At 32.0% G+C, this 66,863-nt stretch overlaps 3 protein-coding genes across 4 annotated transcripts in view; 2 read left to right on the forward strand and 1 right to left on the reverse strand.

The window, feature by feature from the left end:
* Nucleotides 1–5,665: 5,665 nt before the first annotated feature.
* LOC133205817 (signal peptide peptidase-like 3) lies at nt 5,666–36,918 on the forward strand. 2 transcript variants are annotated; one of them, XM_061341701.1, is made up of 14 exons: nt 5,666–5,755; nt 11,183–11,456; nt 14,151–14,228; nt 15,398–15,480; nt 21,117–21,236; nt 22,006–22,084; nt 22,746–22,858; nt 23,097–23,203; nt 27,973–28,044; nt 28,419–28,507; nt 34,469–34,514; nt 34,980–35,130; nt 35,559–35,668; nt 35,918–36,918. In XM_061341701.1, the coding sequence occupies exons 2-14, from the start codon at nt 11,389–11,391 to the stop codon at nt 35,984–35,986; spliced, it is 1,185 nt and encodes a 394-aa protein (XP_061197685.1). In that variant the 5' UTR covers nt 5,666–5,755; nt 11,183–11,388; the 3' UTR covers nt 35,987–36,918. The 2 variants fall into 2 exon arrangements, with proteins under 2 accessions (XP_061197685.1, XP_061197686.1); XM_061341702.1 differs by having other exon boundaries at nt 5,738–5,755; nt 11,268–11,456.
* A 2,781-nt stretch (nt 36,919–39,699) lies between these two features.
* Nucleotides 39,700–48,314, reverse strand: LOC133171998 (GTPase Era, mitochondrial-like). The gene is made up of 11 exons (XM_061306792.1): nt 48,268–48,314; nt 47,701–47,865; nt 47,140–47,267; nt 46,864–46,941; nt 46,441–46,487; nt 45,554–45,615; nt 43,293–43,405; nt 42,104–42,511; nt 40,940–41,086; nt 40,229–40,312; nt 39,700–39,821 (listed from the first exon to the last, which is right to left on the reverse strand). Exons 1-11 carry the CDS (start codon nt 48,311–48,313, stop codon nt 39,711–39,713), a joined length of 1,389 nt encoding a protein of 462 aa, XP_061162776.1. The 5' UTR covers nt 48,314; the 3' UTR covers nt 39,700–39,710.
* Nucleotides 48,315–60,799: 12,485 nt separating this feature from the next.
* LOC133206045 (T-box protein 2-like) overlaps nt 60,800–66,863 on the forward strand; it is a 9,091-nt gene continuing 3,027 nt past the window's right edge. The window contains exons 1-3 of the mRNA XM_061341952.1: nt 60,800–61,031; nt 62,463–62,643; nt 65,296–65,563. Of these exons, the coding sequence (XP_061197936.1) occupies nt 60,845–61,031; nt 62,463–62,643; nt 65,296–65,563 (636 nt within the window). The 5' untranslated portion in view covers nt 60,800–60,844. The remainder of the gene's footprint in view (nt 61,032–62,462; nt 62,644–65,295; nt 65,564–66,863) is intronic.

Raw genomic sequence — 66,863 nt, forward strand, 5'->3', positions numbered from 1 at the left:
GTGTTCCAAGGAGTGCATGTATCGCTTGCTTTATAGCTTCATTAAAGATGTAAATAAATCTAAGAGTGGTCAGCTATTTATTTAATACTAGCATTTGAGTTCATGCATTTGCCTGGAAAGAAAAAAAATATTGTCCTTGGATAGTATGACTGCAATAGAATCTGACACAGAAAATATGGTTTGCTGACCCTCAAATGAATGGTGTGTTCCTGTTTTGCACACATTTGACATTTTTTCAGGAACAAACCAAATGAAAAATTGAAATTATCAGAAATAATTATCACTTTATTATTACATGTATCTGTTTCCAACAACACTTCAAAAAGATTTCCGTCTGTCTTTAATATACATGATCCATTGTTGAATACCAATCCTGATGTATTTTGATAGCTTTTAAATATAAGTTTGTGTGATAACTAAATATAATACGGTATCAAAATACAGTATCATGAGCTCATAAACATGTAGAAATGCTAATTATCAAAACCCTGCCTCTCAAAATTCAAAAGACATATTAAGTAAATTGAAACTGTCCAGGGTATTTTTTGCAGAGTAGGTCAAAGGTCAAGTGGATTGTAACACTGGTATTTTTCATGACGTTTTTTTGACAAACAGTGCATTTTACAGTAAGTGAAAAGCAAAGAGGAATAAAGTCTTCCAGTAGCGAACAAATTGCCTACGATATCAACAAAGCCCTGCCCAGCACCAGAATACTTGACCAAGTGGTCCAGAATTTAATCTGGTATAAACACCCTTGCATATTACAACTTTGTTAAAACACCCTTGCATATTACAACCTTAACGCCAAAACCCTTAACCCAAGGGCTATGAATTTCACAATTTTGGAAGAGGCTTCCTTGCTCATCATCACCATGCACTTAGTTTGTTTCCTTAATACCCAGGAGCAGAGAAAATTTGTACAGAATTTATGCATATTTACTGTCTGATCAACAGAACCCCTCCCTAACACCAGAACTCCTGACCCGGGGGGGGGGGGGGGGGGGCATAAATTTCCGAATTTTGGAAGAGGTACCCTTGCTTATCATAAACATGCTTTTAATTTGAGTGCTTATTACCCAGGGGCAGAGAAGAAGATTTTCAAAGAATTAATGCATTTCAATCTACATGTATAATCAATAGAGCACCGCCCTAACACCAGAATGCCTGACCAAGGGACCATGAAGTTCACAAATTTGGAAAATAATTGTTGAATATCGTAAACAAAAAATGTTCAGATAATAATAATCATATTGAGCAAAATCTTAATCATGATCTTAGAATACTAGATGAATGGTCAAAGAAATGGTTATTGAATTTTAACCCACAGAAAACCAAAGCTGTATTTTTTCATTTAAAAAATGTGCAGCAGTTACCTAAGTTATTTTTTGACAATTGCTAATTAGAATATTTTACAGAACACAAACATCTTGGGATACTGCTGTCCTCAAACTTAAGACGGTCTGATCATATTGATATCATTGTAAAGAAAGCTTACAAAAACGGGGGTTAATTAAAAAGCTAAAATTTACTGTGTCAAGAGATATTCTATCCCAGATGTATATATCTTTTATTAGGCCACAACTAGAATATGCTTTTGAAGTTTGGTCTGGATGCACAAAGACAGACATTGAAAATCTTCAAAAAGTTCCAGATTTTATTCACTTTCTATCTCTCGAACCCCTTGATCTCTCTAACTTTTCTTGCAGTCCCTTGAACTTCGAGAGATCGAGAGTCACCTGTATTTGTTGCAAGAATACTTACTGGGCTTACAATTATTGCTTCAAAAAAAATCGTTATATTTGGAAATTGGTTTGGAACCTTTGGAATACAGAAGAAACAGCAAAACTAAAACAATGTATAAAATGCACTATAGTTTAGTACCTTCTTATATACAAATTTTATTACCTGGTACAAGAGGCAATATTTCAGGATACACAACTAGGAATTCCTTAAACTATTCTTTGCCAAAATACAGATTAGAATTATTTAACAAATCATTTACTCCTGATACTGTCAGAAAGTGGAATTCACTTAGTCTTAGATCAAGGGAGGCAACTTCTATTAAAATTTTTAAGAACTGTCTGCACAACAACATTGTAAAACCTAAGAAATATTTTTCATATGGAAGGTTTTTGAACATAATTCATACAAGATTAAGACACCATTGTATTTTAAACTCTGACTTATTTTGCTGTAACTTGATAACCAGTCCAAATTGTTCATGAGGACGACTAGAAGATGCATACCATCTATTTCTCGCTTGTAAATTTATGCAAAAGCAAGCTATTGTCATTAAATAATTTATATGTACATTTAATGCTATAGGGTGATGATTCTCTTACTAATGAACAAAATGCTGAACTTTTCAAGATTATTCAAACTTTTCTAAATGAATGTGGTTGCTTTTCAAAAAAGCTTATTTTTTTTAACAATGTAAATCTAGATTTGTACATTTAAAGAAGATCTTATTTTCCTTCTATTACAGAAACTACTATGTATATATGTAGTAGACCATGTATATACATTCATTTTATTTTGGCAATTTTACAAAATGTTGTATTAGGAGAAGAATATTTAAGTTCTTGAATTGTGTCTAATCCTACTGACTCTTTGTCAATAAAATATGTTCAATTCAATTCATTTCAATTCAAATTCAATTCAAATATCATACTTGGAGATGAAAAAAGAAACATCCCAGAGAGCACAAATTTAGTTAGTTCTACTTTAGGTTTCTAACTTTTCTCACCATCAAAAATGAAGTTATCAAGTAATTAAATCATTTTATTTTTTGATTTGAAGATTTTTTTTTTTTTTGAATATAAGAAAATACCTAAAAATACTTAAAACAGCACCTCATTAAATTGCAATTATTTTCATAGCCAGTATTGGGGGTGGGGTGGGGTGATTAAATTTAACATCAATAGGGGATGACTTTGTATAAATGGTATAATAAAAGAAATATCAAAGAAGTTAGTAATTTTTTTTTTTAGTGCTTGCAGCTACTATGACTTTTTCTCAGTTGTGCAGAGAGGCTCTAATTTCTTTGACAAATGACATCAATTATATATATATATATATATATATATATATATATATATATATATATATATATATATATATATATATATATATATATATATATATATAATATATATAATTGATGTCATTTGTAAAACCAAATAGGGTAAGAAATTAGAGCCTCTCTGCACAACTGAGAAAAAGTCATAGTAGCTGCAAGCACTAAAAAAATTACTAACTATATATATATATATATATATATATATATATATATATATATATATATATATATATATATATATATATATATATATATATATATATATATATATATATATATATATATAGTACTTTTATATGTAAAACAACTGTGAATATTATGGTGGCATATTTCTGTCCCAACGTGCAAGATAAATTATGTCAATATGCAAGAAATGTATGTCAACATGCAAGATATTTATATCTACATGCAAGATAATTAGTTACAAATCTTTAAAGATAATCTGATTTAATACATGTATTGGTAATTTTACTTACAAACACCATGCAGTATCTGACTCATAATTGACATGTGAGTTATTTATGTCAACATGAGAGATATTTGTTTTGACATGCAACTTATTTATTTCAGCATATGACTTGTTTATATCAACATGCGAGATAATTGTGATTACATGCAAGTTTGTGAACATGAGAGGTAATTCTATTGACATACGAGCTATATTTTATGTCAACATGTGATGTTATTTATGTTTATGTCAACATGCAATATTGTGTTAATTTAACATGCAAGATATTTATGTCAACTTTCAAGATAATAATCTTAACATGCAACATATTTATGTCAACATGAGATATATTTATGTTGACATGCAACTTATTTATGACATTTACATGCAACATATATAGTTACCGCACAATTATTATGTTGACATGCAAATTATTATACCAAGCTTCCCTTTTTAAATGACCCATTTCATATCAACTTTTAAATGTTGCAAGTTGACATAAATAAGTCACATGTCAACATTATTATCTTGCATGTTGACATAAATATGTTGCATATAAACATAATTAACTTGCATGTTGACTTAAGGTATGTCACTCGTCAGCTTTTTAGAAAATTTCAGTCAGAACCTTTAACTTCAAAACTATTTATTACAATTCAATTTTTATAACATATTTAAATTAAACAATGCAAATTATTCAAAATTCAATTAAAAAACTGCTCACAAATTCATAAAGAAACAAGATTTATGAGGGACTATTTCTTGAGGTGGAAGGATATTTAGAAGAAAATTCTTCAAATCTACACATTTGTCAAATTTAATATCTTGGAACTTTAGCCCCGCATATTTTTACTTGGAGAATATTTTCCGTTATGAAATGCTAGGAATATTAAATATAGGTCCCAATTTATATTTTAAGAACAAATCTTACACATTCACGGAACAGACTTTGCCAAGCAATGAAGATATATTAAAGAGGTCAAGATAAAATTTACACCGTTTTTTGCTTGAAAATCGTACATTTTGACTAATATCTCAAAATTTACATCACTGACCCCAACTTTTTCTTTTATTATTTTAAACAACACGATACTTCCAACCAATCTGCACTTAAGTCATAAAAAGTTTGATACAAGAAAATATTTTGTTGCATACTTAGATTTTTTATACTCCAAATATGATATTTTTTTAGTGCAAAAAGGTCACACAATAATTTATGCGCATTAATTTGCATGATTTGTTCAATGATAAATATTATTCAAACTATTTTACTTAAAATAAGATCATATTTATTGCCATAATTACATCTGATAAAATATGATAAAGATTAAAGTGATTAACCAAAGAGTTACAATTTAAGTGCAAAAAGGTCAACTTAATTGTACCGTAGCTCAGTAATATGCACACTGACCCCCCATTTTCTTTCCGATTTTGAGTCATGCTATATGAGTACTTATCTAAAATATACTTCTGAAAAAATCCTTGATATAACAAGTTTCACGAGTGACATACCTTAATAAGTAAGTTGCATGTCAAGTTGTCAACATAATTTAATGTTGCATCTTGCATGATACTGGCGTTAGTAAATAGGTTTACCCATGTTAAAAATCAGATTCCCTACAAAGATCGGTAACTTGCATGATACCATAATTTTCTTGCATGTAGACATAATCTTGCATGTTAACATTCTTTTTTTACATGTTGACATAATTTATCTTGCATGTAGCTGTGTAGGGAGCATGCAGAAATATGCCACCATAAAATAGATATTGCACCTGAGTCGTATTATTTATATTTGATTTTCAAACAGAAACATGTCGATGAAGTTGTAAGAGATAAACATGATATATATGCTTTATGGCAGTTCAAACATGTACATTGGGTTTGGAACTCTAGATCCGCGCCACATTGTCATTTTAAAATCACTCCGCAAAATATAACCAATATAGAAATATAATATCGAAACAATAGCAAAAAAGCATGTACACTCTAACATGTTATTTTTAATTTATTTGTGTTTGCTTATTTAGACTAAAAGTGAAAAGAAAAAAAAAATACATATCCAAACAGTGTTCGGCATACAATGGGACTACTTTTATTAGACGGAAGGATAAATTGATTAATCACAAAAACAAAAACAAAGTGAAAGATCAGGAGGACTATTATTCAGAAGTTAAGTTTATTTCTTGAAGAGAGCACATGTGCAAAGAAAAACTAAAATCAGTGAGGTTTGTTATGTTTTAATGTAGAATCTTTTCATAATGTAATTCAAATATTTGCTTTATTTGATCATGAATATGTTGATCTTTTGTTCGTATAGGCCCACATAGTGGTCATTTGTTCTTTGATATTGAGCTCAAGCTCAGACCGTGAAGAATTTTAGATTGACTACCAAATTACATGAATTTCGGTGCAGCTTTGTCTATTGGATTGATTATGTAAACAGCACGAGTTGTTCATACCTGCTGTCCCATATTCGGTTTCGTTGGTTTCACAGTAGCAGGTGCCCGGTTTTTCGTACACCAGTAAACTGTTGTATCTGTTCTATTTTTTATTTTTAAACCCATTTCATTTATTTTTTCTTTATGGATGATAAAACTGACAACTGTGTAGTGTCATTATCTATGTCTTCATTTCCTTGAAAAAGCATCCTTAATCTATTAATTATGTTGTCCTACTGTTTACACAGATTATAGGTTTGGAATTATCAGGATATGATAGTTGTGTTGTTTCTGTCTTTAATTAACCTTACTGACAATTGTAACCTTTCTACAAAGTACATAAGCATTTTCTGCCACAATTACCTCCATGAGCCAAAAATGTGAAGGATAGTAACGTCAACATTCCCCTCTTTTTATGCTAGTACAGTACATCCATCTGAGATAGCACATGCACATTGAAATGAAACTGATTAGAATATTATGTATTTTCAAGAGATACTCCTAGAAATATAATTAAAAGAGTGTAGCTAATTGCTTATAATGTCTATTTCATTTTTTGATATGCAATATTGTGTCAAAAGTGACTTCTATATATAACAGGGAAAAAGGAAGGATCAAATTAAAGAATAAAATCCTCTTCCTAGATGTGCTGGAAAATTGTCATACACAGGAAAACTTGTCATTTAAATATGTATATATATATAATATATATGATTATTGTAACAGTTAATCTACTGCTCTTGATTATTAAGGCAATAGTCCATCTATCCTCATCTCTCCTTCTTTTAACTAAGCATGCAGTCCACTTTGCTGTATATAGATTTAAACTAAGATCATACATTGTAACAAAGGTTCCAAGTGAGTGTTTTGTATACAAGTAGGATAGTTTAGAATTTAAATAAGGCCAGAGAAAAATTTTGACTTCTAAATGTAACTCTTCCAATTGCAATATTACAATAAATATGGTATAGTAGGGTTGGTATACTGGAATAGCCATGTCTGTATGGCTGTCCAACTATCAGGTATGCATAACAGTAGGCACAAGTTTTAATAGCTAATCACCCTTAGCTCACTTATCAGCTAGTAAGACATAGTATAGACAGTGCAAACTTAGTGATATGCCATACTTATTGTTAGATGCTTTTGTCTATGCATCCTAACAGTGTTTATTTAGACACTGTAATTTGAGCCAGAAGATGTATTTGAAAGCCTTAAATTGACATCTCAAAGATTTTGTGCCTGCAATATGTGAACTGTGGCATATGTTCTGACCGAGCCCCCATTTGGGATATACCCCATTATAAGACAACTCTGATTCTGTAATCTCTTGAAACATGAAACAAATCTACCAGACAAAAGAGCAGAATTTTATTATGATTGACAATGAAACTGTGTATATGATATTTTATCATCTTATGTTCACAAGTTAGCAAGCATTTTATGACATATATTTGCTGTAATTGATACATCTATTTGTTAGCCATTTATCTCCCTGTTAGAATATAAAACCAATATCTCACCTATTTTTCATAGCTTATTTCTCTAATTCCCACTAATAACCCCCCACTTACTGGATTTCCAGGCACCTAGGGCACTAATGTTATGGCAAAAACTGTTTTCAGTGTAATTACCCTGAGCAAAAGTAAATTACATCAATTCCATAACTTATTTTTTTTTTTACGAAGTTCATTTCATTAGATGTTATGTTAGAATGCACTGTACTGACTTTTCATTTACAATGTACAGGATGGATGCTGTGCTGAAATTTTTCGGCTTACTTTTGCACATAAGATATCCATAGGTTTGCTCAATTTTTGCGGTTACTTTAAATTTGGATATGACTTCATTAAATGCTGGTATAAGCATATTTAGAGTAAATCACAATTTAAATGGTATACATCATAGTTAGGCCGTATTTTGTACTAGTTGGTACACATGTGTATGTCAGATGGATATATTCATCATTTCATCCATAGCTAAATGTACAGTACATATTTTACTTATTCATTCTTATGTTAGATCCCAACAATTTGTGCCTCAGAGAAATTTTTATTTGACCAATAAACAGGAAATGCATAGTATAGAATTAGTAAACTCAGAAATAAAGATACTGATCATGATGAACTTCATCTGTTTGACAAACATATGATTCATCTGTTTGATAAATCCTTATTAACAGTCTATTGAGTACCAAGCATTCACCTTTTATTTGCTGATGATGAGTATCCTGTAATGGAATATCCTTTATAGCAATGGAGGTGGAATACTAGCATGTTGAATAATATCAGACTGAGTAGAAAATTAAAAGGGGATATGTTTTCCTGACACCCCCCCCCCCTCCCCCATTTACAGGATTTTTTCATGTGCCAGCATGAAGTGGAACTGCATGGAGTCCGTGGAACTGTAGAATCAAATTATCAATACATATAGATACTTAAGGTAAAAAGTGTTGATTTTTGAACCACTTTTTACATATGTACATGTATGTCATCACGTTACATTAGCCATCATTTTATAACAAACTATTATCTATATCCCCCTCTTTTTTTGGCATCTAAGGAAATTTGTTGACAATGCCTCCTTCCACTTGTCCCAAGAGATGAAATTATGGATCAGACCCTGATTACTAATATAGATAAAAATAGAAATAATATGTTCTTAAGTTCAATTTTTTTTTTTAAAGTATTGCTTTGTCAGATTCCATTTGAATCACCTTGTCTTGCCTTCACACCTGTTGTAAACAATGTTAAATGGCTATGATACAGGTACTGTATTTATCCTGTTTGCTTGAGAGATTCGGAGATTAGACAGATTATGCCTGGTAAATCTTCCTTACTTGTAGTCTGTGTACTTAAAAATTTTGGTTATATCTGGTGATCACAAACAAGTGGTTTCCTTTGTTAAAGTAGTTTAGGTATTATGCCCTGATCTGGATTTTTCTTGGTTGTTGAACCTTTCTTTTATGGCTACTTTTGATATGTCCTGCCTCTTGGTAGGTGAACACTGCAGCAATGCTAATGCAGGAATAGATTTATTAAAAAATTATTCAATGTTTATATATATATTTTTTTCTTTCTGAATTTTTTGATATTTGCTTCTTAAAGAAATGATTATTTATTTGAGATGGTGTCAATGTTTCATATTTTTTAATTGTGATTGATATAATGCTATTTCACTAGAAATGCACACGTATTGCACAAATTGGAAAGCCATCTTTATATGACAAGACTACTCATGCAAGCACATTAACACAAGCTGCATTGATAATGCCAAAAATTAAGAGATGGGACATACGGTACATGTATTAGCAGTCAAGTTAATTTGAGGTTTAACCAATAGTCTATCCAATATCAATATCAAATTTGTTGAACTTTTCCCCTCAAAATTCCAATTTATTGAACTTTTTATCTGTAGTATTTGCACAGCAAAATATTTATAAGGGTATTTATATAATAATAAAATTTATTTAAAGACCTATAAATTTAAAATCAATTCAAGCATCAAACATACTGTTGAAACATTTTCAAGCTAGAAAAGTTAAATGCTAGACCAACTTATTAGGGGTTTGAAGATTGATAAGATTGTTGTAAAACACATCTTCCCGATATCTTAAGCTATAATTTTTTCTCATGATGGACAGACCTTTCCATCAAACGTAAAAAAAAGATATGCTCTTAACACTGTTTTTTTTTTTGTTGTTGTTGAAACTCTTACCAAATTTAGCTGCAGTGGGTTTGTAATAAATAAAGTGATTTGAATACTTTTCATGACTGATAAGTTCTAAAATGGTAATTTTTCACCACAGAAATGCGTGTTTGAAAAGTCAATATTCCTCTTAATATATGGATTAAGAGTTAGCGATGATCAAACAGAGAACCTTTATGCAGTGCAGCCTCCAGGGGTCAAAATAAAGTTAGCACAACTGAAACGTTTTGATCTGGTGAGAACAAAGCAGGCAGGGATCATGTGTGTTACTGATGATTCCATGGCAATGTCCATGTTCAAGATGAGTCTCATATGTTACAGAAGGGTTTGAATAGCCTGCCCAGTAATTTTGTGTCACACAGAGATTGATTAAGTAATTGATCGAATATTACAGTAATGTTTAACTTTTTTTTTTATATTACTCAACCAGGTATGACTTTAATGACTAGCAATGCAACTAGATCTTGCATTTAGTTGATGCATTGCTGCATTAGGTTACTATATGTCTCATCCAAATTCTGTTTTGCTGTTTTGGATATACCCTAAGAATAAGATAAGAGCAAGGTAATATGTCATTTTCACAATGTGAGGGCATTTGTGATTATGTCTCATTACATATGATTACATATTCTCTTTTGAGTGGTTTACCTTCATCAGTCAGTTCATTTTCTCCTTAAACATAAAGTGGTCTTGTACAGAATAGAAAAAAAACAAAAAGTAACATTGCCTTTATAAAGATGATAATATTATTAAAATAATAATGTCTATCAGCATGCATGGATCGAGCCTTAATGAAACATTTGTAATTGACCTTTTATGAATATGTGTTCTAAAAATTCATTTTTTTTTTTCTTTTTAACACTTGTGAAACAAATTATATTTCTCATTAAAGATTTATCAAGGGCAGAATTTTTCATGCATGCACAGTTACCCCTAGAGGCATTAACATGTGTAATCAGTAAGGATTTTTCTGGTGGTATTTGCTCTTTGCTCTAGAAAATGAAAAAAATATGTTTTGGCGTGTACAAAATGCAATGGATAGTATTAAATATTTTCATTCTTATCATTTGCTGATGATTGGCAATTACAGGTTTTTGACCAGCTGAGTGGAGGTTAATGAATTCAACTTGTAAATGTAATTATTGATAATTATGTAAGTGTAGGATGTAATAGCCAATTGCTGTGAAGATGTGCTTGATCAGGTTAAAGATGAGCAAGTGATACAGCAATTCTAAAGTGACATATATCTAAATATTTCATGTAATCAAGATGTTTATAAAAAGCAAACCTAAAAAAAAGAATATCGAGATTGATGATGGCTGTCAGAACATGCATGCGATGGACTTCTAGATTTTCATATTTGACTGTGTGAAATTGGAACTTGAAAATGCTAAAAAAGATATATTGGATTGGACTAATTGTGCAATGTAAAAAGTTCAAATATAGATTCATATGATTTTTGATTAAAAACAAATTTTTTTTGATTTTGAACTTTTTTCTATTTTTCAGAAGAACCATGGAATCAACATTTAGGAAATCTTGATCAACTGATTGATGCTGAATAGTACAACTGAGCAAATTTTATTTTTATCAGGCAGGAATTATGTGCAGGAAAAACAGACTTGAGAGCAGTTCAATCAGTCATTGAAATGAAGAGGATATTATTCTAAGTCATGTGAATTGCAGACACTGTGAACTATAATTCTTTATGCATTATGAGCCACCCGCAGCAGAGTGTACCAATGGGCATTGAGGACCAATTATCAGAAAATGCAGCCATTTCGTAAGTAGGACAAAAAACACAAGTGGTATATTTGTTTTAGAGAAAAGAAGATTAGAATGTTGATGACTTAGAATAAGTTCTTTGATTATCTGTCAACGTCAGTGTCTAATGTGTAATGATCCATTTTAGAACAATTTGCTCTAAATGTTTAAAAATGGATTGAGAACAGTATAATAAAAAAGAAATTTTTAGGTCATCTGAGCCAATACATGTATTTTTGTCTATTCCTGTCCATCTTAATGTCCAGTATCCATCAGTTCTAATTTTGAAAATATTTCCAGCTTCTTTCTCTGGAAAAGCTAAACTAATTTTAGCTTAGAGCATCTTTAGGTAAAGAGGAAGTTAACTTGTGAATTTCATGTTCCCAACCCCTATGGGGCCTCAAGAATAAGACCAAAACCTTCTAAAATAAATGCAATCCTAAAAATTCTTTTCTTTACTCCAGAAAATCTAGCAGACATTAATTAAATGTCAGTCTGAGCAATATGCACTGACTACTAGTACCAAAAGTATGAAATTCATGACTCCTGAGTGCAAGGTTTAAAATCTTGATTAAAGGGCAAATGGAGTTGAGATGATCATAGTTTAGAAATGCATTGTATATAAATCTTTTCTCCTGAATATCTAGTGTAACAGGTTAGGAGAAAATGTAAGGCTGGAGACAGGAAATCAAACCCAGGACCCCTAATGCATCACTAGTCAGGTGCTATTAAAAGAGGATGTTAGTGAGCCAAGGGTATATATCACAGGAATAATTCAAGGTCATAGGAAAAGGTCAGGGCCATTCAGAAAACAAAAAATAAATTCTTCTTGTGGTTATCAATAAGCAGCAGAGAAATATTGAAAATTCATTGATGAAAATTATGACTGTTAATTTTTTTGGAACTTGAATATGACCGACAGGGTGAGCAAGTCTTGGGAAGTTATGAAAAATACTTTTGATACTCTGGTGTCTGTCAAGGCATATGGTCATATTTTTTGTACAATATATATATCATTATGGTCTTCGGATAGAGGGTCAAACAGCTGATTTTCCCTCAGTGCTGTGAAAGTGAATGCACATAGCTGTTTATCTTAAAAAAAATGTGACACAACCTGGCATTTTTAGTTTATCCAAGTATTTATTTTCATTTCTTTACAATTTTTCAATTGAATGTGTTTTTCTTTAGTTTTTTTTTAATTTTCTTTATCCACAGTTTTTGTATTTGATTAAAGAGACACCTTGACGGAAAAACAGGAAAATTGACATAAGTAGAATTTTTGCAAGAGCATGCAAATTTTATTCAATTCTGGAAAATATAAGGTTTCAGAAAATTACAGGTTTCAGAGCCTGAAAAATCTGCTTTTATGGAGAAATATATAAGTAAAAGTAATTTTAGTTTGCCCCAACATGAAAATATTGCTTCACTTCTTCCTCTTTAAGGTACGCATGCGCAGAAAAGTTGAAGAAGTTACCATGGTGTCAATTCCATAGATATAAATGTCGGATGACCGACTGCGAGGAGTTTGATATAATCTTCAGAACAGATAATCAGAACTTATTCCTCACTTTTGATCGCTCCAATTCAATGTCGTTTACAAGTTTCACACTAAAAATAAAAGACACATGACCTTGACATTGCTGACATTGACGATAACAACCACACCATAGATACAACTTTTTTATTTCCGACACTTACCGTGTACATTTTGCAGTCTTTACTTGCTTTTACCATGCAGTTAATTTCTTAAAAGAAACACATGATATTGACTCACTATGTAACTTTAAGCATATTAAGATTTATTACCAGTTCTCAAATGCAGATACCACAATTAGATATTCTATTGTTTATATTTACACAATTTTATAGATGGCATATTGATTGCTTGGTAAATATTTTGGTCTTATGTGATTGTGTCTGTGTATAATTGTTACAAGTAAGGGAGTCGATGAAATGGAAAAGAGACCAAATTTATCTCCCTCCCTTTTTTAATATTCATCTGACTCTCTCTCTCTTTTTTTGATCTAATATCCTGATAATTATTAAAATTTTGACATCCATTCAAAACTATTTACTAAATTATTGTTGTGTCCACTTTGTTAGACAGCATTTCCTTTTGGTAAGAAGATACTTGTTTTTAAACCACAAATAAAGCGATGAAGGGTACTTGAATAAATTTCTAAAAGGCAGTGCAAGGAAGAAAGAATTTTTAAATAATTTTGAAAAGTTAAGGCTTCTTTGAAGGCTTTTAACACAGAAAAAACTTTGAACTTTGAATAAAAAATATATAAAACTGATTTTTACCATTATTTACATCCTGTTTAATAAAATTTAGCTATTTAAGCATGTAGGATAAAAACACTATATATCATATCATGAAAAAAAATCATTTTAATCAAATCCAGATTAATTCTATGTGAGAAATGTGAAGGAAACATAACTGATTTTTGAAATATCAAAGATTGTTGTAAAAGAATCTGAACACACTTACAGTAAAACTCGGTTATAACAAAGTCATTGGGACCTGTGAAATTACTTCGATGTATCTGTAATTCTTTATATCCATATAAGGTATTCATAAAATTTATACAGCTGGGGATCCAAGAAAACTTCGCTATAACTATGAATTTGCAATATCCATGTTTGTACTAAACAAGTTTTACTATATTTGTTTAACCATGTAGAGATGTTCTGAATTTTGTTGTGTTTTTAGGGCATTTTCTGTGATGGATTCTTCCCGTCTGTCCACCTTTGTCATATCAATATTGCTGATAGTGTACGGAAGCTTCAGGTATGTTAATTAGTTTTTGTTAACTTTTACAGTGCTATTCTCTATTTAAATATTAATTAAAATGTTCTGCTTTTAAAACTGCAAAGTGTTGGGTTTGTGAAGATATAAAAATTCACAATTCTTTACAGTATTGTACCATGCAGAATGTCCAGAATGCTAAATGACTGTCTCATTGATGATATTTTTTTCAAATTAGAGGAGCATAATATTTTTCAAATTTGTAAAAATACATCTCTTTTGACCATGAATGCTTGCTTGTAGGCATCAGCTGTGATACATGACTGCTGTCTTTTTGTTGTTTCCATCTCTAGCTGTAGGGTGCCTGCATAGTTCTTGGTTATGAATATGTTTTCTCATCTTATTTAATTTAGCAGAAACATTTTATTTATCATGTATATTTTTATCACTGTGAAATCTAACAAATGATGAATAATGATATCATTACCCAGGCATTAAACTGTTAAATATGTTAAATGATTGTTCACTCATGGGAAGATAACAGATGTTACCACATCTATTAGTTCCCTTTACAGAGCCTCCTTCAACCTCCCCCCTCCCATATGAAAAAGGAGTAAGACTACTGGTTTTAACTGAAATAAATATTTAAATGATTCCATTTCTTTATAATTATTTATACATCAAGTTAGAAAAATATAAATTTATTGTTATTCTTGTTTTTCTTTCAAACACTTAAAAGAACGGATGATTATAGAATCAGATTATAAATAAATACTCTACTGATTAGAAAGAACAGGATGTCACTAATGTGTTTTCAAACTATCAACATATTTGTACCAGTTGGCTCTTAGAATAAATGTCCGATTCGATGGAAATTGATGTAAATCTGGACACAGATTGCAAGTTCACTTCACCAAGCAGTGTATGGATTTACCAAATAAGAAACAATCAATATCAATTAAGGTTGAAACCACCCCCCTTTTTTTTTAAGGACATTACTGGAGTTCCAGTATTGTGCCTATCAGGATGCAATAAGAGCATCCTACATTAACTTTTTATGTTGAGTTTGGTTTGATCATAATCTCACAAAAGCAATTTAGAGGCTTTATGCAAGGTACAGATCAATGCATGATGTAGATTCTAAAAAACGACTTGTCCACTAGGGTAATGACTCTATTAAGGATTCATTGTAAGTATGCCTTGTTTTGTAGATCCCTAAATTTAGAACAAGAGAATCGAGAGAAGGACAAAGAAAAAGACAAACAATTTGTTTCTAACAGTGATGGAGACAACAGTAAGTGCACTGTAAAATCACTAATTTTCATTGGCCAGGGGCCAAATTTTCCTGATTAGAGGAAAAGTTACTGGTTCGAGGAGACATTAAATTTCGTGGTTTGAAGGAATAAATGCTGCAATTTGTAATTTCAACATTTCCTGGAGGATATGAATTTGTGGGTCTCTTCATACCACAAAAACAACAAAAAATACCCCCACCCACCCCCCACCCCCCCGAAAATTATTGAATTCACAGTAATTAAACTGGTTCTTGACAACTAGGAATAAACTTGGGCTTTTTTTTCTCAGATCATCACAGAGCTAATCACATTGGTGTACTGATTTTCTTGGTGAAGTTTTAATTCGGTCAGAGTTCGTTGTTCAGATTTTTTTCGCAGGAAGACAAGACTTTAAACAAGTATAAGGTCTTTTCATCCATGTATAATTTGAAACTAGCTTTAAATAGTAGTAATTTTAACATAACATTTTAATTGTTATATTTTTGGCTGGATTACGTGTAAGATTCATTGATCAGTAATAATTACAAATTGTTACTGTAACACTAAGAAGACCAGTAAGATGCAAGTCTTCACATCTTTCTAAAATGAGTTGACATTGAATAACATAGTTAAGACCTTAAGAGAAGCAAAATTCTGTATACCAAAAGCACTGTTTGGCTCTAGTTCAGATGTTTTTCACTGGATGGTTGTATTTTGAAAGCTATACTGATGGTAATGCGGAAAGTGCTCTTTTGAAATAGGGTTCTATACATGTAACTCTTTGTTTTAGTGTAATAAAAGAGGAGGCCAGGTTAGGGACATATTAATTAAGACACAGAAACCACATTAATGGATAAGCATGACAGGGTATAATAGGAAATTTGTAATGGGTCAAGTCTTTAGAATCAGTCATACTCTGAATACTTCTAAAAAATGGATTGCCAAAGTTTACCTCTTGTTAATCAGTAAATGCAGTGATGGAGATTTAATTCATTTTCATTATGACTACACACATTTATTCAGCCGCTAGCTTCTAACACTTGGATAAAAAATAAATGTCACCAAGAATTATGAACATGTCAGCTGTTACTTCTTATGACTGGTACAAATGAATGATTTCTGGGTGAAGTCTTTCTTCATATTGAAAATGTTGAGTGTTTATATAGTTCTGTTTACCTTGACCATTCTTGCATAGATAATCTATAACAGCAGATGGTTGAGATTTTTGGAATTAAGGAAAAGAAGGTCCTTGAGCAGAGAAAAATAGCATATCCTTCAATGACCTTCATATTGTAAAGCATTTCTATCACCAGGCCCCAGGATCATGAAACAGACTTAAGGCCTATTTACATGGTGTGACTTGTAAGATGTGATTTCAGATGTGATTTCACATCTGACTCCAGTGTTTCATTTACATTGTGTGATTTGTCAGATATGTAGTTCATTAATATTTCCCTCCAAATTTCTTATTGTTTACAATTTAAGAATGGAAAACGGCAATTACATACTACTTTCCCATTTCCTTATGATAGCAGCTATGTACCATTTGAACACAGAAGAACATGGGCAAGACCTTGATTAGGACATGGTGCATATTATGCAATAAGTAAGGAATTGGCCATGGAAAACCCAAATGGTTTCATTTTTTCAGACAAATTTACTTCTAAGTATAATTTTTCCACCAATCGGTTTGTTCAGTTTCACTTTCCTGCCATTATCATTTCAAGTACATGGAATGAAAAATTCCCCCAAGATTTGGCCATGTAATATATCATATTAATCTTAAAATTAATCTGGAGCAAAAGTTCGGGAAAAATCCACGTGTTAATTGTACCTAATTCAGATCAACCTTTCTGACCTTGCTTATGATTGGTTGAAACCATCTGACTTGCCAGACAGAATAGAGCATGTCTCTATTCCATCTGACTCCATCTGACTTCATATCTGGCTTATGATTTTCCTATTTACACGGTGTGATTTGTAAGATGTGGCGAGTCACATCTTACAAATCATACCGTGTAAATAGACCTTTAGACTTAAGTCAAAATTTCAATCTCCTGTAACATGTCTATTAATTATTGAATTAATCTCTAAATTTGCAAATAGCAATACTTTTGTGAAGCGACATTGAAACATTTTAATTTTGATCTGCTTGACTTCTACAACATTTTACTACAACATGAAGATTTTTGACTTATAAGCTTAAGATGTTTCAGTCATGATCCCGAGGTCAGGTTTCTAATCTTATTTAAGAGATTTCCAAACAAGTATTTACCCCATATGTAGTGTTAGCATCTAAATAAAGTTTTGATTATTTCTAAGGGTCCATTACTCTGTCCATTATGGGAATTGTAAGCTCAAATGAAAAAAAAAATACATCGTAACAGATGAGTCTAACATTTACAAAGTGGATTTCTACAATTTCTAGCTTAAGGTCAGACGACACGTTCCTCAGTAATATATAATTTTTCCTAAGAGTTTGTCATTGAAGTATTGCAACTTTAACAAGTTTCCTCACAAAAAATTGAGGTATCTTACCAGGCATTTGTGCTAGATACCAGATGATGGTATTTTCTATATAATCTATTGGAAATCTTTTAAATTGTCAATATCACAATTTTTGCTGTATTTATTTTTCAAGACGTTTTGAAAACAGTTTAAAAATCAAAAGGTAATGATAAGGATGGATATTTTTCTATATATTATGAAGAGATACAAAACAGTTATTCGAGGAACATGTCGTCTGACCTTAATAATAAGTTAAGAAATAAATCTGAATTGTAAGCCCCTCATGTAATTTAATGACCATGCATGCATGAATGAATACAAAAAGGTGAAGCTTCATGTAACCTTAATACATGTACATTGAACAGGACATCTTTTTAATAAAATGTTGGAGCACAAAAAATAGTTCAAGAACTACAAATGTATTGATTATTGTAATGTTTTGAATCTATATTTCAAAAAATAAGCGATGATATAGTCAATTGAGTCTCAACCTTGGTCCTTCTTATCCTTAAATTTCAAAAGGAAAAAGTTTTTAACAGCAATTATACAGGTGGCAGAAAACTTTTGAAAGTAAAATTGTAGTCTGTTACATCAGAATTAGGAAGAAACACTCTCATCTCCTTGAAATGGATTTATAGGCATGAATTTCAGCATCTTGCTGTAATATGAATAAATAATTAATTTGGTTGTACTCAGACCTTGATTAGGAAATTGTATCACTTCAGTGCACATCTGATGAGCTCTGCTTTTTGGTGCACTCAAGATGCTAAGTTCAATAAGTATATCAGTAGATTGCATGTAAAGATAGAATTAAGCTCATGAAGGGCTGGTCATGATTCTGAGATTTATAGATAGCATTTACAAATAAAAGTATCCTGACTTTTCTTTATTTCATTGTTTTTTGCCACAATTTCCTCAAGTTCAGCTAAATCTGGTCACACTAACATCCAAGATGGTACACCATGAATAATATATGATTGATATTCACAGATTTTCTTTCAAACTTATTTCAAGTTCAGGGATTAAATTTGTGCTTGAGATCAGATCAAGTTCCCCAATTAATATGGTCCCAGATTGGTACATATGGTACATTATTAAAAATTGTCAGGTGTTTGCCATTACTATGCAGTATACTTTATGAATTCCAAGTGCCATTTTTCATTAGCATTTGCACAATTTATCTGCTGACTAATGTATAGCAAGATACTATTTAATTCATAGGTGCAGTCTGCAGATATCTGAATTATTATAAGCTTTGAGTTATTCTGTAAAATCATATATTTTGGTGAGGTTATATTTTCATAGTTGGAGGAAGAACAATGGTTCATGGGGTTTTTATTTCATAATTGAAAAAGTTTAGAGTTGATTACAATTTTCATATTTTGTTGAAAACATGAATTAATTTTATCCTACCATGAAAACATTACGAAAATTGATAACCCCCCACAAACATGACAAAAATTATTGAATTCACAGTGTACATGGATATTTCAATGGGTAAAAAATATCTCAATTCTTTTAAACTATTGAGCCTGAGAAGGAAATACCCACCCACCCCCTTTAATTTGAAGATAGGTATGACATTGGATCCACATTAACATATACCACTCTAGTCATTATACTTTAAGTATATATTATTATAATTGTGATTATTTGAAGTTGAATTTAAAACTGACATTGAATTACATCTCTTCAAGTTTAATTTCTAATTATTTCTTAACATTGAAAGGAAATGAAAGAATACTACACTCATAGTCATATAATTCATTTTGATATTTCCTGCTTTTACATGTCTGATTCAAGTAGGTTTACAGAAGTGTTATTTCCAGAATTACAACTCTGTTGGTTATGGGAAGGTCAAGTTGCAGGTTTAGCACATGTCTACATAAGCTCATTGTTCACCAGAAATTTGATTTAATAGATATTCTCATCATGCATTATATAAGGCAGCAGTGCAAGGTGTAAATACATGTATATATTTATTTATACATGTAAATATTATTATAAAAAATGCATTCTTGAACCAGTTTCATGTAATTTTTTAGCTCACCTTAACGAAGTTGGGGGAGCTTATGTAATACCCTCGGTGTCGGCGTCGGCGTCCCAGGTTAAGGTTTTTGGAGCAGTTTTCTTTTCAAGTACTTCTATGGCCTATATTAGTCAGAGATGCATGGAGGATGCTTCTGGTGTGTTTCATCGTACCAGTCAAGGTTTCAGATGCTGCAATTTCAGCTAAAGAATGACCAGGTTAATGTTTTTGGAGCAGGTTAAGGTTTTTGGAGCAGGTCTCAATTCCAAGTAACTATAAGCCCTATATTGACCAAACTTGCATGGATGATACATCTAAGGATGCACACTACTGAACTTGCTTCGGATGCTGGATCTGACCTACATTTTCCGGATGAGTGACTAGGTTAAGGTTTTTGGAGTAGATCTCATTTCCAAGTAACTATAAGCCCTATATTGACCAAACTTGCATGGATGATACATCTAAGGATGCACACTTCTGGACTTGCTTCGGATGCTGGATTTGACCTATATTTTCTGGATGAGTGACCAGGTTAAGGTTTTTGGAGCAGATCTCATTTCCAAGTAACTAAAAGCCCTATATTGACCAAACTTGCATGGATGATACATCTAAGGATGCACACTACTGGACTTGCTTCGGATGCTGGATCTGACCTATATTTTCCGGATGAGTGACCAGATTAAAGTTTTTGGAGCAGATCTCATTTCCAAGTAACTATAAGGCCTATCTGAACCAAACTTGCATGGATGATGCATCAAGGGATGAACAATCTCAAAACTTGCTTCTGATGCTGGATTTGACTTACATTTTCTGAATGAGTGTCTAGTTTTAAGTTTTCAGATAAGTCCATTCCCAAGTAACTGCAAGCCCTATCAGACCAAAATTGCATAAATGTTGCATCTAGGGATGCACACTCCTAGATTATTAGTTTAGTGTGGGACTTTGCCTTACTTAAAGACAACATTTGTTGAGGTGAGCTCTGTAATCTCTGATTACCTATGTTTTTCTTCTGTTGCCATAGGTCATATTAGTATGTAAATTATTTTTTATGATATCAAAACATATGCTCTGCAGGTCAGAACAATTTTTTTTTATTGTGAATTGTTTACTTTATTGAAGATGTACAGACCATTGACACTTGCCAAGCAGCTTTTCTCCCCATTGGAGCCTCAGCATCTCTCCTCATCATGTTCTTATTCTTTGATTCTCTACAGATGGTGTTTGCCATTTGTACTGCAGGTAAACATCTAGATGACCTTGTTTCACATCAGTTTTAATTTATAAGAAGGCTAAATTGAGTAAGTTGTCTCATTGGTGTTTAAAATCATTACAGTAATCTTCAATCATTTAAATAATATGAATAGACAATATTTTAAATATAATAATTTTCAACAAAAGAATGGATAGGAATAATATTTTGTAACAGTTATTAATTTTTATTGATAATTCCTGTATCGTGAGATGTTAAAATAAACATATTATGTATTGAAAATATTAATGCTTTAGTGCATATTGTAGTTATTATATTAATGTAATTCTTGTATCATTTAAAAAGTGTTTAAATGCATATGACATCTGTGCCCCTGCCATTGAATGGGCCTTTAAATATTTCCCAGTGGTCCATCCGTATACCAGTGTATCCAAACAGGTTAAAAGTGCAATTATTTTGAGAAGGGTATAGACACCCTATAATCTCGTGTGTGATACATCAAGGGGTGTAAAGATCTCTATTGCTGAATACAAAATTTGTTTGATTTCTATATTTATACTCTGTCATGGAAAAAGGGAAGAAATATTACTTTCATTGTGTGCATGGGTATGAATTGAAATGTGAAAATTGGGTATGATGCTCTTTCTTAGATTTTGCATTATTTATCACTGCTGCGTGTACAACCCACGATAATAAAGAGGTTTGACCCACAATAATACACAAAGCTCCTGCAACATTGTGTAAGAGCATTTTCATCATTGTGACACATTTAATTTCATTGTTATTTTTGTTTTGTAGTCCTGGCAACAGTTGCTTTTGCCTTCCTTTTGTTACCCATGTGTCAGTACCTCATACGACCATGCTCAACAGGTCAAAAGTAAGTCACAGTCACTCTAACACTTGTATAATTAAGTTTTCTATTCTTGAATTTGCAAAGTGTGCTCTTGCATTTGAGGAAGTTTTTTTGCAAAATTAGTGAATAGCTGAGGAATTAGATTATGTGTCTTATTAGATAGGAGGAAATCTTTTTTTTCCCCCCCTTTTTATTATTATTATTATTAAACATTTATAGAGCGCCCTATGTATTAAGCTCTAAGGCGCTGTAAAAGCATAATTATTATATAAAACCATAAAATTTAAAAATATACAGCAATCATATAAGAAATTATAAGGTAAATATATAAAATTTCAGTGTCCACACTATACATAAAACACTAAAAATAAGATGAATAGGATGAATATTTAAAATAATAAACACTTGATTTATTTTTATATATGCACTTGACACTACAGTTAGATGTTTATGTTGAAATATGCATTCTTTTTTTTGGATTCTTAGGCCTAAGCAGACTTAAAAAGAAATTCCCAAGAGTTTTAAGAATACAAGATAAAGCAATTACAACTTTGAAATATACAGGCTTGTGTATGCAAGTTCATACTGGTTTTTTTTTTTTACTGAAAGTTAATTAGGCACTTTAAATGAGTTACAACCATTGTGCATTTAAAAGGCTGTAAGAAAACTCATGTTGACATTGTAGAATATCGTTTGGGGTGTGTGGCCGTTTCACAGCAGCTGAGATCTTATCGTTTTTCCTATCCTTTATGATTGTGTGTATATGGGTGCTGACTGGACACTGGTTACTGATGGATGGTAGGCTGTATTTATTTATGCTACCAGGATAAGCTCCAGATGTTAAAGTCACTACTGTAATTTAACCAAAAATGGACACAAAACATTATTAAAAGTTTAATTGAAGATATGTTTATGATGCTGAGAAAAAGAATAATGATGATGTATTTAGATGGATGAATACTTGTTTTACTAGTCTGGATAGTCATTTGACAGATGGTCATTTTTATTCTATTATTTGTTTTCTTTATATTTTTAGCCCTGGGCATGGGGCTGTGTGTTGCCTTTATTGCCCTGGTAAGATTGCCCAGTCTGAAAGTCTCCACCTTGCTGCTTGTAGGCCTACTGGTGTATGATGTGTTTTGGGTAGGTATAGTATGCAATATCTCTATATTAAGGCCCAGTATCATACTGCAAGTACCTCATAACCATCTTGTTTCCTTGAGCAATTGTACTTCATATTCACTTAAGTGAAGGATAAGTTAAAAAAAAATCCCTAAATCATTTAGCCAGGGACATAAGTTTAAGATTTACGAGGGGTTATCAAAATGTTCGTGGACTGATGCGATAAAATTAATACTATGTAGTTTATGTTTACAAAATTTGTAAGGAACATTAAACAACAAAAGTTTAAGAAGTGTGGAAAATTTTAGCTTGATACGTTGACAATTTGCCAACTTATTAGAAAATAAAAAAGGCATTATATGATCACCCGGCGCTGTCGTCGTTTAGTTTCATGACGTCCGACAACGTCATTATTTCTCAATGCCTGCTCCTTCTCTCTCAAAACACCTATCTTGATGAGATTCCCTGGAGTTTAGAAAAACCTAAAACCTGTCTTGTTTATATGACATAACAATGTAATGAACAGCTGATTTCAATGCATATAAAACTGTAAATGAATCTTTACTTAGGGAAAGATCCTCGCTTGATTATGCCAGCATATTTTGTTTGTTGGAATTCAATATAAAACACATATGATCAACGTCACTTTTTGACGAGATTGACTTTTCACACCTTGACTACAAATCGACATTAACTGCTCATCTTTCATCTCTCTGAATCTCTTTTGGCATTTAATAACAAGTACTCTGGATGCATTTTATTTCTCTGTAGCCAATTTAAACTTTCCCTAAGTCTATACTATTTTTTTTCAGGGGCAAAACTTTATAGAATGATGGAAAAAGAAACTCCTCCCCCTTTTTGACGTCATTTTCAAGCCCTTAATTGTAAAGGCACTCCTTATAAAATATACGATAAAATTTCATAGAACGTACAGAATGGAGTAAGAATTGCACATTTTGCGGAACAATTGTGTCCCATCACATGCCTGAATTAACGGAATTTTTGGATGTCAAGTGCTCATATCAGAAGAGTTTTTCTTAGTTACACTGAGGTTGAAAAAACGTCATGTTCGCGGTTGCGCCGCCTGGACATGCCATTGCTTATAAAAACATTACTAATTTATCAAAAAATAAAACTGATGAATTGTGGTTTATTCTATAGATAGAAAAGATGATGCTTACTAAATATTTCAAAATTCATTGATATACCTAAAGCGGTTTTAATTTTATGGCGCTAGTCCACGAACTTTTTGATAACCCCTCGTACATTTCCAAATATTTTTCCTTAAGATTCTTTGCAAATTAGAAGGCTGTTCATTTTCTCATGAACTTCCATGGATGAGCATGAATATATCCATTGATACATCATAATACCGTACATGATGTCAAAACTATAGTGCAAACTGTTTTGCTTTAATAAAAATGACAGTTGAATGGCATAATCTGTGGTAACTCATCAGAAAATAATGTAAATATAAAAAATGAATTTAATTTTTGAAAATTCATGAGGTATATGAACTACGATGCTTCACACCGGCATATTTATCATGAAGCGCTAACGCGCTTCATGAAATATGCTGGCGTGAAGCGTCGTAGTTCATGTCCTCATGAATCTTCAAAAATTAAATTCATTTTTTAAGTAAATTCTGATATGTAACAGTATAACTTCAAGTACTTTCATTGCAACAGCTTCAAATTACCTTCACGACAAACTTGTATACTGTACAGCAGGTTAAAATCGCGGTCGGAAAAGATCGCGATTTGTTCAATTTGCAGCAAATCGCGGTTGTTTGAATTCGCGGAAAGGAAAATTATACAAAAACTTTTTTCAGCACTGCAAGTATTTTCCTTGCGTATTGTGTCGATTCTGAACCCGATTAATATAACGAAACGCCGTACTAATCCTGATTAAAGGACAAAATGTACGATTTACAATGTTACGCATTCAGATAAATTTTCTTCTTTCTCTAGTTTTTTCTTTCTTTTTATTAGATATCTATGAAATACGTACACATGAGTCTATACTCAAGTGATTTATTCAAGCGATTTCAGGTCGTATCCAAACCTATTAACATTCATGTAAAAAAATCCCTTTGATAGGGTGTTCGTTCACAGGTATGTTTAGAGTAGAGGGTAGTATTTACTGCAGTATATTTAAAACCTCTGAATCTAAATCAGTTGTCACTACCTCAAAATGTTGAACTCTTAATAAAATTGAATTAAAAGTGTTGTTTTTAATACGAAATTGCCTTGATTAAAGATCATGACTGAGTGATACGCACGGGTGAAATCTTCCATGTTTTTATACGTGTAACAGAGTTAAAAGTGGCTATGCGTTGTATATAGTGAGGCCACACTCCTACTAGCACTAGCTAGTGGGTTAACCCTTTAGCTCAGTCGGTAGAGCGTTGGATTTTAAATCTGAGGGTTGTTGGTTCGAGCCACAGTGTGGACACCCCTAGCTAATCAGTCATAAACATGGGGTACCTGTAAAATATGAAACGGAACGAAATGAAACGAAACGAAATCTAACGAAACGAAACGAAATCTTACGAAACGAAATGAAACCTACCGAAACGAAACAAAACTAAACAAATCAAAACGAAACTTACCGAAACGAAACAAAAAACAAAACGAAATCAAAACGAAACCTACTGAAACGAAACAAAAACTACAGAAACAAAAAACGAAATAAAATCGAGCAAAAATGATATATATATATATATATATATAAACATTATGATTTAAAATATATTATATAGTGTATATTTTATAAGTAACGAGTCTCTTTTGATACGCAGTGAAAGATAAAAAAGATTTTGTGTGTTTCTAAACGTGCACATTTGTAAGTATGGATTACACTTTTAAATAGATATTGCTCATTTTAGTGCAAAACAAACACATTAGACTAAGCCTACACATATAACCCAAGTTATCACTTTCGGGTTCTTGTTAATACAATCCATTTGTATGTATACTTGTATACTCAAAATCAGATTTTAAGACCTGTCGATTCTTGGTCTGCTTTTGTCCAACACCAAACTATATCAGATCACACACTTTTATAAACAGTAATTTAAAAGCGGAGGATAAGCATTTTTTTTTTTTTTTTTAAAATAATAGGGTAAAATTGCAACATCAAATTTAAATTAAATTCAAAGCATATATTTATTGAAATTAAAATTCAATTTTTATCAAATCATTTGAACAAGCCTTGAAACCACCAGAGGAGGGGGGTGGGGGGTCCTTCTCGGAACTACCTCTCAAATAAAAATAAAAAAAAGCTGGACCCGACAATAATCAAAAGTATAATAATAATTAGGCTTTGTATAATTGATCACATATGTATAAATAACAGTTATGCACTTTTTTTTTTTAAAGTTATGTTTAAAGACATTCGCAATACAACAGTACAGTAACTTTATTTTGATACGTAAATAGAAAAGCTTTTACATGTAGCACATCAATTATGAGAAATATATTGTATTTCGATGGTTAAAGGCTAAAAATAAAAGTAAGACATAAAAATTAGAGAATACTACGCTTATTTTGAAATGAGTATTTTGAAATTATGTAGTATGCTCGTGCATATTTGTAGCTGGCAGTTGATTTACAGTATATATAAGCATGTATAAGTAAATACATCACTAGAGAAGGGAGCATTTATCGGTGTTTAAATATTATATTAACAAGTGCTTGAACTATATAAATTTTATATGAAGTAAAAATAGTCCATATACAGTTACACATTATATATAATGATATACCTTGATTTGAAAAACATTCTGTTTCGTTTCGTTTTGGTAGGTTTCATTTTGAGTTCGTTTCGTTTCGGTAGGTTTCGTTTCTATTTCGTTTCGCATTTTACAGGTTCCCGTTTCTTTTCGGTAGGTTTTGTTTCGTTTCGGTAGATTTCGTTTCATTTCATTTCGTTTCATTTCTATTTCGTTTCGCACTTTACAGGTACCCCATATACATGTACGTTATTACATCGCACCTGTACTGGGTGGCAGAATTAAATGTTAATTATAGCCGTTTGTTTATCAGTTAAGCTTTTAAAACACCACCAACTACGTATTAGTGATTGATCCGTACACCCGCATAATTAGGAAGACGGTCTTATTACATGTAACTTTCATGTTTGCAAGGTTATAACGAATCTAATCACAGATATCGATAATATTTCAATTTATCCTTATCAATTTTTGAAGAATTATTCACTGTATGTTGATTTCACGGAATTTTTATTTCCGCAAATATAGCGAATATTAACTCCACGAGTTAATTTCCTGCTGTACAGTTTGGGGATAAATTTAGTATGGTCATTTATTCAATGGTCAGGAGATTACTTTTATGGTCATTCTACCCATTTCCTTGTGTACTTAATCATCATTCTCATTGAAAGATTTATAAGCATATAAACTATTAAATAAGAACTTATTTACTCTTCTGGTTCATAATTAGAGAGAGAGACAAAGAGAGAAAAAAAATTAGAAAGAGAGAGAGAGATTGAAATATACAGGAGCATCACTTTAAACTACTATGCCATGTTTTCCTGTATGTTATTGTCACTCTATTTTTGTGGTCATTTCCTAGGTTATTTCCTGATCTAAATCTCTATATTTGCTCCAACCAGGACAAGTGATCAACGAACACCATAAGCATCATGAGTGTGTGGACTTGTTTAAACCAATTTCCTCTCCAGCTTCCTAAACGTACTTCCATGATAAAGACCTTGTGTGTTTTTGGATTGATAAAGTCATTCAGTAATTGTCTCTGTTTCCTTTTCAGGTATTTTTCTCTTCCTACCTCTTCAGTGCAAATGTCATGGTGAAGGTTGCCACAAGACCAGCAGAAAATCCTGTACGTCATCTTGTGGCCAAATAAATCCCTTAAACACCTTACAAATAATCATAATTGTATTTACTTACTTGCAATGAATATACCTCTTTTAAAATTGATTGCAGTGCAACATGTAGAACTATGAAGGCACAGAATTTATTTTTTTTATAAAAAAATTCTAAAGTGCATGACACAATGTTTTATGCATTTTCAAATTTTGCAGTGACTAATTGATAATAATCTGTCTTTAGACAAATTTACGTCATTTCCATGAAATAAGCTTTATGTCTCACCACGGTCAAGTTCTATTAATTCCATATTGGTGACATTTGTAGAGATGAAATATGCAGTTTTTCATTCAAGTATGTGACATTCTTCTTTAATCTTTTTTAAAGGTGGGTCTGTTTGCCAAAAAGCTTCATCTTTCTGGATTTATGAGAGATGCGCCAAAATTATCATTGCCAGGAAAGCTGGTATTTCCAAGGTAAGGCAGCTAGCTGCTTGTATACCTCAAGAAGAGTGTAGGTACAAAAAAAAATGGCTAATTTCACACATCTTCAAATGAAATTCATGTTAAAAGACAACAAAATGAATCACAAAAAATTTTCATTATAATTTCATGTGGGAAAAATGCAAATAAGAGATTAATTTGAATTTTATGTAAAAATCTTTTCACATGAAATTCATGTAAAACACGTTTGGCTTTGTATTTTGCAATGTTCTAGGAGTTTGACCAATAAAAAACTTTATTAATGCCATCTGCAATGGTTTTCTTGCCGAATGGCATGCATGTACATGTATTTATTATCTTCATTATCTGCTGTGTACATGTATTTTGGAGGAAGTTCAGTGAGGAATATTTTGCAACATCTCTATATTTTACTTCATTTAGTGTTAAACATATATATACGGGGTATGTAATTAGTTTATTTACCAATTATTTACCAATTAAGGGCCCTCATGGGGCAAAAAGAAAGTACATTGTAAATTAACATTTATATATAGTCATATACATGTAATACAATATACATACACACAAGAGAGAAAGAGTTGCATGATTGATAGGAGAAAGACATAAAAAAGAAGGAATAAACCAGAAAGTTTTTATACATATACATAAATTCTGCACAAACAATATCATACATCATATATATGCAAATTTACATATTTATATCATACACATATTAAAGTACATATTTTTTGCACAATATATCATAAAACAGTTCACATGCCTCAGACTTGACTTATGGTAATGCTTTTTGTAAAAATCTTCCAAGAGAATTCAGAATATCTAATTCCTCACAGTTTAGAATCCAGAATAATTTTTGTTTATCAGGCAATTTTGTAAAATGTTTTACATTGGATGAGATTAAGTTAAATAGGTCTTCTCTTTCCTTTGTGAATTTGCTACAGTGAATAAGGAAATGTTCTTCATCTTCAATTTGATTAAGCATACAATTTTTAGCTCTACTGGTCAGAGACCAGAAGAGCTTATGCGATAGTAAGGTGTCCGTCGTCCGTCCGTCTGTCTGTCTGTCTGTCTGTCTGTCTGTCTGTCTGTCTGTCCGTCTGTCTGTAAACAATTTTTCAAAACGCTACTCCTCCTACAGTTTTGGTCCGATTTCAATATAACTTGGCACACAAGTAGACTACACTAAGATACATAATTTAGTGCATCGGTTTTTGATTTCGATGGACGGTGTTTCCATGGTTACTAAAAATAGAAATTTCTGTGAAATTCCTTTAAAACGCTACTCCTCCTACAGTTTTGGTCCAATTTCAATATAACTTGGCACACAAGTAGGTTACACTAAGATACATAATTTAGTGCATCGGTTTTTGATTTCGATGGACGGTGTTGCCATGGTTACTAAAAATAGAAATTTCTGTGAAATTCCTTTAAAACGCTACTCCTCCTACAGTTTTGGTCCAATTTCAATATAACTTGGCACACAAGTAGACTACACTAAGATACATAATTAAGTGCATCGGTTTTTGATTTCGATGGACGGTGTTGCCATGGTTACTAAAAATAGAAATTTCTGTGAAATTCCTTTAAAACGCTACTCCTGCTACAGTTTTGGTCCGATTTCAATATAACTTGGCACACAAGTAGACTACACTAAGATACATAATTTAGTGCATCGGTTTTTGATTTCGATGGACGGTGTTTCCATGGTTACTAAAAACAGAAATTTCTGTGAAATTCCTTTAAAACGCTACTCCTCCTACAGTTTTGGTCCAATTTCAATATAACTTGGCACACAAGTAGACTACACTAAGATACATAATTTAGTGCATTGGTTTTTGATTTCGATGGACGGTGTTTCCATGGTTACTAAAAATAGAAATTTCTGTGAAATTCCTTTAAAACGCTACTCCTGCTACAGTTTTAGTCTGCTTCTAATATAATTAGGCATACAAGAAGACTATACTAAGATACATAATTTATTGCATTGGTTTTTGAATTCGATGAACAGTGTTGCCATGGTTACTTAACATAGAAATTTCTGTGAAATTCCTTTAAAATGTTACTCCTCCTACAATTTTGGTCTGATTTCAATCTAATTTGGCACACAGTTAGAATACACTACGATACATAATATGTATTTCTGTTTTTTTTTATTTGGGTGAATGGTGTTGTCATGGTTACTAGAAATAGAAATTTCCATGAAATACTTTCAAAACGCTACTACTCCTAGTTTTCATTTGATTTCAATATAACTTGTCACAAAAGTAGACTACATTAAGATACATAATTCTATTTATTGTTGCATGTTGCAATGTTTCAAATCCAAGTGCTACTTTTCTTTTGTTATACAAACAGACCAGTAGAGCTACAGTCTCATCAGAGACTTCTGGTTACATATTATTTCTGTTCTAGGTGTGTTATTATATCTGCCTAATTCTATAAAGAGTCTGTGTGCTGATACACGTAATCTACAAATTGGCTTTCTGTATTAGGTTTTAATAAAATTAGATATTTTTCTAGTCTAAAATTGTTCTTCAGAAACAAATAAGTGACAAGTTTACCCTCTTTTAGTGTTTCATTTAAGTACTGCCAATCCATAGAGTATTTTTTTTATCTGGGATTGTTTTAATGAAGTTACAAATTTACTCTTAGTATATGACATAATGTTTGGAATATCAAGAATTCTTAGTAATTTTTCTATTGAGGAATACCAAGTTGTTCTTTTGGCGAGATGAAGTTCCTTACTACATATGAATGCATCTTTTAATAAAGGAAAATCTGATGTTAAATTTTCTAGTCTGTAGCAGTATTTAAGTAATCTATTGACAATATCATAATGTAAAGGATATCTACCCAGTTCTGAAAGAGAAGCATGGTTCATACTTTTCCTATTCAAACCTAATATAGTTTTACAGAGTTTGATGTGTAAATTTTCACCCATAAAGTTTTTGTAGCATAGTTGCATCAATACATCATCAGATTGCTTTATTTTTGAATTATTAACATTAAATATTCCCCATATTTCTGAGCCATAAAGTAATATAGGTTTAATTGTGTGATCAACGACATTTAGACTGGTGGATATCCCAGGATTTAAGCTAAGGAAATCTTTTCGTAGTTTGAAGAATGCTTTTAGTCCCTTTTTGTATAACTCAAGTTTAGCCATTGAGAAAGTCCCCAAGGCTGTGAAATGGATGCCTAAGTATTTATAACTTGATACACATTCAGTATTGAAATTTTTGTAATGAAATTTATGTTTAATTGTTCTCCCAGGTTTATTAAAAATAATAATTAGCTCTACTGGTCAGAGACCAGAAGAGCTTATGCGATAGTAAGGTGTCCGTCGTCCGTCCGTCTGTCTGTCTGTCTGTCTGTCTGTCTGTCTGTCTGTCCGTCTGTCTGTAAACAATTTTTCAAAACGCTACTCCTCCTACAGTTTTGGTCCGATTTCAATATAACTTGGCACACAAGTAGACTACACTAAGATACATAATTTAGTGCATCGGTTTTTGATTTCGATGGACGGTGTTGCCATGGTTACTAAAAATAGAAATTTCTGTGAAATTCCTTTAAAACGCTACTCCTCCTACAGTTTTGGTCCGATTTCAATATAACTGGGCACACAAGTAGACTACACTAAGATACATAATATAGTGCATCGGTTTTTGATTTCGATGGACGGTGTTGCCATGGTTACTAAAAATAGAAATTTCTGTGAAATTCTTTTAAAACGCTACTCCTGCTACAGTTTTGGTCCGATTTCAATATAACTTGGCACACAAGTAGACTACACTAAGATACATAATTTAGAGCATCGGTTTTTGATTTCGATGGACGGTGTTGCCATGGTTACTAAAAATAGAAATTTCTGTGAAATTCCTTTAAAACGCTACTCCTCCTACAGTTTTGGTCCAATTTCAATATAACTTGGCACACAAGTAGACTACACTAAGATACATAATTTAGAGCATCGGTTTTTGATTTCGATGGACGGTGTTGCCATGGTTACTAAAAATAGAAATTTCTGTGAAATTCCTTTAAAACGCTACTCCTCCTACAGTTTTGGTCCGATTTCAATATAACTGGGCACACAAGTAGACTACACTAAGATACATAATTTAGAGCATCGGTTTTTGATTTCGATGGACGGTGTTGCCATGGTTACTAAAAATAGAAATTTCTGTGAAATTCCTTTAAAACGCTACTCCTGCTACAGTTTTGGTCCGATTTCAATATAACTTGGCACACAAGTAGACTACACTAAGATACATAATTTAGTGCATTGGTTTTTGATTTCGATGGACGGTGTTGCCATGGTTACTAAAAATAGAAATTTCTGTGAAATTCCTTTAAAACGCTACTCCTCCTACAGTTTTGGTCCGATTTCAATATAACTGGGCACACAAGTAGACTACACTAAGATACATAATATAGTGCATCGGTTTTTGATTTCGATGGACGGTGTTGCCATGGTTACTTAAAATAGAAATTTCTGTGAAATTCCTTTAAAACGCTACTCCTCCTACAGTTTTGGTCCGATTTCAATATAACTGGGCACACAAGTAGACTACACTAAGATACATAATTTAGTGCATCGGTTTTTGATTTCGATGGACGGTGTTGCCATGGTTACTAAAAATAGAAATTTCTGTGAAATTCCTTTAAAACGCTACTCATCCTACAGTTTTAGTCAGCTTCCAATATAATTAGGCATACAAGAAGACTATACTAAGATACATAATTTATTGCATTGGTTTTTGAATTCGATGAACAGTGTTGCCATGGTTACTTAAAATAGAAATTTCTGTGAAATTCCTTTAAAACGTTACTCCTCCTACAATTTTGGTCTGATTTCAATCTAATTTGGCACACAGTTAGAATACACTACGATACATAATATGTATTTCTGTTTTTTTTATTTGGGTGAATGGTGTTGTCATTGTTACCGGTACTAAAAATAGAAATTTCCGTGAAATACTTTCAAAACGCTACTACTCCTAGTTTTCATTTGATTTCAATATAACTTGTCACAAAAGTAGACTACATTAAGATACATAATTCTATTTATTGTTGCATGTTGCAATGTTTCAAATCCAAGTGCTACTTTTCTTTTGTTATACAAACAGACCAGTAGAGCTACAGTCTCATCAGAGACTTCTGGTTTTTGTTTTATTAGAATTTACTTTCATACCCCAGTCATCACAATATTTCTCTAAAGACTTTAATCTTTGCTGAAGTCCTTGTGGTGATGATGAAAAAATTACTATATCATCTGCATACATTAAACAATCTATATTTTTTGAGTGTAACTTGACAGAGTCTATGCAACTTTGTAAATATGATGGCAAATTATTTATAAACATTTTAAATAAAGTAGGGCTCAAGTTATCTCCCTGACGTACACCTAATTTGATAGGGAATGAGGAAGTAAGGAGATCACCATACTTGACACATGCTTCACTTTTCATGTACATATCATTAATAATATTATAAAATTTATTTCCAACATTATATTGTAGTAGTTTCAGTTTCAAACCATTATGAACAACACTGTCAAATGCCTTATGAAAATCTACAAAACAGGCATAAAGTCTACCTTCTTTTGTGTAACAATATTTATCGATTAAACATTTGACAATAAAGCAATAATCTTATGTTCTGGCATGCTTTGTGAATCCAACCTGGCAAGGGTGTATTATAATTGTTCTCACTTAAAAAGTTATCTAGTCTTTTATTTAAAATATTAGTAAAGAGTTTACCAAGATTACTTGTTATAGTTATTCCACGGTAATTATTTGGATCACAGGGATCATTCTATTAAAATATAGGAGTAATATATCCTTTTGCCCATGTCTCTGGGTAATAACCATAAGAAAAGCATAGGTTAAATATATTCAGTAAAGAAGGGAAAAAAAGAATTATCAGATGAAAGATGTAATCTGATATCTTTTAATGCTTGCAATTTTTTTTCAGCATTCAGAATTCTAGTCATTTTTCTATGTTGGGCCTTGGAGATATTGTGAGTATACTTAACAATATACAGTATATTAATAAAAATGAAAAAACTGCCCATTTACAAATGTGATTGTTTAAAAAAATAAACATTTAGTTTATAACTAGTAAAAATATTACTATGTGAATTCATTGAAAGCACAGATTAGATGGTTACAAACAAAAATGTAGATATGTAATATATACATGTAATTACATATCAAAACTATTACTATATGAATTCAATTAAGGTTTGATGGTTTTGTGCTTATTTATAGTAGTATAAGATTACACCCACCCCCCCAGTCTTACTCTAGCCAGGTGCCCAGTATCAATACGCTGGCAAAAATTAGTGATAGTCGAGGAACTGGCCTTTATCAGATGAAAGATCTCTTATAAAAAATTTAGTATTTGTGATTGAACATAACTGAATTATGAATGTATAAACATGTACATGTATTTTGTTATTTTAATGCTGTTGTCTTGATTACAGGTTATGCCAGGTCTACTTCTGTGTTTTGTACTACGATATGATGCTTACAAGAAAACACAGACCAATTCTGTAGAGGCAGGAGTCCCACCCCCACCGACTTACGTTCACAAGGTCACTTACTTCCACTGCTCTCTGATTGGCTATTTCTTAGGTAAGGTCCCACTGCTCTCTGATTGGCTATTTCTTAGGTAAGGTTCCACTGCTCTCTGATTGGCTATTACTTAGGTAAGGTTCCACTGCTCTCTGATTGACTATTTCTTAGGTAAGGAGAGAAGTTTGGCTTAGGCAATGTCATTATGATAAAGCAAAAATCTTTGCCAACTGAAAATACTTTATACTGAAACCTTGTTATCCCGAACCTGAAGGGTAGACATGTTGAAGTTTAATACATAAAGAAAAGGTAGATGGGACTTTCAATTCACTTCAGCATATATCTATTTTATTTGAGATATACATGTAGCTCTCAGTTCTCTTTACTGTGTAAAAATTGTGAGAAATACTGTATATACGTTGTATGTCATGCAGCTTGCACCACTATACTTCAGACTGCCATTTTGTACTCTACATTTTCTTTGTCAGGGTTGCTAACTGCCACCGTATCATCAGAGGTGTTTAAGGCTGCCCAGCCAGCTCTGTTGTACCTTGTTCCATTCACACTTCTTCCCTTGTTAACTATGGCATATCTGAAGGTAATGTAGCCAGCTGTAGCATTAATGTGATCTTACTGGAGCTCATTATTACTTTGAAAAGCTTTTCCAAGAAATATTGTAATTTTACATTTGGACCATTTTAAGGCTTTAGCACCCAGTATTTAAATTCGTAGGATCATTTCTTCTTTCCGCATCAAAGCCAATTTTCAATGAGTTTTTTTGTTTTTAATGGACACAGCAGTATTCAAAACAAAACTATTTATGTTTTAAACAAATTGTCAATTGTAGGGAGATCTTAGGAGGATGTGGAGTGAACCATTTATTGTTCAACAAACACCTAAAAATTTAGATGTATGATAAAAAGTGTTGTGCAAATAATCTAACCCGGATTTAACTTAAAACAGAATGTGTTTTCAAAGAGGGACAACACATTACAATGCATTCTTGGAGAAGGAGCTCCCAATGATTTACAACTGGAAAATTTCCCTGTGTGAAAAATGCATATGCAGCAAAGTCTGCAGGTCATTTACTGCAATGTTTTATGTGATGTCAGGCCCCATTGTATTTTTATACTAGATATTTTCTCTTGGGTGAAGATTTTTCATTGGCCAGTGATTTGACAGTGGTTTTAACATAGTGGTCTGATTTTTAACTTGCAGGTTTCAGAATATATGTATTTGGATAGATACGGATAATGGATATTGTTGTTATATGTAACCTATGTGTTTAATCATGTTTCTCGTGAAATGACCAGTGCATTCATTGCAAAAAGAGAAAACTTCAGCATTATTTTACATCTTTAAAACAGAGCCCGGAGCTCTGTTTTTTTTTTTTGTTTTTTTTTTAATTGATATCATTTTGGAATCTTATTCCTTTTTTTCATTTTTATATCCTTATGAGAAGAAAATTGATATTGAAAAAGATATACATTTTCCATTACAAATTTATTTAACTAATAGATGTTATGCATACATGTATTAATCAACATATTGTTGATGTTTGACAAATAAACTTGTGTACATTTATAGGCAATTATAGCAAGCAACAAACACATAGCCAAGTTTCATCTTTAGTGCTTCCATCACTGTGTTGCTTTAAATATTTTTTTTTTAATTTCCAATGCATACAAGATGAACAGATAGATTATTTTAATTAAGAATTATCAGATATTTTTTATTTTATTTAGTAAAATGGTTGATGGTGTAATGACTATGTTACCATGTAAAAAAATATGTTTGCTTTAATGTCTTTGTGATCATAATAGATATTAAATGTTGTATAAATAATTATGGTTGGTTCATTTTTTGTATTGTTTGATTATATTAAATAGGCATATTCAATTATATTTATTACGAAGAACCACGCACGCTAACTCTCGATTCCCGCCTACATTTTACACCCATTTAATTCAATACTAATGGCAATTTGGCCATAAAATCTTTGTTGAATGCAAAGAAGAGTACAATGGTAATTGATTAATAATTTTAATACCAGTGTTAAATAGTTAATTACTCTTAACTTCAGCTCTTTTTATAAGGTGGGTAGACGATGTTTTCCATTGTAATCAGGCTTGAAAGTAGCAGCATATTTTAAAATATTCTTGGATATGGATAAATGTTCCTTAAATCTTTTCTTATGTTTTACACATATAAAATTAAACATATGTAATTGATTAAATACAACGTTTAAGTTGTAAACCCCTACGAAATTGGTGAAAAAATGAGCATTTTTGTCTGTAAACATATGTCTCCCCCCTCCCCCCCCAGTGAAACACAAAAAGCTTTGGTATGAATTTGTGAAATAACAATCCATATTATCTGTAAAAAGGAATTTTTGTTTCACGGGGGTGGGGGGGGTTATTTTAAAAATATTTTCCGTTTTCCATTGATTTCTCTAGTGAAAAACAAAAGTTCTACCAAAATTATAGAATTATCTCTCTTTGTTTTCCCAAATAAGTAATGTTTTATGAAAATTCATATAGATATCTATATAAATATGAAAAATCATTCAAATATGTTAACTTTTGAAAATTGACTTGGAGGTAGGCGGGAGAACAATACTATCATTCGCAGTTCTTATTTCAAAAATGGTTTGCCAAATTACAAACTAATATGATGGGGGGGGGGGGGGATCTTCTAGATCTCAAGAGGGGAGAAGTCGTATAACTGCCCCCATTGAGCTGTAGACCGGTGCTCCACACTGAGCTTCTTGTATATTGTGATTGTACATACCACAACCTACATATTAAGCAGAAAAGAAATTATTATCTGATTATATTCTTAGATAGGTCACAGTTTCATGTGAATTTTATAGACTAAATTCTCTATGCATGCATACATTGATTTGCTGAGTTATGTGCGTGTAGGATTGTTTATCTATTTCGTATGATGATGAGGTATCAGCCCTTGTGGTGAACTTGAAAAGAATTATGGCCCTTTAAATTTGAAATAATTCTTTTATGGCTATAGTGATACAGTCTGGAAAATTTGTTCAGCAGTATGGTGTAAGAACATTCATAATATATTGACTGCAATGGAAAAAGTCACAGATTAAAGTGAATTAAATGGTGACCAATTATTACAATGTCCATACCAAAAGAAAACTATCCATTTTCTGCTGGTGGAATAAAATAATTCAATAAATTGAAACTTATTGAGTTAGCTTCATAAATAGCATGGTTTTACAGTTTGAAGATAAATAATGAGTAAAATATAATCATCTTCAACGAAATTTTGTTTGGGGTTATAGCTTGAGAAGCTTTTTTAAACATTAAGACTTCAATCTTGGGACATGGAAAGATGATATTGAGGAGGGGTGCATTCAAAGTTTTGACCTTGACTCATTATTAAGTCACTGTCAATCTTTTTTATCAAAGTATTGTCCACAGCATAATCTGAAAATTTTGACATTAGGAATTTGAACTATAGACATGGAAAGATGACATTAAGACAACTACACCAAATATTTCTGAAATTGACCCATTTCTTCAATCTAGGTCATATAAATTAAAAAAATATCTACATTGTAGATCATAATTTGAGATTTTGATATGATGGGTGAATAAAGATTGCTTATGTAGTGGTTTGGGCTGTGGATATCAGCCTGGGTAACTCAGTCTGTAGAACACCTGACTAGTGATGCAGGGGTCCCAGGTTCCATTCCTGGTCCAGCCATACATTTTCTCCTTTCCTGTTATATAATTTGGTGCTGTGACCAGGATGTGACGGGGAAAGACCTGCCAGGATAAAGCCAGGGTTGGTGTCTTCGGAGGTAGAAGACCTTTAAGTAGGGAGGAATATGGTAGTCAGACGGGTTTGATTGCCGTTGAACTACGTTCAACCTGGTTGAATGTAGTGTAACAGAAAGAAAACCCATGGGTTCCGACAATGTTACAGGACCTACCTGTAAATTGGTAATATTGCTTCAGAGAAGAAAATGTTTTACTGAATGATGTTGTCTGACAAAAACAGCAATAGGTCACGTGTGACTCGAGTGACCTAAAAATGTCTAGACTTTGTGAACCCTTTGATGTTGGGACTTCAAACTTAGAACTTGGAAAGATGAGATTAATGTGAAATGCCATGCACTAAAATATTTGACTTGAACCATTTCTTAAACCAAGGTCAAAAACGTCCAGATGATATACTGAGAACACTTTGAAATTAGGACTTCAGCCTTGGAACACAGTGAAAATAAGATTAAGATGAGATGCATCGTACCATTTTTTTTTTTACCTTGACCCATTTCTTAAATCAAGGTCAAAATTAAAAAAAAATATCCAGGCCATAAATTGAAAACTTTTTGAAATTTAGACTTAAAACTTACAATACTAAATGCTGATTAAGACAGGATGCATTCTACCAAAAGATGAATTAAAACTTTTGCCTATGTAAAACTTTAATATATATATATATATAGAGAGAGAGAGTTGTTTTGAGAGTATGAAATATGGATAGCATGAATAAGACATTTAGACTTGTCCTTCATTAATGTTGCTAAATATAGGGAAACCAAACTTTGAAGGGGAGACATATTTTTATTTTAAAAAACACAAACAATACCCACTAGTGTTGTAATGAATTTATTTTTTGAGCAGCACCAATAATTCTAACCTAACAAGACACTTAAACAGATTTCTCAGCTCTTCTACTGCTTTTTCTACAATGATTGGAATTTCCTTTGCAACTGTTGCCTAAAATGAAATAATACAAAAGTACCATTAGCATTACATGTATGTAACTTTTTATCTCAAACTCTATGGGACCAAGACAAAGCCCGAAGATTGGAGATGTCAAGGGTAAAATGATAAAGGAATGCATGGTGAGGACTTCCAAGTCAATTCAACACATTTATGGTATTCGAGATACATGTATAGGTATTCAAGATATCAAAGTTCAACTGTACATAGATTTTATTAAAAAAATTAGTGATTTTTTTTTTTAGCTTGTTTGTGAATATTTCCATCCCTTATAAAGATACTTATATATAGAAGGTTTAATGATAATTTCCTTGAAATATGCATTAGGATTGATGAACATTTCACATCAAAATATAATTTTCCATCACTTCATAACAATGAAATAACCAATGTTCACTCACCACAAGAAATTTGTTCCCACACTCGATGTTCATGATGACATCTAACTTGTCTGTTTCCCAGTCCCACCTCCACAGCTTAATTTGCTACAAAAAAATTCTAAATATTATAACTCAGGGATAGATAAGGAAAATAGGGGATGTGAAAGTTACTTTTCTAGTTTGCACTTGGAAAAAAAGTTTTAAGATTCATATAACCTCATATAAAATGTATCATGTATGTATATCATGCATTAGTATCAGATGCATCTTTTTTATAAAAATCTCAGATAGGCAAGCTTGTGCTGTATGTTTCCCGACGTGAAAAGTATCTCAAATTTGATAAAATTCCATCAGAATTGAGGAAATTTGGTAAATGTCCTACTTTGGCACCCTCTTGTGGCCCCTGTGTATGCCTTGAATAAAAGTTACAGTGATAGTTTTGAAACAACAATCATTTTAAGTTCTTAACTGCAAAATATCACAATTTTAACTTTGTTTTAATTTTTATATCAAATAAGGGGCTAAATTTCAGCCCTTACCCTACCTTGTCCTTGATAATGGAATAATTCAATTTATCCTATTAAGAGTTATCTCTCTTATCAGAGTATCAATGAACCTTAAAATCTTCAAAACATGTGAGCAGTTTCCCTTCTTTGATGCCTCCAACTAAGAGCCAAAGCTTGATATTTTTAATTAATTTAAAGATGAGTGAAAATGACTTTAAATACTGACAGGGTGTAATTCATAAACAGGAAATTTGACAAAGTCCATCATTTTCTCCCAGACAATGTTTTCTGCCAGTTTATAAGGTGATTCATCCGTTAACACTGAACTGTGGTACTGCCAATTTCCTGGCTTGGCACAAAAAAACATATAGTCCTGCAAAATTTATACAAGTTACTTATTTATAAATGAACATTTTTTGATGAATTAGTATGAACATTACATTACTATGCAAAACATAAGTAATCAAAGATTACAAAGCATGGCTCAACAAATGTAGTCCAAGTGAAACAAAGTTTCATATCAAATTATTTACTTGGATGCATTAAAAGTAACTTTCATCATAATGATTACAATGTTTTAGTTACTCATCCAAGATATATAGCACCTGAAGTCAAACTTCATGCATGTTTGATCAAGGGTAGGACTTACAATTACTTGGGAATGGACTTCCCCCTAAAACTTTTAACCTGTCCATTTATCCAGAAAATACAGATGCAGCATCCAAAACATGCGTACTAGTGAGCATCCTTAAATGCATCTGATCACACCTGCAAGTTTGGTCTCCAGGTAGAACTTAAGCTACCGGTAGTTGGAAATGGAATTGATCCAAAAGATTTAACTGGTCACTCAGCTGGAAAATAGAGGTCACACGCTGCATCCAGTACAAGTCTGATAATGTCCATCCGTTGGTACACCAACCATGCAAGTTTGACTCAGGTATGTCTATAGTTACCTGGGAATGGACCTGCTCCCAAAACTTTTACTTGGTCACTCATTCAGAAAATATGTCTAATGCAGCTTCCCGAGCAAGTCTGTTGGATGCAATGTCCATGCAAGTTTGGTCCATGTAGGGCTTACAGTTACTTGAGAACATCTAAAAAGTATGAGTTAGATCCAGCATCCAAAACATGACTGGGCATTCCTAAATACATGTATATTAGTCCAGGTAAGGTTTATAAATACTTAAAATGGACCAGTTAAAAACCTTTAACCTTGAAAACAGATGCCAGGGGTATGGAGTAAGCTTTCCATGACTACCAAGGTGAGCCAAAAAATGGCATATTAAAAAGTTCATCAGTTTTACTGAAACAAGATAATCATTCATGTCACTTGAAAAATATTTACATTTAAAAACTGAAAAACACCGTAGCTTTATTAAAAAATCCTCACCCTCAAATCATCAACACCATCGTCCTTTAGAGCAGAAACCATGAAAACTTCCTTGAAATTTGACCAGCCAGTTTTCTGCACAGCAGTCTCTGGACAAGTATTTAATCTCGCTATGTACTTTCTGAAATCCAAATCCTCCTCTGAGGACACATCTTGCTCCTCATCCTGCTCCTCACTAGTGTCCTCTGCACAAGTTTCCTCAGATTTGCTGGAAGACTGTCCACTGCTTGTTTTCGAGGCTTTGTATTTTTCTATCACTGAGTCAATGAAGTCTTCCTGTTGTTCTCTCCTTGTCAGTTTGTGTGTTCTCTTGTCCATCCATAAAGGTATTTTCTTTTCATTTAACTCTTTGTTTGTTAAGGAGATGATTGTATTCAGGAGACCTTTCTTGTTCACTACAGCATCGACCTAAATTTTGGAAACATTGATTATTCATATACAGTTGAACTTCGGTACCTCAAACATTGATATCTCGAATACCATGTCGAAGTGATTTGGACGTCCCAACCACTTATTTTTTAAGTATTTTACCCTTGATATCTTACATCCTTGGATATCTTGAAGTTTTTTTCTTGGATCCATCTAGTTCGAGATAACAAGGTTCAACTGTACATAGGAGTTATTAATTCACTTTGCTTACCATGTAATTGTTAAAATCATCAATACATTGATTGTAGCTTTTGTTTTTACAATATTGAGATTGAACCATGGGCAACACTGCTGTCATGAGTCAGCATTCTCTTCTTAACAACTGATAAAATGTAATCTCTTGTCATCCTCTCCAAATTTAAGTCAGTGATTTCAACCACCTTTGTTTACAGTATAATGTATATCTAAGGTAACAGGTTGATTTCAATTTACAATTTGTAACCTTTTCTTGCAGATGTCTAAATATTTCTGTATAAAATTTTGTTCCCCAATTGTGGCCCCAACCCAGTCCATGGGGTCATGCAATGAACAAACTTGAATCTACAAGAGGATGGTTGCATGGTTCTCTTATGAACATGATTTTTGAATGTTTTTTATTCTTATTTATTCCAAATTAGAAACTTTGAACACGCTTTTATTATATTTCCATGTAAAATGCTATAGCAACATATAAGCCATGATATTATTCAGAAAATTTGAGAAAATATTAACTTCAAATCTGTGTCCCAGCCCCTTTAATGGCATTGTATAAAGTACTTACCTTGTTTAAAATCAGTACTGTTGGTGTGTTTCTATGGAGATGAAGTATTTTCATCACGGTTTTACTCAGTGTATTTCTACGAAACTTGTCCTTGACATCCACCACAACTCCCACTGAAAATGTCCGAAGAATAAAAAAAATTAGCATTAACATGACTGAAAATATCAATTGGTCACAATAACATTCATGTAAAATCAAATTTAAAGAAAATCTTTATTTAAGGAATTACCAAAACTGCTTTGATATATTCATTATACATGTTTTTGTAATTTGTTATATCCACTGTATACAGGGAAATTTTCTCCCCAGTTTCATTTTTGCCCCTTTCGCCCTGGACACAAGTGGGCGAATTTAAGAAGGGGCAAATTAAAAGAAAAAAGTAGAATTTCTTAAACAAATCTGTGACTGGAGGAAATTAAAAACGGGGCAAAATTGTTTGCAAGTGTGAAAGGGTGAAAATAACACAAGGCAAATATAACACGTGGCAAAAATAACCCTGTATACAGTAGTTGATATTTCATTATTTTGACACTACCTGGTGACAAAATATTATTTTGTTCTCTGCATGTATATTAAGTTTGTTAACTTATGTTGAGTATTGCTATAGATACATATCACTGCCTTTGAGGATGAAGATTAAGACAAGAGGCCCAGGGGCCACATCGCTCACCTGAGCACTATGGCTGGGAAAAAAGCAAAAATCAGTTTAGTATTGCAATGCTTAAATGCATTAGTGGTCCCGACCTACCCCTAAAAGGGAGGGGGGGGGTATGATTTCAACAAAATTGAATCTACACTAACTAAGGATGCTTACACATTTTTTTTGACTAACTGTGATTTTTCCTTACAAGTTTAAACTTTCATTGTGGCCCTACCTACCCCAGAGGGTCATGATTTGATCAAACTTGAATCTACACTATCTGAGGATGCTTCCATATAAATATGACCAATCAAGACTTTGCTGTTCTTGAGAAGAAGATTTTTAAAGATTTTCCCCATGTATTCCTATGTAAAACTTTGATCGCCCTCTGTGGCTCCGCCCTACCCCCGGGGGTCATGATTTGAACAAACTTGAATCAACACTATCTGAGAATGCTTCCATATAAATATGACCAATCAAGACTTTGCTGTTCTTGAGAAGAAGATTTTTAAAGATTTTCCCCATGTATTCCTATGTAAAACTTTGATCGCCCTCTGTGGCCCCACCCTACCCCCGGGGGTTATGATTTGAACTAACTTGAATCAACACTATCTGAGGATGCTTCCATATAAATATGACCAATCAAGACTTTGCTGTTCTTGAGAAGAAGATTTTTAAAGATTTTCCCCATGTATTCCTATGTAAAACTTTGATCGCCCACTGTGGCCCCACCCTACCCCTGGGGGTCATGATTTGAACAAACTTGAATCAACACTACCTGAGGATGCTTCCATATAAATATGACCAATATTGGCTTTGTTGTTCTTGAGAAGAAGATTTTTAAAGATTTTCCCCATGTATTCCTATGTAAAACTTTGATCGCCCTCTGTGGCCCCAGGGGGTTATGATTTGAACTAACTTGAATCAACACTATCTGAGGATGCTTCCATATAAATATGACCAATCAAGACTTTGCTGTTCTTGAGAAGAAGATTTTTAAAGATTTTCCCCACGTATTCCTATGTAAAACTTTGATCGCCCTCTGTGCCCCACCCTACCCCTGGGGGTCATGATTTGAACAAACTTGAATCAACACTATCTGAGGATGCTTCCGTATAAATATGACCATTCAAGACTTTGCTGTTCTTGAGAAGAAGATTTTTAAAGATTTTCCCCATGTATTCCTATGTAAAACTTTGATAGCCCACTGTGGCCCCACCCTACCCCTGGGGGTCATGATTTGAACAAACTTGAATCTACACTACCTGAGGATGCTTCCACATAAGTTTCAAACTTTCTAACACAGTGGTTCTTGAGAAGAAGATTTTTGAAAGATGCCATAAATTTTTCATGAATTCGCAATTATCTCCCCTTGGAAGAAGGCATGGCCCTTCACTTGAATAAACTTGAATCCCCTTCATCCAAGGTTGAAATTGGCCCAGTGGTTCTGGAGAAGAAGATGAAATTGTGAAAAGTTTACGACAACGACGACGACAACGGACAAATTTTGATCAGGAAAGCTCACTTGAGCCTTTGGCTCAGGTGAGCTAATAAAACTTCTTATCATCATTTAATAATTAATTTCTAGAACCTTTTTTTCTCCATTCCATCATTTACTTACACAAGTCAACATTATCAGCAGCTTTATCTGGATCCACTACAAGGGATGATGGGACACGATGTCTAAAACAGACAAATATACGGAAGTATGCAACATACAAATTATGCATTTATGCAACCAATTGATAAATCTTAGACTTTCTTCATGACACCGGTCTTGAATCTTCGTAAAATGTTCCACACATTCAAAAAGGAAAGCAGACATAAAAATTAATTGTGGTTACTCACATACAAATACACGCTACAGTAAAACTCAGTTATAAGGAATTCAGTTATAAGGAATTCTCAGTTATAACAAACTTGTTATGAATCCCGTTAAAGACTTTTCCATATCTATTTATTTTATGAATATAAATAACCTTGGTTATGAAAAAGCAAAATTCAAAGTCACTGTTACTACCTTATGACTGAATTTTACTGTAATGTGTAGCAAATACCAGTGCTTTGAAGCAGTGATGACTGTTTTGAAGTAAAGATTAGTTTGATCTAAAATACTTGTATAAGTATTTCTTAAGTAATTGTACTTATTGGCCTCTTTCCTTAATTAAGTATCTCAGAAACAAGTAGTAAATTCCTTTAAACAAGCAGTTTAAGTAGAAAAAAGAAAACAGGCATCTCTTTCACAAATTTTGTTTTTTTTTTTGAGAGAGAGAGACAGAGAGTTCAATCTAAAGAATGTCTTCTTATAATAAAAAATGTTTATGTCTACATGACATTTGCCAATATTTTTTCTGTTTGTTTTTGTTCTGTTTCCTTTTTTTTAAAATTTGAAGTTATAAAGTACCTTTGTAGAAGAAAAAAACAAACAACATAGGAATGTTTTAATTATCAAGGCATATCAGTAAAGAAAATGCACTTTTGAAAATTTCCAATGAGCCATAGTATTACCTTGCTTTTGTTTTAGGGTTTAAAACTCCTGGGGTATCTACAAATATCTACAAAGAATAAAAATATATCAGATAAAAGTTATTCAGTCTGACTAAGCCTCACTAAAATAAAATTTAATTCATAATTTAATCCCCCCTCCTTTTAAGTTTAAGGCCTACATCAGAGTTGTCTCTAAGACCCAGGGACCGGGAAATTTCCCCACCCATTATGACATCATCCACTGGTTATTCTGGTAGTCCCCCTCAACCCCCTCTTACGAGATGAACCCCAAACCCCTTTCAACTTGTTTAATGTTCCCTGCTATTTCAAACCTTAGGGACAACCCTGCTACAGACATATCTTTTGTAAAGTATTGCCACACTGAATAAAGTTTTGATTAATTTGGAGATCAGTATACATGCATGGAACAGAAATTCCACATACTATCTGGTATTCATCTTTTGTCAAGACTAGAAGGGTGTTTTTTCTTGTTGTATTGATCTTTGTAGATACTGGAAGGATCTGAAGTTTAAAAAAAAATAATAACAAATTATAAAAAATATATGTCTATTAAAATTAATAAAACAACACGTAAATTAATGTTCTTGCATTGATTTATTTTTACTCTCATACAATATTATCCTTGTGCTTTTTGTCTTTCCAAAACTCAAAGTAATTAATTCCTTATTTCACACATTAATATTCTGATAAGTTCCTTACCTTATGTTGTAACAATCTGTTAATAAGAGTTGACTTTCCTACATTGGGATCACCAATAATTGCCATCCGCAGAATTTTAGAATTATCCGGTTGATTTGGTGGCATTGTTATCTTCATGAGTTGTTCCTCTGTGGTTGAAAAAACATTACCAGTTTATACAATATTCTTAAGCAATTTGTACATCTTCATTTTTACTATTAATCTAATGATTTTCTTTATTCATAAACAATGAAAATATTAGAGTTGAATATTGTGGATAACTCAATAATGATAATGACACAATCCAACTCTGTATCATGATACAATGTATAAGTACAACGCAATAAAGAAAAACTCTTAAATTCCATTTTGCGGCATAAAAAAGGCATAACAATATATAATTAAGAACTATTTTTTTGTGAAACTTTTAATACATGATAAGAAACTTTAGTTTAGTCCACAATAATAAAAAGACCAAAACAAACCCAAAACAAACCAAAAAAAAACCAAGACAAAATCATAATAAAGACACTCTTTCCACATCTCTAATCCTACAAGTTGTTGTTACTCTCAATTACTTGCCTGGTGTAAAACATATTCGTCTATCTTCAGGATGAAATTCTGGAAACTTTTGAGCTGTTCCAAAATAATCTGAGTCTTTGCCATGATACACATTCTTAGTACTACACAACTGTATCTGAATTCTCTGATAATTGAGAATCAACTTTAAATGACTCCACGACAACTCTGAAAATAAAGCACATATATTTAAAATTACTCTTCAAAATGACAATTGAAAACAAGACTTGAACTAAAATCTTTGTTACAAGGGCTAAACAATGTACTTTACCATAAATTACGTATAAAAATGACAAGAAAACAACAAAGATAGTAACAAGAATAAGATTATTAAACTGACGATTACAAAATAAAAATAAATTTTCTATATACGTCGATTGGGAAAAACAGGTTGTACACCTTAGTTCGAATTTACTCCATAAAATTCTCCTTTGTGTTGTATAACAAGATTTCACGCAATAAGACATATCAAATCTAAACCTAGATGAACTGATTATTTCTCTGTTACTAGATGAACTGATTATTTCTCTGTTAAAATTTCTTGCTCCTACGTTGTGTAAAGTAGCTTACTTTTGTTCAATTTCATTGTAGACCTCATTGATATGGACGCGGCCATCTTTAAATTATAGTTAACTCGTTCATATTCCCTTCGTTGTTGCAGAATCCGATCCCGATGTTATTTTGTAAAACATATACATGTGTAGTTACATGTACAGGTGGAATTTACGGAATATGAATATTTACCATATTTAAAATAATGGCATTCGTGAAACATATCTATGGATGAAATGGAACAAAAATTATGAATTTCATGGTCCCATCCTCTTTTGGGGGCTGAGATAACAAAGGTTTAACAAAGTTAAACAGCCAGTATAACGTAAAAAAAAATTAATATCTGGGCATTAGAATTGTCATCCTTTGTGTTTGTTAATTGTTGAAATCTAAGATAATAAAGTGCTTGAGAAATCTATGCAGTTTCTCCTCTAAGTTTGCGGTTAAATCAGCGTTTCCCCTCGGACGATAGATTATACAAGTTAAGAAGAGGATTAGTGGAGATCATTTGATATGTACATTAGGTATATTTCGTAGAACGATAAATATAATTATAATAATTTCATTCGACTTATTATTTCATTTCCCAATCTTCAAAAACAGTTACATATAGAATTTACAGTGTACATGTATATCTGCGTGCACTGAATTGGGAAATAACAAGTATCATATTGTAAATTTTGAATTTACTGGGTCAATTATCAAAATTATCATGTTGTAAATTGTGTATTGACTTCCACACAGTCAATTCAAAATTCACAACATGATACAAGGGCTGTTGTATAATTAATGTAATGACAGTCTGTTGAAACATTGGATCGAAGTCTCAGTAAGCGACCAAAACTCAGAAATTTATCATTTGAAATATGTACTTATATATGTGATGTACGTGTTTTAAAAAAAAAATAACAACACATACTTAGGTTCATTATCCCTCCGTTCAATATGTTAAGGATATATGAACGATAGTACAGTATAAAATTTTTTGCCGAAATTTGTTCTACAAATGATTTTTTACTGTGCATATATATATATATATATAATTGAATTTTTTTTAGTTATTGAGTATCTCAATCGTCCATTATTGTCTAACTCGAACTAAAGGAAAATGTACATATATATGTTATTACATATAGAAAATGGTAAAGACGTCTACTCAACAAATATGTATATACATGTAACGAAAATTGAAGTTTGTATTTTTTCAAGACGAAACAAATCTACAGATATACGTATTAAAGTTTGAACTAAGGTACACCAAATAAAATGAATGCAAAAAGGGGGAATGTGTTGTGATCATTTATATATTACTTCATTTTAAAATGAGACCCATATACTAGTAGTTAAAAATGAATGTTATATTTACCATTTAGGGAAAGGGCATGTTTAAGTCTTTAGATCTTGTGCCTGCATGTAATCAAATTTGTAAAAATATATAGTCAATAATAATATGTTCAAACCAGTATTGATTTCTAAGTTAACGATTATTACTTCAAGAAATTCATTATATTTGGAAACAGGTTGGGAACCTTTGGAGCACAGAAAAAACAGAGCTATACTAATAACATATTGTACTGAAATGCACAATAATTTAGTACCTACTTATATAAAAATATATTACCTGATACAAGGTGCAATATACTATTCTTTGCTAAAATACAGATATTAAGAATTACATGTGTTTAACAAATCATTTATTCCTGATACTGTCAGAAGGTGGAATTCCCTTAGTCTTAAATCAAGGGAGGCAACTTCTATTATTCTTTAAGAACTGTCCGCACAGCAATATTGTAAAACAAAAATATTTTACATATGGAAAAAGGTTTTTGAACATAATTCATACAAGATTAAGACACCATTGTATTTTAAACTCTGACTAATTTCGCTGTAACTTGATAACCAGTCAAAATTGTTCATATGGATTATTAGAAGATGCATACCATCTCTTTTTCGCTTGTAAAAATTAATGCAAAAGCAAGGCATTCTTTAATGAAAAAGCTACTGTCATTTAATAATTTATATGTTATAGATGTACATTTAATGATATATGGGGTGGTGATAATTTTACTAATCATGACCAAATACTGAACTTTTCTAGATTATTCAAACTTTTTCTATTTGAATGTAATCGTTTTTCAAAAAAAAAAAAAAAAAAAAAAAAAAAGACTAATTTTTTTCAATGTTATTCTATACATGTATTTGTAAATTTAAAGAAGATTCTATTTTCTTTCTATTTACTACTTTATATGTAGTAGACTATATATTTGCATGTATTATATTTTGGCAATTTACAATATGTTGTATTAGGAGAAGACTATCAAAGTTTCTGAAATTGTGTCTGATCCTTCTGACTCGTTGTCAATAAAATATGTTTAATTCAATTCGAAGATTTCAATTTTCTAAAAATTAACAACTTAAACTGCACAAACAGTAGTTAAGTAAACAGATTTTTCAAGCATTGTTCCATGCATTATTTGGCCAACTATTGAAATTCATGAATTGTATCAAAATAAAGAATTCAACTGGAATTTTACGCTAACGTTAAAAGAAATGGGCATTATATGGGGGAATTAATGAGCATCATGTGTATGTGATATCTATAAAATATATTTCACATGAAGTTTCTTAACAGCCCTCTGAACAATAATATTTAGGATGGTAGCAAAAACCATGGTGTAAACATAATGTTCCATATCTTGAACAAATATAAATACATATGTATTTACCAGCTGGTGAGAAATATTTCGTGTCGTGGTGTGTGTTATTTTTTCGGGAGGAGGGGTGTTTTTGCTTTTTTTTACTCTCTCTCTCTCTCTCTCTCTCTCTTACCACATGTCTTTTTTATACCCACAACAACCATCTCCATCATTTTTTTTTTCGGTGTACCTTAGTTCATTACATACATCTGTGGATTTGTTTCGTCTTCAAAAAATACAAACTTCAATATCTTTTTATTCTGAAAAGAAAATTTCGTTACATGTATATAAAATTGTTGAGTAGAAGTCTCTTTATTATTTTCTATGTAATAACATATATATGTACATTTTTCTTAAGTTCGAGATAGACAATAATGGACGATTGGGATAGGAGTCATAGGACATATGCTTAATAACTAAAGAACAATCAATTATATATGCACAGTCAAAAGTCATGTTTAGAACAAAATGAATATCTTACAGTGCACTTTAAAAAAACACTAGATATAAAAATAATGATTTCGTTAAAAAAGTGGTTTATGAATGCCTGTCGAGTAAACTTACAACATATTTCTATATAAAAAAAGGTTTGAAATTGAAAAAAAATATTTATAGCTAAAAATTTTGAACGAGAAAATTATATGTAAATTTAGAATAAGCGCACATAGTCTCAGAATTGAAAGTGGAAGAGTGAAAAAATTATAAACACGGATGGACAGAAATTCACCTTTGATGAAAGGAATGAAAGAATTCGTAGAATGTGTGATGTGAATTGTGTGGAAGATGAGATTCACTCACTGATTGAATGTCCCTTACAAAAAACGTGATAGACAATTAGACATGATTTTTTTTCCATCTTCCCAAGTCAAGGGTTTCTGATCCACTCCGCTCCACATTTAAGTGGAGCGGAGTGGATCAGAAACCCTTGACTAAGGAAGATGGATTTTCTTTTTTAGGATATTGCTTAAAATAATGGGGGAAAATAGTTTAACAAATAAAAAAAAATTGTATGGATTATTTCCAATGAGAATTATATGTGGATTTTCAAGCTAGGCAATCATTTAATCAATTATTTTTAAAATAAGAAAAAAATGCATCATGTGATCTTAAAAGAACTAAACAAATGTAAAAGAGTTATAATGTTAATACTCTAGTACAATTATACATAACGTATAATAATTACATATCTCTTATTAGAATCTATTATAGATTATCCCCATCTGCCTTAATCTTCTGGTCTTTTTTTTTAAAGTCGACAATTTTGACTTTCTTCTTTTGTGTGTTACTCTTTACTTGTTTGCCCCCATGGGCCCCAAATTGGTCTCAATAAAAATTTTATTTTATCTTACAATAATAACACATGTAATATACTAGTAGCATACATAGATGAACAGTAAAATTTTCCAATTTGTTAGATATATTGACGAACGTTTTCAATATACGTACTAGTTAAAGATTGAGACACAGTGCCGCCAAAAAGAGGGAAATTGAAAGAAAAAAATATATAGAATTTTTGCATGACCAATGCAGATTTTATTGAATTCTTGAAAGCATTATGTTAAATTCATAAAATTGCAGGTTTCACAACCTAAAAAAAACTACCTTAATGGAGAAAAAATATTTATTGTCTGGTCCAGGACAAAAATACTCCCTCCCCCCCCCCCCTCCTCCTAATTGTACGCTTGCGCAGAAAACACGAAGAAATTACCATCCTCTAAATTCCAGAGAATTCACCTTTCCATACTCAATTTCAGTTTTGTTTACAAGTTTTGCGCTATAAATAAAAGTCACATGACCTTTGACATGGACGAAAATGACACGTCTTTGTTTTTCCGCACTTACATATCTTGCACTCTTAACTTGCTTTACCGTGCAGTTTGTCAAAACTTTGCTATACTCATATTTTGATAAATCTTTCGCTTTATGATATAAATGTAAAAAAGAATTATATCAGATTTTGGTTCACTATGTCTCTTTAATAATCACCCCAAAGTAAAACATGGGTATCAATCATTCATTACAACCACATTTTAAAGACATACGCAACGTACCTTACCTACTGATAATTTTTCGAGATATTCTTAATTTAAGATTATAACTGTCATCAAATGTTCGTAGACAAAAAAATCAGCATGTATTACCAGGGGTTTGAAAAGATCAATTGATGAAAATTCTTGTATAATCCAAGTATTGGAACTCTTCAACTCCAGGGAAAAAGACAATAAAGTTCAAACTACGTTGCGTATGTCCTTAAGTGCAGGGAAATTATTCCTTTAAGTATTACTTTATGTTGAAGTCACCAAGTTTGCAATATCTTTACCATTGTTACAGAACTAGGAAGTGCGTCAAGTTTTAGCAGACGAAAGTGATTATTCTTGTCATGTGATTCAAACAGTTTTTGTGGCGCCATTTTTCATCTCCTCTTCGTCTAGACGGAAATATGTTCCTCTCATGCGACACTGGGCAATCTGTTCCTATACATTACATAGATATCTCAAAATATCGATATTTCTTTAATTGCACGAAATGGGTGCGGATTGATTTTGTACCGATTCCTATTGAAGTTTGACATCAAGTAAGTCGAGTCGATCCCAAAATGGCGCGCGTTTTTTCCGATAATGGACTCTAAGTTGTCTCCAAGGAACGAATCCATTTCTAACGGACAGACGACAGAGAAATAAATGGCCGACTGTTGACTACAAATTGAATGTTTCGCTTTTTATGTGTCTTGTTTCCCTTGGGACGAGGATATCGGGGAGGCAGTCGCATTCGTTTTCAATGCTCAATTTTTCACTTAGCTCTCTGATGTTTTAATAGATAACGTGAAATAATCGGAATAGAAACATCACATTTCTTCGTCAATCTTCTACAAAGAGTGGTTGTGAAAATAATGGGGGTTGAAGTTGCGAAACATGAAAGTTCTAGATGTTCATCGCCAGACAACTGTACCCTAATGACTGCAGACGACAATAAATAATAAGCATTTATACTCAACGCCTCGAAGGTTTTTGAGGAAGAACAAATAATTTCCTTTTTATCCATCTCTAACAGTTTTGTACTCCATATTCAGTTGCATACTGACCCCACCCCCCCCCCCTTTATAAATGAAAGACAAAGTAAAATGTCCAAAAAAAATTGTTCAACGCCGGGTGAAACAGAGTTCCACTTCATCAGTCGTTGAACAAAATTTTGAATGATCTCAAATGTTTCAAATTAAAATCAGTGAACATACATCAATTATCTCTCTCTCTCTCTCTCTTCTTTTTTTGGGGGGTGGGTGGGTGTTATAAATACTCATTGGACTTTAAAAAAAAAGAGCTTGTGTTCTTACTACGCGTGAATGCATCACTTACTGTTATCACATTACAGTTTTTAACTGATAAATTACAGTTACTTAATTTCCCGTGAAAACAACTTGTCTTTTTCTTAAGCATCACTTACTACATGATGTACAAGGAACCATATCAAGACAAGCAAGCGTAAAATACCAATAAAGAAACTGCCTCGCTTAACTCCGAAACATATGTTAGGCCCGTATCGACCCCTTACCGTAAAAAAAAAATTCACATTTTTCAAGTTGATCATAAAATGATTTATTTCTCCAAAACTGTTCTTTGATAGTCTGTCGAGTGCTTTAATTCAATATTTACCATTAACAGAACAAAAACCTCGACATAACGTTGCAGCGATGGCCATAGACGCTGGTTGTATGACATTTGGCGCGCCGCGGCACGTGCCTTACTGCTCCGCCCAAAATCATACAGTACATGTAAATTACCTCTTTTAGCATTTCCCCTATCGAAGATTCATTATCTCATGCATGGCATATTTACGGTGTAGAACTAATTAATTGTAGTTTAATAGACAATTCCATTTGTAAATACACAGTGTCGGAAGACCTTTGAGAATTGAGCCCGATCTGAAATGTTATTTAATTTTTCCATCAGTCTGTCTTCCAACGGTATCTTCTTCCAAGAACGAGAAATAAATGTGTCTCAAATTTCAAAGAACATTTTAAAATCTAATCAAGATGCTATAAATTGTTTAACTATTTCAAAAAACAAAATAATCCAATATACGGTATATAATATGCCTTTATATATACATGTACGTCTCTTTGTTTTGTCATTCGCTTTTTAATTTATGCATATTTTCCCCTAATTTTCCCAATTAGTTTCTGGTAAGGTAGGAGTATTGCTGGTAATCTCAATGTACTCCGGAGTAATGCATAATTGATGTACTTATAATCACTTCACGTGTTATCATTTTACGCATATTTTCCATTCAGCCTGGAACGTTTATATTAAATAAATCATATACATGTAATATAACTATATTTTTATTGAAAATTTGTTTTTGATAAATTTTTAATTAAACGGTTGGAGATTCAAAAGTTCTGAGGTATGATTAAAAACAAAAACAAATAAATAACAACAGAGTAAATTTTACATGAATTGCGCCAATTATTTTATTATTTTATCTATAGTCTAATCTATTGATTAGCGGCAGTTAAATTATATTTTTTCCTAAACCTTAGGATGTATTATTCTGATACTGGTGATTAAAGAATATGAAGACTACAGGCCCGATGTTTCCAGTGCCTTGGTGCAACTCTTTATGGACAGATGCTACAAACATTTTTCTCAAAAATCACAAAAATAATAACTTTAAATCTATGTTTCATAAGTAAAATGAATAAATTAGCCGCACAAATTTTAACTTTTCATACAAAATTTCTCTTTTAGTACTAAGTTCTAGAAGTGATAAAAAAGGTATGAATTTATAAGGGTGATTGCAAAAAAGGGGAAAATTTGAACATCATAGAAAGTCTACATTTTTTTTTAAATGTTACTAATCTATAATCCAATTATTTGCTTGTAGCATGTGTCCTTAATGTAAAAATTATCCGAAAAGTAAAATTGAATTTGTAGAAAATTATAATTAGGATTTTCAAAAACTTTAATAATAGTATTTGACTTTTTCTTTTAAAGGAATAAATAAATTAAAAAAAAACGTATGTCTTTAATTAAATTATGGGAGTAGTCATCTGGAAAAGAATCTACTTAACCTCCGCATAACATGTATACTTATAATGAATATTGTAGCTAAGCTATGAGCAACGTTTATATGCCACAAGTATCTCGAATCTGAAGAAAGACAATAATTTTTAATATAAATTTTCCAACCCTTATTTTGTATATTTACTATTTACTCTTAGTGTTAAAAAGGAGAAGAAGGAAAGAAAAAAATGTTTACAAAGGGGTACATTTTATATACCTTGGGTTGCAATGAATTCAACATTTTACTCTTAATGTAACCGAATTATCCTTAATGAAAAAAAAATATTGCACTATAGATTTACAGCAAGTCTTGCAAAAGTATACCTTTGTGAAAAATGTGAAATGTATGTTATTCACTTTATCGAAAAATAAACTTTAATGGAGAAGAAAAATACATGCATGACTAGTCAAAAAGTTTTCCCTTGATTCCAAGGTTATTCCAATAATATAAAGCGCAAGGAAAAAATATGGAAAAAGTAAATTCATTACAACATGTTATACCTCGGTCTGCTGGCTGTACTAAAGCGACAAATAATATAAAGATGGGGGCACGATGTTACATTCATCGATTGGATGCAGAAGTTGGGAAGCTAATTTAGACATAAATAGTCGGAAAACGAAGATTTAATTTAAAAAGCATATATCTTTGTACATTTTTAAAAGTTTTTAAATTTACAATCTAGAAAAAAGAAATCTGAATGTAGCTTTTTTGTATCTGAGTTTTGTTACTTGTAAAATAAAAACTTACTGATTTACCGACTAAGTCTTTAAAAAATGACAAAGAAAGACCTGGTTTTGTAGTCTTTAATCAAATAAAAATATTTATATGTTTTGTAACGTTGATTTTTATTTTTAAGGGGGGGGGGGTCGTAAGTAAACCTTTTAATCTTGTTTACTTTCATTTTATGTTTACCCCCATCGAGACATTTTTTTTTCTTGTTTCATGTACACTCTTTTGATATAACTGAGTATCCGACATAAATTATTTTCATTTTCATTTAACTTTTGTTATGCCATTAAACCTTTTTCTTTTAATCTTTGATATAAGAAATAAATCCATACACTTTCTCATGTGCAATGAAGAAAAACATTGGAATCCATTTTTCACATTCTCTCTCTCTCTCTCTCTCTCTCTCTCTCTCTCTCTCTCTCTCTCTCTGTCATATTCTGCCTTTTCCATTTTGTGTAGAATTTAACAAACACCCCCCTTTCTCTCTCTAACGATTTTTTTGACATTTTTCTAGTCAGTTTAACATAACTGCACATACTCAAAATTCATTTTCTTCTCGCTTCCTCAACATTATTTCTAAATTGTAAATGACGATTGCACACAAATAATTTCTAATTCTCATTTTAAGAAATATGATTTATTTAGATCGTTTCGTGTCGAAATTTATGTACTTTATCTCGATAGAGAATAGAGTAGTAATTACTGACGCTCGAAATTGAATTCTCTTCGTGATTGGAGGTGTGAATTTCCCGGCTCCAGCTAATGTCCCCGAGAAACGGGTCAGAGGGCACAATATTTCCACACCTAACTATTCAAGAATGGACCGAGGCAGGAGATGATTTTCCAAGTGGGACCATTTTCGATTTTCTTGTCTGCTTGTGTAAAGTGTAAAACATGGAAAATGACGCATCCTTCGACATAAAGCACGCATTCCAGCCACGATAGAAACCTATATTTTTTCTAAGAAATGCATAATGCCTTCACATTGCTTTGTTCTCTTCTCCACATTTTCTTTCGTGTTTTAAATTTCCATTGTTGACAAACAGGCGCCCTTTATTTTTAATGATGCCAATCTTGAATTTTTACATTTTAAACCTTTTATCATTTACCAAACGATAATTGAAAATAGTCATTTTTATCGTTCTGGGCCTTTTATGGTAGTGTTTCATTATATATTTTTAACGATGCATTGTATGAGGCTTAGAAGCCCCACCCTACCCCCTGAATGTATGTTGAATGTATCAAAATCAACATTAAGAGGTGAAAAACATTCAAGTAAACTTTTTAAAACATTTTTTTTGTTAATTTCAGTTCCGTAAATTATCACAAATGCTCATGTTGCAGCAGTCAATTTCGGCATGTTAAAAATGTAATGAAATCTATTGATAAATACACAAGGGAAACGACATCTTATTTAAGATACGTATGTCCCATTCCAATCATTCGTTAAAATGAAAAGAAAAAAAACAAACAACAATAAACAAAACAAAATGTATTAGTTGTAGCCATAGTCTGTTGATAATTCATTATAATAGTATGTCCAGAGAATATACATGTATACGTTAAAATGCCTCTCTTGTTAGACATTTCACAGCCATGTATAAACTAAATTGAGAGAGAGGGAGAGATTCCTTGCACTTATTGCAGATTTTTAATTTTAAAAGAAAGTTTCATTCATTTTATTTTTATGTATTAGACATCTACATCCGATAGTTACTTCTCGGTATCTCATACAGATTTTTGTCTATACAATAAACATAAACACGAGTGTGTGAAAATTCTACCCGTCAACAATCCTATCATTAAAACAGATGGACGAGATTGATCCAAGTCTACTGACCGATCCTTGTATCATATGGAAACTCTGTTCTACGGCTTTTTCCAATATTCTATAAATTACAAATTCTGTAACGTATCGACAATTTGACAGGTTTCTCAATGAAAATCTGGAAATGGTGACGGTATTCATAACATATGGCATTTTGACATTTTGACTACTGAATACTGAAACTTCGGAATGCCTGATTAAATAAATAAAATAATGTAAATATATATCTGTACTTATATTGATTTAATGCATTTAATAATTTTGAAATGTAAAGCTTTTAATTTTTTTTTTTTAAATATTTATATTAGAATTCCGTTATACATAATTCTTCTCATGCTTTTTATGATTAAATTACAAATTTTATTCTATTTATTTATTTTGTGTGTCATTGATTTTCTCTTTCTTTTTTTTAGCTTCTACACAAAAAAATATATACATATAAATATCACGAAGTTAATTTCTAATTCATACAACAGTTTCAGCTGACTTGCAATACTTCTCCTTTTTCATAATGATAATAAATATTTACCAAATTTTAATTAGTAAATTAATAAACGCAGCGTGATCAAAGGTAGAGTATCACAACTTCTCAGACTTGTTAATGCGATTTGATTTATTCATTTCAACATCCTTCCGAAAAATCTGTGAAATTTTAAGCAACCCTCGGCTAACGTTATTGCCGTGAGAATTCACAACTAGAAATACTTACTGACTGTCAAAATCAATTAAAAAGCAGTATTTCAAAAGGAAATAATTTAATGTGCAGTCAAAACATTATTAACTGAAATCGCATAGAGACACAGTGGGGTTAATTAGATTACAATATTTTGCGAGTAAGCTTCAAATGTTGTACTAAGATTTTTTGTTATGTCAATTACAGACTTCTTAAGTGATGTTATAATTTTATCTACAGATAACGTGGGAAAAGATTTTTTTTAAACTATATATTACACATATTACAGAATTTAATGCTATGCATAAAATTATATTTAAAAGAAAAAACTTTTTTGTTCGCGTATTTATCACCAGTACATAGATTAGATATAAAAATAAACACACCAATTTTTATTCATGCAGGGTATCTTGTTTATATTAAGCACAACGTTATAGGTGTATTGTGTTTATTTAAAATGGTGAAAGATGCAACACAGAATGTTCATATACACATTGGAAAAACATATAACGGTAATATATTTCTTCGACTAATAATCGTCATAAAATATTTGTGAGCAATAAAGAATCCAACGTAGTTTTTTATTCATCGAAGAATTCCTATTTTCCAAAGTTGCAGAATCTTTGGAGAATAGAGGCATAAAAGGCGTTTTATATGTTAATGACAATGTATCGAAAATTCGTAAAAGGGGCGTGTTCTCGCCAAGAATCTGTACGGAGGCAGGCGAGGCAAATGGCAAATCAACACATCAAGGCTCAAAGATCGCCAATTTTGATAAAACTAACTCAAACTCCAAAAGATTCTTTGGTGAAAGTTGCAACAAGAATTTGTAAAATTTTGCATCTTACTGCTTGGGCTTTTAACACCTTCTGGAAAAACGGTGTTGGAAATAGTGCGGATCTGCGTTTCAGGACTACACTTTTTGTGATTAGAGTGGCAAATTTTTGGCTTTCGTTGCATACATATTTTTTGCACAGCAAAATAAGGTAAATTTGTGCTTTATTAAACTACTCATGTCAAATCATTTTTCCGGTAAAACTCGATGTCGTGAAATGTAACGGTATATGATATGTTTAAATGTCAAAGCTTAATTATTTCAAAGTCCTGAAACGGTAAAAATACATTTCCTAGCTTGGGTATAATCAAAATCTCAATTGAAAGTTGATCGTCTCATAATTAAGTTATCAAAAATTTTGATAAACACTTCACAATAATTATAAATTGTTTAGGTTTTTTGAAATGTCTCAGTACAGCTTGGAAAAACAAACAATTAAATTCTCAGACCCCGCCCCTTTAATCAGTTTGTCCAATCACAGGTGAGAATCGCGCCTAATTTCGCAGCAAACCGACTGAGCGGATAATTACACCTTTTGTTACCTAGGATGAATGACAGCTGTGCATCTTGGCAGGACTAGAAGAGACAAAAGAAAACTCACTATTATCTTTTGATTTGCTAAGTAAAAGTTATTTGTCAAAACAACCGGTAGACCTTATTAGGACTCCGTATCGCCACTTCACCTCAAAAACAAATTTACTGCGAAACCTGCATCACCTAAGAGAGCGAAATTACACACTTGCTACCTGTTTCAAACACTTAGAGTTTTAATAATGCTCTTGTTACAGGGTAATCATTATTCCTCCCAAGGATCGTCGACTTCTGCATCTATGTATGAGGAGGATATTATCAGCCAAAGGGCCAGGGCATTTCCCCTGGGTCATGGACTTATGCCCACCCCACAGGCTTTCAGTTTTGGATTTCCTGTTCATCCGGCACACGACCCGATGGGTCTTGCAAGTAAGTCACTTTTTTCCCTTTTGAAATTATATTCAGACAAATTTTAGTCTTGGGAGATTTTAAAACAGCCAAGAAATTGCAAAATGATACTCAAATATTCGGTACATTTTCTAGGTATTCTTTTGAAATTATCTTCATCAATATTCTCAAGAATTTGCAATTACTGAAGCTGTCATTTCCAACAATCTTTGTGTCAGTTTCAGACCTTTTCTTTATGTTTATTTCATTTAATGACAATCTGTGAGTCTCATTTTATCAATAAAACCAATTTTACGAATCCGTGCCTTAGACCAAGTCGAACAGTTTAAGGTCTGATGAAACGTTCCTCTAATATCTGATTTGTATCTCCTCGTAATATTTATATTTAAAAAAAAATCATAATTATCATTATCTTGTGTTTTCTAACCTGCTTTCAAAATGCCTAAAAATTAATAGTAATATAAAATGGATTAAATAATTACACCAGAAATTGCGATATTGACAATTCAAGTGATTTCCATTAGGATTATGTAGGAAATGCCATCTTCTGGTATCTTGCACAAATGCCTGGTAAGGTACCTCAGTTTTGTTAAAGTACCAATATTTCAATGACAAATTCTTGGGGAAAAATTATAAATTATTGAATAATCTGTCGTCCGACCTTAATCAGAATGTTTAAATTCCCCCCCCCCCAAAAAAAAATTAAGGCAAACTCTTTTTTCTTCTTAAATTTTAACATTAAATTAATTACGGTACAGTACAAACACCCATAGAAAGAAAAGCAATGATTTGGAAATTCTTGTACATTCACAAGATAACAAATAGTTGATGTGTTTTCGACAATTTGTCGAGGGCACGTGCCTTTCGTTGATATCACACTGCGGCGACGTCAGTGCACGCGCGCTCCCACCGACATACAAATTATAACAACTTTATACCGCAATAATAAAGCGATACTGAAATTTATATCTATTTTGATTAATCGACGTTTGACATTTTAAATATTTCCACCATTTAATCATATTTTTATATATATTTAGTATTTTAAATTTCTTTTTGATATTTTGTTTGAACCACTGTAGAGCATTTAAAAAAAAAGAGAGAGTTTATACAGTCTCTATATATTTTAAAATCTATCTAAATTTTCACGATTCAGAATAGCTGTCTCTAACTTAAAGGCTTTTAAATAATAATAATTTTACAAAGATAGAATTTTTGTTTTGAAATATATTAAAAATAGCAATTAATATTTTGACATGCACGGAAAAAAAAAATGAATGGATGAATAAGATTTAAAAAAAAAAAGGGGTGTGAATATTAACGTTTTAAGGAAATCCATACAAAATAATTTTCTCGACGTAAGTTTTCTTAATTGTATTATTTGTTTCCATTTTTGTTTTTATTTGTGTGTGTTTTGTTTATTTGATTTAAATATTTCCAATTTATTAATAGGTCAGAGTCAACAATTCGGGGGATATCCTCCGCTAACATCACATTCTGACCACAAAAGGATGCTGGGTCCTGGGCAGGGAGACACAATGGATAAAAATATCAAAATAACACTAGAAAACCGAGACCTCTGGAGCAAATTTCACGGCATTGGTACCGAAATGATTATCACCAAAACTGGAAGGTAAGGAATTTTATTTTTAATTTTAATTTATTTCAAGAATGACACATAACATTACAGAATATTTAGAAGAAAAAAATCGAAGAAATCGAAGTATTTATTTTTCCTCCATAAAAAAATCACAGTATGTTAATTGACAAGTTTAAGGACCTTAAAAGGCGAGTAGCATTTATTATCGGGTTCATTGTACATATATTTCATTGTGTGACGATTTATTACACTTTGCCGGACATTCGAAACTGTAATACAATAGGGGGAAATTGACCACTTTTTTCCCACGTTTTTTCGTATCCGGCCACTTGTCCCTAAATCCGATTAACTGTCACGTATATATTTATCTTTCATATTTAATCTTTTTTGTCATTTCATTTATGGATTATTAAAAATGTTAGGTAACCGTTTTTCAATATGAATAAGAATCCTACTGTGATCTATTAAACTATGCTTTCAGCTTAATATGTGAAGGGTGCAAATTTACTGTGGTTGAAAGGTGTGGGAAAATTTGGTGAAATGTTCTAAAAGTTTCACTATAAATAAGTCGGTCTTTGTTGATTTTATTTCTCTTGATTATGAAACAACCACCTTTGCTGTAGAGTTCGACACTTAAGTCTGTCTAGTTCTGCTTTTATTGATCTTTTAAATTGCATTTCAAAGATGTAAACTACTGGACCCGCTCTTCAAATGGGAATAAAATTCAATTCTAACTTCTATCCACTTTGATTCAACGTAAATGAAGATATTTTCAATACATTTTTTTTTTTTGGTTTTATTTTAATCTGTTTATTTTTATCAAATAATATATAATATTTGCTTATAGTTTTTAGCAAATCCTTTAAATATAAGGATCAAATTCTTGAAGAAATATAATATTAGGTAGTATTGATTTTGGCTTAAAGTTTCCCGATTTTTGTTCACTCTCCCCTCATCTTCATTAAACGACTTATACCGTAAAATACATTTATTTTGTTCATTTGCTCGGAAAAGGGGTGGTCCTGTATTTAGACCGAAAGTCTCGAAATTACAATAGAAATACCTTTAACTTATTGTTGAAAAAATTCTTGTTATTTTTTATGTATTATTTACCGTTTCACAGTTTTCTGATACCTGAAAACTCAAACAAAACTCGATAAAGGTATAGAAATAGATACTAGACAATTAAAATTAACAACAGGAAGCCCATTTTCTCTAATTAAGATATAAACAAGTCGTACATGTGGCTAAATTTTCTCGCGGTGGGACTCAGGTTGCGCGGGTGCGCTTATTCAATCTTTTGTCCCAAGTCCCCTCCCTTCACGCCCCTCACAGCTGCCCGTCGCCACCTCTAAATTTGTCGGACTTTAGAAGGTAGAAATCCCCCTTTTTATTTAAATAAATCAGCCAATTTTACTTTCTTTTATGTGACATCTGCTACACATTTCAATAAGCATTATACTCATCTACTGTCCAATTATTATAATTTTATTTGTATACCCATTTTTTAAAATAAAGATTGAGTATCCATATTTATCACAATATATGATAAATAAAATTAAATAAGAATTCACCTATCTTTAATTCCACTTTGTTTTCAGACTCTTTACATTAATTATATATTTATTTTTTCTATAATTTTTTGGCTAAGAAATTAATTTGGATTAGTGTCAATTTTTTCCAATTCAACGAGTAATCTGCATCTACATTCGTCATTGAATTTTTTTGTTTGTAAAATCGTCACCATAAACTTATAATTGGCGATTATCAAATTACCGTGACATAACACCGTCGGCAAATTGTTAATCATAAGAAAACATCGGCATATTTGTCCGAAAATTACCACATCCCCCAATTATCTTTTAGTAATTACAAGGAAAGGTGTGAGACGATCCGTGTACCTACAAGGATTTCGCGTTAGGATTAAAAGGGGGAAAGAAATCGGCGTGGTCTGAACAAACGCGAGCAATTATCGAATTCGTCAATTTTCACGAAATTGAAATAATTTTTTTGCGACCGACTTTGTCTTTCTCGGCGGTGCGATTTTATAAGTGGCGGTGTGATCTTTATAAGTGTGAATTTCTAAGAAATTTCAAGTGGTTCTTCACGCAGATAAAAACTTTATATAAGAATCAGGGGTGCGTTAAGTTCCCCTGAAAAAAAAATTAAATCTGGGCTATTCTAGAGGTTGGGCTAATCTTGCTTTTTTAAACGAGATAAACTGATCAAGTATAGCCTTGCGGCGTATACAATCTGTTTGTTTTACACAAAAAATAAATTTATTCAGAAGTGGTTCTTGACTTTGGAAGTGTGATCATGAACAACAGATAATTGAATTAAATGAAGGTGGTGTTCACAAGTTCAGACAGAAATTGTGTTCTTTTTTATATAATCCCAAAAGATTTTTGTCGCGTTTAGTTTATTGCTTCACAGTATTTAAATAAAGTTAAAGTCTTAAGAATGACAAGAATGATAATGATGATAAATTTCTCAACAGGAAAAAGATAACGCAAGGAAATAAATGACAAAAATAAATCATATACTATAGTATATGTAAATTGATAAAAGTGATCAAAAGGATTATTAATGTATGATTTAAAACAAAATATTTTATTTACAAATGCATTTTACGTCCACATTTTTACATAAAAATGTATGTATAATTTTCTCTCTTTTTTATTTTAGACGAATGTTCCCAACTCTAAAGGTCAATTTGGAGGGACTTGATCCCCACTCTAAGTACATCCTCCTTATAGATATCGTTCCTGTGGATGATTGTCGTTATAAGTACCACAACTCAGAATGGGTGGTGACGGGGAAAGCGGAACCCCATATGCCTGGGCGCCTGTACATTCACCCCGACTCCCCGGCCTCTGGGTCCCATTGGATGAAGCAACCTATGACATTCCACAAATTGAAACTGACCAACAACAATCTAGACCAGAATGGACATGTAAGTAATTTAATCACTTACTTATTCTTTTATTTATTTTATCGAATTGAATTAAGAGGTGTTTTGTAAAAAAAAAAATACTAATTGAACAATTTTTAGGAAATCCAAAGGCTAATGCTTGAGTCAAACTTTTCTGCAAGCATATCGTGAAATATTCTGTTTTTGGTCGTGTTGTCTAATTTCTTTTTTCCTAACAAAAATGAATTGGTGCTGTAGTTTTGTCACGATAAACATAGAACAATAGGGATTTCAGATATTCAAAGTTATCTAAAATCACGCGCATTGTGCTGACTATTTCACAAAGTCTTCAAACCGAGTACTCCCTTGGTGCCAGAAAGTTTACGCTCAAATTCATCAAAAATCTCTTCCGTTTTGATTATGGGAACATTTTCTTTCGTGCCAAATCTTAATCTATTAAATAAGACATTTTCTTTCGAATAGCTTCAACTTCATCTGAGGGGAAAAGATGAAAGGATTTTTGATTTTCATGGGGGGAGTAATTTTTTTTTCCGGTTTCCAGCAAATCGACCGCGGAGACAATGAAGACGTAAAGCGTCTCAGGATTCCGTTTATCATATCTATAACAAAATAATAATTCTTGATACGATCACTTCACAGAACTATCAAAATTTGATACTTTTGTCTACCCCGAGGCCTTCCGATAATGTTCATCTGGTCATGTTTATTCTTTAACGCTCACCACCAAACAATTAGCATTATTTTACTAAAGTGACGAAGCATCGACAGACCTAACACTGATGGAGATCTAGCGACTGTGTAAAAAGAACAGTCCGGATTTCTAAAACGGTCGCTAATTTGTTGATTACATTACCCTCCCCCGGGTATGATGTCTCTTTTTCACCGTCACGGACCAAATGAGTTGATCTTTAGGGGAATATTGCAATCGAGAAAACCATGCAATATGATACGATTTTGATCTTTTAGAGCTAAAATACAAAATGATGGCAATTCTATTGTTCTTTTATTACCACAAACACATGTCGGCAATTTGGATTTTTATTTATACCAATAGCTTTTTAAAGAGTAGAAGAGAGAAAAAAAAAGGGAAATAGAAATTTTTGCTTAGTAATTCATACCATGGATTTTATGATGGGACAATGGAATTAGATACATTTCTGTCTACGAACGTCAAATGTGCGAGAATTATCATGTCGAATTTACACCTTTGGAATTAAAAAATCCCGGCTGAGATTAATTAAGTTTACGCAAAAATAGACACATATAGGACACCAATTTCAAGACTTTTCACACTAGTATCAGTCAAGTCGCAAATGATGAA

The sequence above is a fragment of the Saccostrea echinata genome, unplaced genomic scaffold (genome assembly GCF_033153115.1).
Source record: "Saccostrea echinata isolate AGI-Se365-2 ecotype Australia unplaced genomic scaffold, CSIRO_AGI_Sech_v1 ptg000054l, whole genome shotgun sequence".
Taxonomy (NCBI): domain Eukaryota; kingdom Metazoa; phylum Mollusca; class Bivalvia; order Ostreida; family Ostreidae; genus Saccostrea; species Saccostrea echinata.

What these genes read in the sequence shown, in the direction of transcription:
- LOC133205817 (XM_061341701.1), top strand. Translation starts at nt 11,389, where the DNA reads ATGAGCCACCCGCAGCAGAGTGTACCAATGGGCATTGAGGACCAATTA. An exon ending in TGTTGGGCCTTGGAGATATT is followed by an intron (nt 34,515 to 34,979) that starts GTGAGTATACTT and finishes TCTTGATTACAG; the next exon opens with GTTATGCCAGGTCTACTTCT. An exon ending in TCTGATTGGCTATTTCTTAG is followed by an intron (nt 35,131 to 35,558) that starts GTAAGGTCCCAC and finishes TTTCTTTGTCAG; the next exon opens with GGTTGCTAACTGCCACCGTA.
- LOC133171998 (XM_061306792.1), bottom strand. Translation starts at nt 48,313, where the DNA reads ATGGCCGCGTCCATATCAATGAGGTCTACAATGAAATTGAACAAAA. An exon ending in ACGAATATGTTTTACACCAG is followed by an intron (nt 47,268 to 47,700) that starts GCAAGTAATTGA and finishes TTTCAACCACAG; the next exon opens with AGGAACAACTCATGAAGATA. An exon ending in GTGGGAACAAATTTCTTGTG is followed by an intron (nt 39,822 to 40,228) that starts GTGAGTGAACAT and finishes ATTTCATTTTAG; the next exon opens with GCAACAGTTGCAAAGGAAAT.